We start from the raw sequence: 52,604 nt of genomic DNA, 5'->3' as shown, positions 1-52,604 counted from the left end.
TGCTGGAGTTTTTAAACAGAGTGTTAAAAAAGAAACAAAGTACATAAATTTTACAAGCAAATGTAACAGAGATTCTTCATGTCAGGGTTAATCATTACTCTTAGTTTTTTGTACATTTGTTGCAAGCCTTAAATTGTTTTATTCTGAATCAATTGAAAGTGTTCTCAGAGCCATTTATAATTCCCATGGAAGCCAACTGTAGCTACACACATATGACTGCAGTTTGTTCTGCTTAGCTCTTTAATAAATCCATTTGATAACGATTTTTGTTTAGAAGATCAGAAGTCTTGTGTTCTCACTGCCCTCAGGATGCTCAGAGGAACACAAGCCCATAAAAATTCTCTCCTACACTCATCTAAATTCACATTAAGTGCTGAGTTTTAACTTTCCAAATGACTGACAGTGGCCTTCTGCTTTCTCTTATACTGAAGTCTAGAGACATGACTCACTGAGCCATTTCTTTTCTTTAATGAGAAATACAATTCAGGATCCTCATAAAGGCTTTCATATGGTTTTAAACTTTAATAACTTGGATCATAGTCAGTGTAGGAAAAAAAATCCAAGTAGCATCTTTTTTATAGCATTAAATTCAGAATGACTATGGAAAACAAGCGATTTTATGGCACAGCCCTTGAATCTTTTTCTAATGTAGGGTTGCCCACTTGGAAATCAAATTTTTAAATAAACAATGCTAAGACATCAACATTTTGAGTCTGGAAAACATATTTTTCATTTTCAAATTCACATATCATTCAAGAGTCCATGTTGTAAATAGCATTTAAAAGCAAATGTATTACCTGCTTCAAGTCATTTATGGAAAGAGTCAAGGCATAATTACATATTCTTTATATGTACTTTTATATATACTTTTTGTAATGTAAGCTCACTACATTACACAGTTATATATAAAGCAGTCTTATTTTAAAAGTGTATGATAAACTGTATATCACTACTGTAGACAAGGAAAATAGTGACATGGAGTTGAATATCTTGTGGGCCATGAGAAGAAACTCAAAGAGCTCATGACCAAAAACATGTACTGTATTCAAATTTTAATAAGCTAATATATTAACTTTTAAAGTTTTAAAAAGCATTTGTTCAAGTGTGGAATACATTATGTATTATTTGTGTGCTATACACAGGAAATGTATGTTTGTCACATATCAAAAATGGTCTCAATTTATCTGTAATTATATTTATAATAATAATAATAAAACAACTTAGCTTCTCACCAGCACAGTCATTTTTATTCAGTGAGCTCAGTTCTCCAGCCTGACATTTTTATTAATTCACAACAAGTTTATGGGGGAAATTATACTTGTTAGGCTAAGGAATTTGTTGAAGGAAATCAAATCACCTGCTGGGAGACACCTTTCTGCATCTTGCAGGAGGCATGAGGCAGAGTGTAGGAGCAATTCCCATCACAATGTTTTATTCATTGTCTAGTAGAGTTTACCTTTCGAACTCAATAACCCAAGTCAATTCCTTTCACTCTCATTCATTATTAACCATGACAGAATGCCTCTCCTTTACCAGAGGATCACTTATACCAGATGCCAGAAAAGCCTGCACGTGTCTCAGAAATAAGATTCAGTTACTGGGACTACATTTTCCTAACCATGTGTCTTCTTAGTAATGGAAACCCCACTGGCTTCAATGAAGTCTTTCCATTTGGAGGTCTAAGAAGGCCGCTCCAGTCCTGTATCTGCTAAACTTCTTAAATGTGCCTCATGGACTTCATACCACTCTGCGCTGGCATAAATGCTAGATTTTGGAAATTGGGGGTGATAGGGGGTGATAGCTGCTGATTTTCTTGTGACCTACCTCTGGGAGGGCTGACAAAATGGAGATCCTGTTAAGTGAACACCGGAGTTCATGTTCCAAGGTTCACGGCTGTGACCGATGGCCCTAGGCCCAGGGCAATGAGACTGGCTCTTTAAACAAACACCCTGCTGCTTCTACAAACTTAGTGTCCTTAAAGTTCTATACAAACACCCGGAGGCTGAGAACACGAACTTTGGAACCAGGCAGTCTTGGGTGTGACCCTACTAGCAAGTTACTGAACTTCTCTAAGCCTTCCCCTCATGTGTCAATACGGGTGTACTTACACCCACTTCACACCAAGTAGCTGTGCAATTAAATGAGAGTAAGATTGAAAGTGCCTCTCGCCCAGTGCCCTGGCACATAGTAGGTACCCAGTAACTGGTCTTCATAATTACCTCATTATTGGTAAACATTAAGTAATGGGAAGAAAGAATCTTCATTAAGTAGAAGGGAGGAAGCCGAAGAGTGAAGAAGGAAGTGATAAGAGGCCAAGTCCAAAGCTGGCTTAACGACTTTTGGCTGCCAGGGAGCTTACCTTTAACTGCCTCGGGTGTCGGAACCTGGAACTGAGTCCTGGGAACACGGCTGCTGACAGGATCCAGACTTTCCTTCTAGGGGAGTCAGTTCTCCACACTCCAAACAGAAGTGGGTTCCTGGAGCTTTAGGCTGAACCCTGCTCTCAAGTTTGTTCTGGGGTGACTTCTGCCATCCCAGAAAGCCTTTAAAAATATTTGTAAATGATACACAGAAAACTGATGTGAAAACATTTAAGGGAAACGACTCCCACAGTGAATTTAACAGGGTTGTTTAATCCTCCAGCGAAAGTTACGAATGGCAAAACTACATACACTGCCGTCAGCTTAGAAAAACTGGTGAGAACGGATCACCTCCTCAGCTTTCATCCATTCAAAGCCCACTCGATTGTTAAACTTACCAAGTACCAGACTCTACCTTAACACTTAATGCTCCTCTTATTTTCCCCTTCTTTTTTTTTTTTTTTTTTTTTTGCGGTACGTGGGCCTCTCGCTGTTGTGGCCTCTCCCCTTGCGGAGCACAGGCTCCGGGCACGCAGGCTCAGCAGCCATGGCTCACGGGCCCAGCCGCTCCGTGGCATGTGGGATCTTCCCGGACCGGGGCACGAACCCGTGTCCCCTGCATCGGCAGGCGGACTCTCAACCACTGTGCCACCAGGGAAGCCCCTATTTTCCCCTTCTGTATGCGAACTGTCCATGCCCTTTTACCCTGAGAACATTCCTAATCGCTTCTCAAGATCAGGGTGCTGACAGCCTCTAGAAAGACCTAAAGACTAGACCATTGGGGTAAAGAAGGAAGTACCTAGGATATTTTGAAGACAATTCCTCCAATAATAATAGTCAAAATATTAAGCTCTCATTGGGGTACCGTGTAAGAGTGGAAGGGGAAGGCAGGGCACCCACCAGGACAGCTGGCACAGAGTTTCTTGACCTGAAACTATGGATGAGTTTCCTTATTCACAGCCCTCTCCCCCTAAATCGTACACGAAATTGTCTATCTGTGCATTTTTATGGGCAGAGAAATCGTGCTTTCATCAACCACTCAAAAGAACTCAGTAATTCAAGAAACAGTAAGAACCACAAAGCTGGGCTTCCCTGGTGGCGTAGTGGTTAAGAGTCCACCTGTCAATGCAGGAGATGCGGGTTCGAGCCCTGGCCCGGGAGGATCCCACGTGCCGCGGAGCAACTAAGCCCGTGAGCCACAACTACTGAGCCCACGTGCCACGACTACTGAAACCCTGGCGCCCAGAGCTCGTGCTCCACAACAAGAGAAGCCACGACAATGAGAAGCCCGCGCACCGCAACGAAGAGTAGCCCCCGCTCGCCACAACTAGAGAAAGCCCGTGCGCAGCAACGAAGACCCAATGCAGCCAAAAATAAATAAATAAATAAATTTATTAAAAAAAAAAAGAACCACCAAGCTGGAAACACCAGCACCGAGCACGGACGCCCCGTCTGTAGCGCATACATCGTAGACCCACCCCCACTGTTGTCCACACTCTCCCCCTCCCTAACCCAAACTGAGATGAAATAGAGTCCAATGGCAGCCCTTGAGGTCACTTCTTGAATAACCAATGGCTTAAAGAAAAAAAAAAATCTTTAATGGAATCTGTGCTCAAATAATATGTTACAACAAAAATATACAGAATATACACAATATAAAAATATTTAGAAACAAACATTGCAGCTTGTGTTTTTTGTTCCCACTTACTCAAGTCCTGGGCGGAGGAAGATCAGTGTTGGGCAGTTTTTTAAGGCAGAGGAGTTGCAGAGCTTTCCGGCCAGCACTGGGAGCCACATGAATGATGTCAGGAAAGGGTTTCCACTGCACCCGGGAACCGTCATTATTTGCAAACGAAATTGGACGCTGGGGAAAGAAGATCCAGGCTTGGCGAGCAGCAACTCCCCTAATCCTCTGGGCTAGAATGATTCTCATGGAAATTGAGAATCCCATTAGCTGTCAAAAGCGTCTCATTAGGGAGCTTTTCCTAATTAAAAAATGAATGATGAATGGTGTCATTAAACCGAAATTGCTCCTCTGAAGGTTTGTTTTCCTTTCCCCAGTTTCCGTGATTCCTCTTCCGTCTTGGGAGGGAGTGAGTCTAGGGCTGCTGTTTGGGGAACCTCAGCTTTCAATCTCTGGTGCCTGTGGATGAAAGGCGACCGGCCTCCACAGCCTGAAGATTCACTCCACCCTCTGCTTCCCAGCACCCTGGCCAGGTGGCCCTACTAGAGGCGGGAGGACGGAGGACGACGGGGACGTGCTGCTGGCAGGTGCTGGGAGCTTGGGAACAGAGGGACTTGCCGGAGAGAAAGCCAGACTCCAAAAGTAAAGCCTTCTTACCGGACAGCTGTCTCCCGGCCCTGGGTTGGAGACCTGAGTGGTGTGAAGTGACTACCGTCATCACTGGGCAGTCTTGCTTGGAGCGATGGTTGGGAGAGGTGGTGCAGGTGGGCGTTAAGCACAGCAAAGAACTTCAGGGTTATTTTTGGACAGGGAGCAGCTGGGGCTGGAGGCCTGAGGTGTGGAGGAGGCTCCCTTAGCGCGTCCCAGACCTTGCAGGGCAGACTTAACAGGATGGGAGACAGGACTTCCGCCTCAGGCAGTCCATCTCGGTAACAGGCTTCCATCTGAAACTCTGAAGGAACTGGGTACTTCTCTGAGGGCTTTCTAGACTCTTCTGGTTCACAGTCTTCTTGCCCCTCTCCAGGCCGCACCAAACAAGAAGGCCCCTCTCTGCCCCCTCCACCCACATCCCAGAGCTCTCAGGTGCCAGGGTCTGGAGGGGGAGCCCTGCCTTGCAGCAGGGCACCAGCAGCTTCTGTCCCTCCAGGAAAGGACAGCGCCACTCAGGGTTAGCAGTGGTGGCAGCCCAGGGCTGAGGCCCCCCCTCCATCCTCACCCGAGACTTCTCGGCCCCCATTCCAGCTCAGAGTCTCCTAAGAAGCAGACTCTTCCAACTACACCTGTCTCTCAGGAGGGCAGAGGGTGGCTGGCAGGACACAGACTGGCACAGCTCAGCCACACCCAGGCTCATCCCCTACCCTGGGGCTGGGAGTCCTCAGCACAGCGTTGGCACAAGTGCAGCAGGACCTCGGGAGCCAGACGCGGGGACCAGAACCATCTATTGTTGGGCACAGCCAGGGAAGGGCTTGGCATGGCTTGGGGGTGTCCCTGGCTAGGAAGACCCTGACCATTTACATGCGATCACAGTGGCCCAAGACCCCCAAATGCTTGGCCTGGCTGACTCTGGACCTTGGTATATTTAAGGGCTCCCCATTCCTGCACGAACGCAGCCTCCTGGGCTGTCAGTGGCTGTGAGCTCCCAGAGCGGCATAAAGGGAACTGCGTAGTTTGTCAAAGGCCATCCTCCCCACACCCTCCCCTCAGGGTGGGCACAAGCTTCTGTCAGGGGTCGTTGCCTCAGCCTGGTTTTGCCACTTGTGTAATGGGTGGGGGGATGGATTTGATCATCTCCATGTTCCCTCCCAGCTCTGAGCATCTGAGTCTACGGGCTACCCTCACCTGTGACACTCACCCAAGCACCCTACAGTTCTTCTCCAGGAGCAGTTTTCCATCTGAATTGAGTTCCTTTTACTGTAGCCTCCTGTGCCCTCAACTCAAAAGGGCACTTGGCCTCCACATTCCTGCTCCAGCCTCTCCTGCGCCCCCAAAGCTCCTAAGGGAGATACAACAAAATCTTTTCAGATAGGGAGTCTATTCTAGATGAGAATCAGAGCAGAACTTGGCAAAGGCGAGGAAAACCTCAGCATCCTGAGGGTCCCTGGAAAGGCCCGAGGTCCCCCTCCACCACGGCAAGTCTCCCACGGTCAGTGATTCTCAGAGAGGCTACTGGGACCCTCTCTGAGAAAGGCAAGAAAGGCCAGTAGCCTCTCTGAGAAAGGCAAGGAAGAAGGGGGCAAGCTCTTTCCCATCTCTCAGCACCCTCCTTCCTCTCATGCAAACTCCCGCCCCATCCCCCACTGCCCCTCGCAGCCTCCTCTGCAGCCTCCAACTGGCCTCACGTTGTCTTTCCCATCCCACGTGCATCCGCCCACCAGACCACACACACACACACACACACACACACACACACACACACACACACGCATGCACGCATGTATCAGAACACTGGCTCTATAAACAAAGGACAGGCACATTGCGGGGTCAGGGCAGTAGAAGGGGAGGAAAAGGCCCTGGACATAAGGGCATGGATGCTGGGGCACTGGTGTGAGATGTCAGCACCCAGGAGACGCCCAAAGTTGATACCCTTCCGCGGGGGGAACTTGGAACGAAGTTTATTCCCTCCCGCTTGGGTTCCTCTCACTGGGTACCTGCAGGGCAAAGGTGGGGCCTGGAGTTACACAATCGCCCTCCTCTGCCCACCCCAGGCACTAGAGGCCACATCCCAGCACCCACTGACATGCATGGGAGGGCACCCTGGGCCCCCCCAGACCAAAGTCGACATGTCCTCCACCACCAGGCCCCCTTCCACTCCAGAGCTCCAGACCCAACAGCTATGGAGGGAACACTTCCTGGCCCACAGTGACCTCTGGGCTGGACAAGGGCCCGCCTGGCTACTACAGACTCAGGCCGTCCTTACGCGCTTAGATGTCTCAAGGTGGCGATGAATGAGAAGGCCGGTGCCCAGTCTATGACAAGGGAGGGGACCCCTGTACACATGGGACACGCCCAGCCCAAGGGGACGGCCACTCTCATCTCACCCCAGGCCTTCACCCTGGCCTGAGGTTTTCAGAACCATCTAGAAAAACTACAGAAGCCACAACCAAATCCTCCAACAGGTGCCTTTCAGAAAAATGCCTCCACTCTGTTCAAATCGGAACACAAATATTACAGCGGCCCAGCGTCTCTTGTCCTCGCCTCCCTGGCCTCACTGAGCTGGTGATGAGAAAAAGAACGCGGCTGCTGCTTGCCGACGCTGCTTCTCCCTCCCCTCCCCGACCAAGGTCCTCCAGGCCCTTAGGGGGGCGGCGGCAGCTTTAAGTCCAGCAGGGTGTAGGCAAAGATGTTCCAGAAGACAGCGAACAGCACAAAGACGGTGTACATGGCCACAAAAATCCACCACAGCGACTGGTCCTGCAGCCTCTGCTCGTAGTTCCTCAGGATCACCACGCCCAGGGTGATGCCTACAGCCACGCCACCCAAGTGCGCCACGAAGCTCGGGTGAGGGCACGGGGGATAGGCTGATGGGTGGAATCGCAGCCACACGGCCCGCCCAAACTCCATACTCACTGCAAGGGGAGGAAGCACAGAGAAGTCACAGGAGGGCCACGGGGCGGGGGCTGAGCAGGATGCCATCCATTCATCCAGTCGTCCACCCACTAAGGCATTCACTACCCATCAGGCCAAGCACTGTTTGCTCTGTGCACTGGAAATATAATCGTGGAGACACACAAACCTCTGTCCTCCTAGCGCTTACAGGGTCTGGAGATGGACCAGCATATAGTTACCTACGTAAGATAATTTCAGTGAAAGGAATTCTATGGGGAAAAAAATAGGTGATTTAAAATCAACGCCACATTTAAGGAGGGGGATTCTTTAATTTGGGGAATCAGGCCAGATCTTCCTAAAGGACTGACATCTGAATATCAAGAGAAGACCCTAAGAAGAGCGTTCCAGGCAGAGGGGACAGCTCTGTGCAGAAGCCCAAAGGCCCTTGCACCCCTGCAGGCATGAGTCCTGGAGGTTCAGTTTCCCCATCTGTATGAAGTCTCAGCCTCTAGGTGCCAGGCTGCACGGCCGGGACATTAATAACAACCTCAATACGTGCTAGCCCTTTACATGTTATAAAGTGTCTACATGTACTAGTTCAAAACCCTTAAAGAACCCTCAGAACCAGGGCTTTTCTGGCTGGAAGGAAGGGATGAAGGGAAAGACGGGCAAAGAAGGGATGGAAATAAACAATCCCAGCGAAGGGCTGGAATTTAATCTTAACGGATTCTAGAACGCCCCCATCCCGCTCTCCAACCCATCGCTCTCGCACGACCTTCTTGGGTTGGCCAGTCCAATGGGGATGTACTCTCTTGAAAGGATAAGTGCTGGGAAATTGTGCCATTGCATTACCTACCACCCAAAAAACACCAAGTTGTGGGGATTCTTATCCCCATTTGACAGACTAAAGCCCTTGAGGGGAATTTTCTACTTCTTCGTTACCAGTTAATTAACCAGGGCACCTCTCTCCACACTAACCGTCCCAGAGATGCCAGCACCTCCAGGGATGACCTTCCCCGGGGGAATTGCCCAGCCTCCTGGTCTGGACCCTGCAACTCCAGGGGTGGCCAATAGATGGCGGAAAAGGAGCGGCGAGGGACGCCCACTGTGCCCTCCCACACGCCTCCCCAGGCCCTGGGGCATCTTCCTGCCTTTGCTTCACAGGCCCTGCGGTCCGCACATGAGGTTTGAATAGCATTGGTTCCAGCTCCAAAACCACATTTTAGTTTTTACGGTGCTTGGAGTTGGATTCTTCTAAACAGCAAGACTTATCATTCTGTTCCTTTCCTTGCAAACAAACTCATTCTGAGCAAACTGGAGGCTATGCTCCCCAACGGCTCCCAGCCCACTGCCCCTCCACGGCCCACCATGGCCCTGGCTCAAAGATTCTGTGAGTTTTAGGGCTGGAAGTTCCTCTCTGGGATTAGAGATCCTCCAACCCCATCCAGGAAACGGAGACCAGAGGGCCCTGAACGCCAGGGGTATGAGGGGTGTAAAAGGGGATTTAAGTGGAGCCCACCCAGGCCCCTGCTCCTTTGTTCTGGCTCAGTCTTCCTCTTCCCCGCACAGCAGGTAGCTGACCCAGGCACAGACAGTCCAGGAGCTCCTGCCCAGCCTGGCTAAAGTGTGGGGCATTAGAGATGATACAGGCTGGCTCTGAATACTGGCTCTACTACCTCTAGGGCGGGTGACCCCAGGCAAGGAACTTCACTCTCTGAGCCTGTAAATTAAGCCTGACAAAAATCCACTTTTCATAGCCATGTTCTGGGGACTGAATGAGAGTCTGTGTGTCCTTCCTCTCTCCTCTGTTCAGACTCATCTTTTCCCATCTCACAATGAGCCTCTTGGCCTCTGGTCTCATCCCCCTCACTCAACATCCTCTTCATCCTGCAGCCTGATGAGTGACTGCAAACTCAAAACTGTCAGTCTCTCTCTTGTTTAAAGGCCTCCAGTGGCCTCCCAGTACATTCAGAAGGAAGCCCAATTTTTCTCTTTGCATTTAAATCCCTCCATGATCTGACTCCAATGACCTCTTACACAATCACACACAGTCCTGAACCTCCTGGGGCAGTTTTGTTAACTGACTTGCCAGCCATGACCCTTCACCCAGCCGTGTCTTTGATCCTGCTGCACCTGAAGTGTCCTCTTGCATCCTGTCTCTCTGGCAAACACCTGCCTGTCTTTCACACTCAAAATGCAGGTAGACTCTGCAGGTAAACTGACTTCTCCCAACTAAGGCCCCCATGGCACCTGTTCACGGGGGTTCATGGATAAGCTACAGTTTGTGAACCTGCTGAACTGCCAGTTTTAGAGTGTGTGTATGTGTGTGTGTGTGTGTGTGCGCGCGCACACATGCATACAGGCACTTTTCTGGAAAGGAATCCTGAGCTTCCAACAGGAGATCTCAAAGGATCAACTCCTTGACCCAAAAGGCTAAGAAGTTATTTTTCTCACAAGGAAAAAATATTTTTTTCCATTTCTTTAACTCTTTATCTGTATGAGATGACGGATGTTCGCTAAACTGAATGTACTAATCATTTCATGATGTATGTAAGTCAAATCATCATGCTGTACACCTGAAACTTACACAGGGCTGTATGTCAATTATATCTCAATAAAGCTGGAAGGAAAAACATTTTTTTAAATAAAAATACTAAAGCCAGAAATTTTTTTGAAATAAAAAGAAATAAAAGCCAAAAAAGGTTATTCTTCTTGATCTGACCATTGAGCTGGACACTTATCCTGCATGCCCTTTTCCGTTTGCAGATTATACATCAGTGAAAAGCTGAAGAAAGGTTAGGTAGCAGCATCGTAGGCCAGACCCTCTCGTAACATCCCCACTGTGTTGCACACTGTGGACACGCCTCCCTTTTCTTTTTGACCACAAGTCCCAGAAGGGCAGGAACTGTGCCATCTCTACATCCCCCAGGCCCAGTACAGGGCTCCCCTCCCCCAGCCTGCCCCGTCAGAACTTACTACAGATCAAGGCCACAGCCATCCGAAGCAGCTTGAATTGACACTTCATGCCTGACCAGTTCTAGGGAAAAAGGAGAGAGAGTTCCATTAGTTCCAGACCAGACCACTCCTCTGCAGAGGTAACCCGCTTAGGAAAACCTGACATTTAAAAAAATCATCTCCATTAAATCCTGAATGAGCTGGTCGTGGCTTTGTCCCAGATCACACCAGCATGGCTTTGAGATTTCAGGCAATGGTAAGTTTATTAGTGTCATAAAAGCTCTCAAGCTGCACGAACAGAGGAAGAGAATCTAGATCCTGGGAGATGACAGTCCTTGTTTCCCTCACACAGATGTCTTGACGGTTGCCTCAACTGCTGGGTCCCATGGTTGCAAAGGGATGCAGGACAGCAAAGCAAGCCAAGTTAAAGCAGAGCCATCAGGATGATACAAGAACTCAAAATCCTCCATCTGAGGAACGAATGAGGAGATGACTCAGGGGTCAAGTTCACTGACGTCAAGTACCAAGTGAGTCAACGCAAGGAAAGGGCATATTCAGTGTAACCTGTAAGCGGAAGACTCAAAGGATGAAAACTTCAGAGATTTTTTTTTAAGCTCAGGATAAGCTTTCATTTCTGATAAGCTGAGCTGTCCAAAGATGGAGTGATCCACGGGATGGTGAGTTTCCCATCATTGAGGGGTTCACATGGGGGCTTCGCATCACTCAGAGGGGATGCTCAAGAGAATCAGGCATTGGAAAGGGGGTGGGCCAGATGGGCTTCAGACAAATCCCTCTTTCCCCTGAGAATCTCTGAAGCTCCAAAGCAGATAATCAGAGTATAATTACTCTCCTAACAAAAGGACTGTTCAATTTACAAAAGACTGCGCCACAGGGCTCCTTTGAGGGGCACTCCTGCAGCGCTTTCAAAGCTCGATTCCATTTACCCAGAAGCAGAAACGAGCCTGGAATCTCCCTGGAACACATCAGTCCTAGGGAAGGAGGCAAGTGGGGACAGCCGGGGCTTCTGTTCCCTCCCACCCACCTCCCCTGCTTCTGCTGCCTGGCCCAGGCCCAGCTCAGGGGCACGTCTTGAACTCCTTTGACATTGGGGGACCCATGCGTGAAACTTGACAGAGGCCCTGAACACTGGCATGCACAATAATGTCTATGGAAGCTTCAGTGGACCAAGCAGGATGCCGGGAAGCTGCCAAAAAGACAGAGAAATCCTGCCACGTTCGGCTTCTTGCCCTTTGCCTCCCTATTATTCCCTATTATTCCTCAGTGACCTGAACCTCAAAAAAGGCGAGGTGAGTGACACACGGCCCCTCTTTAGGTGAGTGAGTCTAATCTCTGCTTGCTGACATGTTCTGTGCTAAGGAGCAGACGGCAGGACAACGTTGTCACCTGCTGGCGTCTGCCCACAGGGGACCCTCGCTGGGAGACAGGCAACAAAACAGGAGTTGGTGCCCTCCACCGGATCTGGCCACCTAATCCGAGCTAGCTCATCTGGCCAAAGGTCGGTGGCCCCTCAGCTCCTCTCCAAGATGAAGCCCAAGGACGGGAGGGTCCTTGGGAGTCACCTGATGGGCCATCTCCACCCAAAGGGACACCCCTGCCAAGAAGCTGACAAAATGGCCCTCCAGCCCCTGTGACCGGGAACTCAGCACCTCCTGAAGCAGCCCCGTGAAGGGGCCCCAATCACTGAAAAGTTCTTCCTGCTATTGTCCGGCCAGGCTTTGTCTCCCTGTGAGGTCCACCCATGCGTCGTCATTCTCCCTTAAATGTGACACCCATGTTCACAGCAGTGTTATTCACAACAGCCAAAGAAGTGGAAGCCAGCCAAGCGTCCATGGATGGGTGAATAGAGAAACAGAAGGTGGTATATCCACACAATGGAATAGTACTCAGCCTTCAAAAGGAAGGAAATTAAGACACACGCTACAACTTGAATGAACCTTGAAGACATTATGCTAGGTGAAATAAGCCACTCACAAAAAGACAAACAGTGTTTGATTCCACTTGTACAAGGTACAGACTACAGAGGTAGTCAAATTCATGGAGACAGAAAGTAGAATAGGGGTTTCCAGGAGCTGGGGGAGGGAGGAATGGAAGTTATTAAATGGGTATCGAGTTTTTGTTTTGCAAAATAGAAAGAGTTCTGTGGACAGATGGCGATTCATATGGGTATAGAACACTTCTAAGATCCCTTTTCCTCATAAAAACCCTCTGAATATTTTACCTGAAGTCTCTTTCACTGTGTTCTGAGTGACAGTATCCGGCAGAGTAAGTCTAGAATGTACTGGCCGCTCTCTCCTTCAGCTGAGGTCCAGGCCCCTCTGGGCCCTACCTGGGATCTGTCTAAAAAAGCACTGTCTGCATTTTTGGTCTGGCAAGACCACTAGTGTGGTGGCTCAGAATTCCTTTTTTCTAGTGTCCTCATGTGTAAATCTGAGACGACAACAGTACCTAACTCATTACTCACCTCATGGTTTGTTGCGAAGGTGAAATGAATTAATATGTGTAAAGAAGAACGCTGTCTGGCACGTGGTAAGAGTCGTCTAAGTGCCTGATAGTATCTGGACCTGGGGCAAAGATGGTGAGTTTGCCCTGCAGAGCGGCTTTAAAACTTCAGAATCTCTGCTAAGTCAGACAGAGAAAGACAAACACTGTATGATATCACTTACATGTGGAATCTAAAAAATTCAACCAACTAGTGAATATAACACAGAGAACAAATGAGTGGTTACCAGTGAGGGGGGGAGGGGAAATATAGGGATGGGGGAGTGGGAGGTACAAACTACTAGGGGGTAAGACAGGCTGAAGGATGTATTGTATAATATAGCCGATATTTTGTTGTAACTGTAAATGGAAAGTAACCTTTAAAAATTGTATAAAAATAAAAAACAATTTTTTTAAAGAAGCTTCAGACTCTCCATGACCTTGGAGGAGGCCGGGGAGCTCCAGTTTTGCAACATGGCTCCCAGGACCAGCTTCATCTACCATACCTGCCCAGCCCTGGAAGGCACTGGAGTTTGCCAAGCTGATCCAGTCACCCGCCCTCTGATCTGCACTTGAGGGTCCAGGAGGGCAAGTGTAAGGTCACAGTGAGTTAATGTCGAGCTTGACAGGGTTCCCAGTCCAGGGCTCTGTCCGCCCACACTTCCAAGGCAGGGTCACATTCTGTCTGTCCATGCTGGCTGCCCCCAGAGCTGAGCAAACATCAGTAAATGAGCAGCCTCCCAGCAGCTGAGGGGTTAAACTAGAAAGTCACTCCTTTCCACCAGCTGCCTCATCTCCCCCCCTCCTGCCCATTATTCCCTCCAATAAAATAAGCACAGCGAAACAACAGGAGGGAAGGGAAAAAATCTCACACAGAGACAGCGCTGCTGCTGCTATAAATGTTGAAAAGCCTGCAGGCCCCTGGGGAATATAAACTTTTTTCAGGTCCTTTAATTTCATTCTCTACCAGAGCCTCACAGGGTGAGATGGTAACTCACCAATGGCAAACAAGGCAGTAACCAGTCCCCTCGGCATCTTGCTCACCCAGCCAGTCAAGAGCTGAGAGGCTGAAACCCAAGCGAGAGAGGTTCTGTTCCCAGACAGCTTTACATAACCCCAGTGGAAACAATTTCTTGTCAAATCACTTCAAGAAAACCCAACACAGAAAACAAGGAAAGCGTGACACAGATGAAAAAGAAAACATGACACAGATAAAATTACATTTTATTAAGTAAAAATCCTACAGAAGGATTTTTACTTAATAAAATGAACCTTATAACAGAAATCTTCTGTGACTTTTCGACAACAATCTTTCCTTGTGCTTTGACAGTATGGTTCCATTTGCGAAAATTTAGATCTCAAATGTTTTAGAAAAACAACTATCATATGGGGCAAAGTTAAAGAAAATATCTCGTATATTTAAAAATGAGGGCTACCCTGGTGGCGCAGTGGTTAAGAATCCGCCTGCCAGTGAAGGGGACACGGGTTCGAGCCCTGGTCTGGGAAGATCCCACGTGCCACGGAGCAACTAAGCCCGCGAGCCACAACTACTGAGCCTGCACTTTAGAGTCTGTGAGCCACAACTACTGAGCCCGTGTGCCGCAACTACTGAAGCCCGTGAGCCTAGAGCCCGTGCTCCACAACGAGAAGCCACCGCAATGAGAAGCCTGCGCACTGCAACGAAGAATAGCCCTCGTTCGCCGCAACCAGAGAAAGCCCACGTGCAGCAACAAAGACCCAATGCAGCCAAAGATAAATAATAAAATAAAATAAATAAATTTTAAAAAATAAATAAATAAAAATGAAACTCTGCCCTACGGGCCCCAGCAAAAGGCAATTAATAAATTATTCAATTATGTGTGTCTTTATACTGCTAGAATTTAAAATAAGAAGTCTTGATTACAGGTCTTTAATGCCAGCCAGATCATTTGCTGAAATATTTTCTAGATTTATTCCTTTGATGTAAACAAGCATTTTGAAACTCAGAGTGTTTTTTATGAAAAATAAGACACACTTTCATTTAAGGCAGAATCTCTCACTTAAATAGAGTCCTGAGAACAGAAGTGTTCAACATTGTTATGCATCTGAAGCATAAAGGACACATTTTCAGATTATTCTCTGTACAGATATCAGGTGGAATTTATAAAGATAAAGAATTATATGTATAAAAATATATAGGGCTTCCCTGGTAGCGCAGTGCTTGAGAGTCCGCCTTCCGATGCAGGGGACACGGGTTCGTGCCCCGGTCTGGGAAGATCCCACATGCCGCAGAGCGGCTGGGCCCGTGAGCCATGGCCGCTGAGCCTGCGCGTCCGGAGCCTGTGCTCCGCAACGGGAGAGGCCGCAACAGTGAGAGGCCCGCGTACCACACGCGCCACCCCCCGCCACACACACACACACACACACACACAAAAATATATATATATATATATATAAATACACACATATACATACAGGGTCTCCCAGCTGTCTGGTGATTTGTCACATGAAAAACATTTTCACATCCAATTTTTTCATGTCTTTCTCACAACTACCTTGTGAAGAAGGCATTCCAGATGACAGAACAGAGTCCCTGAGAAGTTAAGGAACTCACAGCTATTAAAATGGTGATACCAGTCCTCAAATCCAGATTTCCTGGATGTCAAGTGCATGTTCTTTTTCCTTTTTGTTCTGATGAGGTGCTTTATTGGGACACACAGACAAGTCTTCATTTTGGAATTAAAAATTAATAGTCTAAACATATACACACTACTATATATAAAATAGATAATGAACAAGGACCTACTATATAGCACAGGGAACTCTACTCAATATTTTGTAATAACCTATATGGGAAAAGAATCTGAAAAAGAACAGATATATGTATATGTATAAATAAGTCACTTTGCTGTACTCTTTTTTTTTGGCCGAGTGGAATGTGGGATCTTAGTTTCCCGACCAGGGGTCGAACCCCTGGCCCCTGCAGTGGAAGTGTAGAGTCTTAACCACTGGACAGCCAGGGAAGTCCCTGCTGTACTCCTGAAATTAACATAACACTGTAAATCAACTATACCCCAATATAAAATAAAAATTAAAAAAAAAAAGAACTCTCCCCATATATTTGCTAACATTCTGGGGGAAAAAAAAAATCGATGGTCTATCTATTAGGTTGAACCACATGAAACTGCCAATGCTTAAATGCTTCTGACCCACAGAAATGGCAATTTCATATGGTGTGTCCTAACGTATCTCTGAATTGCTGGGCACTGAGCTAGCTTGGGTAAAGGCAGCCTCTTGATGAAAGGAAACTGACCTTCTAAGGAGGAAGTGAGTGTTTTTCACTGTCCAATAAGCACCACACAACTTTCTAAGGGAAAGGCTACCTTATGTCACACTCCAGGGGACCCCAAAGCTCCCCGTTGGTCAGGGAAAGCCACGTCCTTCTGGAAGATCGCTGGGCTTTTGGGTGGGACAGCTCATCTGCACAGCCACAGGCTACTTGCAGAAAGAAACATAAACTGGAAGAAAACTGCTCTCACACCCCCCTCCTCAACCCCATGCCCCAGCCCTTGGTCCAGGGTCCTAGAGGTGGTCTGCCCTCACCACAGGAACTCCTGGGGCATCGGGGCTGCTTCCCAGGCGGTGGGAAGGGGTGGAAAAGGTCATCGTTATGAAGTCCTGTTTACCTCTTCTTTCTTAGTTGTGCTGGCTCATCCCCTTCATACACAGATGCCCCTTGGGGGGCAGGGGGAGGGGAGGGGGAGGGTGGCCTTCCCTCCCCCTGCAGAAAGGAATTGGGGCAGGGGCAGGGGGAGTGGCAGAAGCAGAATTCAGAGGAAAAGCTGTGTCTGGGGAAAGCTGTGGCACTGATACGGGATGACCCATTTAAAGGGCCATGTGAGGCGGCCCTGGGCTCCCAGGTGTTTAGCAGACCAAGCCAAGCACCCCGTGTATAAACACACTGTCACACACCCAGCCGCCCCTGCTGCAGCTCTCTTTCTCTCTCAGTGTACAGAGGGGACTTTGGTGCAAAGAAAGGGGATGGTGCTGAGGAGCAGGCCAGGTGACAGTGGCAATAATAATGAAGAAATGGGGCTGGGGCTTCCCTGGAGGTCCAGTGGTTAAGACTCGTGTTTCCAAGAACTCCATAAACGGCTGTCACTGAGCATTCACACAACTGCCGCGTGCGTGAAGACAGTGATGGGGGAGAGAGGTGAGAGCAAGAAGACCCCAAAGAGAAGCTACTCCTTTCCTGACAGTCCCTCCTGCCCTCCTCCCCTCCCTCCGGCCCTTCCCTCCCTCCTTCCCCCCAATTTAGTGGGCACCCTCTGCCATGTGTCCAGCCCTATTCCAGGCACTGGGGAAAAGATGAGTAAGATCTGGGCTCTGCCTGGAGGCTCCTGGGCCAGTGGGGGCATCAGGCAGGGTGAGCCAAGCACTGCCAGTGACTCCTTTTTCAGCCTACAAACTTCAGGCTGCTTCTAAAACAAGGAAGCCGTCTTGACCTCCTCTGAGACTATCAGATGGCTTCCAATTGCTCGCCTTGAAGATCCTGTCTCTATTCTGAGTCTACCTCGGCCTCTTCTGTGGGGAGCCAGGAATTAAGTTCACACTTCTACTGAGTGGTTGTTTTCACTTTATGTCATTGATCCCATCTCATCCCATTTCACAGATGTAGACACTGAGGCACAAAGCAGTAAAGTCATTTGCCCAAGGTCACTCTTTAGGAAATGGGTAGCTGGGATTCAGATCTAGGAGGAATAACAGCTCCTGCTCTTAGCTAGTTACACCAGATTGCCTTTCAGGAAAAGGCAAGGAAAAGCATGAGAAATGGAATGACAGTGTCCAGTCGCTTTGAGGGGCTGGTGGAGGAGAGTGACACTAGAATGATTGCCAGGAGATGTGGGTTCAAGTCCCCATTTTGCCACAAATTTGATTGTGGCTTTGGACAAATCACTTAACCTCCCAGAGCCTTCTTTCCTGTTTGGGACTTTTGATGAGATCATCTCTAAGACCCCTTTATTTATTTTATTTTTTTTAAATTTTTGGCTGCTTTGGGTCTTTGCTGCTGCACGCGGGCTTTCTCTAGTTGTGGTGAGTGGGGGTTACTCTTCGTTGCGGTACGCAGGCTTCTCATTGCTGTGGCTTCTCTTGTTGTGGAGTATGGGCTCTCGGCGCGTGGGCTTCAGTAGTTGTGGCATGCAGGCTCAGCAGTTGCGGCTCACGGGCTGTAGAGCACAGGCTCAGTAGTTGTGGCACACGGGCTTAGTTGCTCTGAGGCATGTGGGATCTTCCCAGACCCGGGCTCAAACCCACGTCCCCTGCATTGGCAGGCGGATTCTTAACCACTGTGCCACCAGGGAAGTCCCTAAGATCCCCTTACTTTTAACAACCAATGACAAACAACAAGTTACAATTACGACGCATGCTAGTGGTCAAGGATTTAAACTTTTTAAAGTCACTGAGTAGCAAACAGTTGGAATAGGAAGATGGGCAAAGCCATGGCTGGAGAAAATATGAATCACATATGGAAGGGCCCCACTGGAAGTATTCCGGCAGAGGGTGAGGAGTGTCCTTGAACTCAGCTACTGGCCAAGGCCACCTGGTGCTTGCCAAGCCCGGGCTGGAGCGTGGAGGAGGATCTAAAACCCGGCTCCAACAGATTAACGCCAGGCCCAGTGACAGCAGAGGGGAGGCCAAGAGAGGGTTGCTGGGACAGGGGGTGCTCACCATCACGATGTTGGCCAGATGGGCAGAGACAAGCGCATACACCCCTCCAGAGGAGCCCACCACTGGTGCGGTCATGTCAGCCACAGACACCGCCAAGGACCCTGGTACAGAGAGAGACGGAGAACTCAAGGATGCTGGAGTCGGCTTCCCACCCCAGTCCCAGGCCCTCGGATGCTGTAGCCTCGGGGCTGAGACCCCAGAGCAAGAGGCTCGCTCTCTTCCTCCCTTGATCCCATGTCACCTCGGAGCTTCCTAGAAGATTCATTTATGGCTGAAAGAACCATTTGGTTCAAACTTCTCCTTTTACAGCTGGGAAGCAAAGTCTCAAGGAGAGAAGTGACTTGCCCAGAGCAGAACTCTGCCACCCAGATCATCTGCCTGGCCATCCAGCCTCCCCTTGTGCTATCTCAGGGTTCTGAGCAACGACAAAAATAGTAGCAGTAGTGCTTGCAGAAACAGCCACCCCTTATGGGGCACTGTGTGTCAGACACCGGCCAAGCATTTTACAGACATCCTTCCCTTTGACCCTCAAGCCCACCCCCTGAGGCAGAGGCACTAGTAGCCTCACTGCAGACAGGAGGAGGCTGAGCCCAGCAGAGTCACCTGGTCGGAAGGGCTGGAGCCAGGATACCAGTCCAGGTCTGCCTGACACAAAGCCCGGTGCTCTCAGCCTCTCTAGCAGCCACGCCCCAGACTGGGTCAGAGGTCAACCTCCACCCTCTACCCTCGCTCTTTCTCCTCAACAGCATCCAAAAACCTGCCTAGCATCACCTCCCACTGAGTGAAATCACAACAGGCCAACAGGATCTCCAGAGCGGGGCTTCTTTGGAGGAAAAACGTCCTTGAGAAGTCCCGGGGAAGAGAGAAAGATGATGTCATACCCTCTGGGGGAAAGGAATGGTAGAGACGCTTGGTCTGGGGGATGATAAACTTTCATCCTGGGAGGGAAGCTGGGCAGAGAAGAAGATGGGAAATGTGTTGCTCTGGTCTCATTTAAGTGTGATCAATGCTTTGGCTTTCAGGGAAGGACACAGGAGACTAAAAATAACTGGGAGTTAGAACCCAGGGCTCAGAGGATGAGAGGTGGCTGGCCTGGGTGAGTGTGCAGAAATCACCGCTGGAAAATGTCCGCCGGCTCAGGAGCCGGTTAGCTGCTGCCTGGGTGGAGAGAAGAGGGCCAGGCAGAAGGCCAGATTCTGCAGGCCCTACAGGGGTGGAGGGTTCACTGCTTAGCAGGAGGCAAGGCATGGCCCGGCCCGGGAACCAGCGTGCCTGACACCCTGGGCGTGGAGAGGCCCCTGCCACGTCATGTGCCTTCTCCCTGGCCTGCCGCCACCCCCAGACCACTCTCAAGGCTTCCTGGCTCACTGAGATCCTTGGAGGAAGAGATCCCCACAACAGATTCTTAGCCTCAAGGGGAATGTTGTCTCTCAGGAAAATACAAACTGTCACGAACTAAGGGCACCAAGTCCTTCTCCCCTCCCAAGGCAACTATAAATCTTTCTTCTCCCCTTTCACGCTTTCCCTCTGGCTTTAATTAGGTATTGATCTATTGTCAGATAACTTTCTTTTTTTTTTTTTTAACTGCCTAGCCTTGGGGTCAGCCCTATATAACAGGAAAAAGAAAAAAAAAAAAAATCCCAGGGTGACCAACGGGCAGGCAGCGGGATCTGCATGACAAAGGATTCCCACGCTCTCACTCTCCCTGGCGGCAGGGCTGGCTGCAAAGGCTGCACTGCAGGGCTGCACAGGGCTGGCTGCCCAGTAATTACCGTCTGGACAGAGGAAGCCCCAGCCTCCTTGGGGTTGGCCTCTTTCCTCCATGTGAGTCCCCACAAACCGGGCCAGATTCTGCTCCCTTGGCCTCCCCGGTGGGATGCACCAGGACAAGGAGGCGGCAGGGAAGGCCCCAGGGTCCAGCTTCCATGCACTGACCTTTCCCTCACCCTGACGATGGATGAGAGTCCTGACCCCAGGACCAGAGGCCAGTCTGGATTGTGGCAGGATTATGGGATGGGGGCGCGACTGGCTACTTCTGTGACCCTGGGCACAGCTCCTGAATTCTTGGGGCTTCAGTTTTCACATCTGTGAAATGAGGAGGTTAGTTTAAGGCTTTCTAACTTTTGAGCAGGGAGACACTGTTTTCAAAGACACCTGACTCACACCCCTACCCCATGGTGCAGAGAGCTGCTCTGGCTGAATGGGGGTGGGACCTGGAGAGTAAAGTTTGCCACCCACTGGAGGGCATCTCAAGGGTTCCTTCCAGATCAGAAATACAATAATCCAAGTCTTGGCCTAAGATCCAGGGTCTGAGGTTCGGATCCTGGTTCTAGAATCCGGAAGGTGACAATCTGGATCCACCTGCCCTCCATTTGTGGTAGAAAGACTTTCCTTAAGTGCCTGCAGATTAGCCCTGGACTATAGGGACTAAGAGAGGTCAAGTATAAATGTATGTATTCATATCAATAAAGTAAGACAGGTCATCCCAGGACAGAAAGCCAGGGCCAGGCAGGATTCCCGATGAACCGAATGGATCACAGTTCAATAAAGGCCAGTGTGAACTCCTGGAGGTCATGGGGGCAGAGGATGGGGAGAGAAAGGCGAGCCGGAGTGACACGCCACACCTGCACACAGCAGACAAACCAAAGGATCAGTGCTAGTCAGGGCTATGAATTTTCCCCCAAAACCCTGGGTCCATGCCAGCACGGGGATGAATTGGTGACTTTGCCATAATGCATAGCTGCGATAATTTTAGCCTGGAAAATTTACAGCAGGTGTTCTCCAGCATCTCCCTTAGCCGTTAAAAAAAACCCAAACAAATCCAAATAAAAATTGGCAGAACATCTACCTTTAAGCAGTACAACTTTATTTATGTATGTACTCTTTCACTTCGTTTATAAATATTTGTTGCTTACCATGTACCAAACCCTGTGCTAGGCTCTGGGGATGCATCCATCGCTTCTGATCTATTTAAACTATCATAAAGCTGGGGAGAGCAGCGAAGAGACTGGATCTTAAAGTATTTAAACTCAGCCCTGTAATCATTAGCCGGAAGTGAGATGCACGTTGGCTTCAAGCACTGGCTAGAAGCCCCGGGCGGAGGAAGGGTTTCCACTCCAGTTCTAGGGCTTCTTGGCTGAGCAAATAGAGTTGATTTTACCTCTTTGAACTGCCTATAAAATGGGGGTGTCAGCACCTACCTCATAGGAATGTTGTGATGAGAAGAGCAGATAACATACGTGTGAACCATTTATCACATACCTGGACTACTAGACACACTCAGCAGAGGTTAGTTATTATCGTTACAAAATGCGATGGCCTTGGATTTGGAATATTTTCATTGGGCAGGAATTAGAGGGCAGGGGTCCATGTCTATTAAGACCTCCCTTGGTTTCTGACAAATTATGTGCATAAAGGTTAAGGCCTGCCTTTTAATTCTCATAACACTATGACAGCGTTAGAGCACAGCCTTTGAGGTCAGATAGCCTGGATCAGAGCCCAGCTCCACCACTTATGACTGTATCTTCCTAAGCAAGTCACTTAGCATCCCTAAGTCTCGGTTTCTGTATCTGTAACAGATGGAGAGTTAACAGTTCCTGCCTCATGGAGTTGTCGTGGGGATTAAATACAGCCCGCACAGGACAGGCACCTGATAACTATTGGCTATCCGGTCGGGGTCTGGCTGTCTGAACGGGCCCCCGTCTCTGAGGAGGGATGCACACAGAGAAGAGAGGAAAGAAGGGGTACAGGCAGGTCAATCAACTCAATCCTGGAGATCAGCGATTTGATATGCGGTGACCAGAATGCCCTCTGCTCTGAATCAATGACTCAGATAGAACAGTGCGTGTCATTTGCTTTGCAATACAGCCCCACACCCTCAGGTTTAGTTGGAAAGCCCCCGTCTGCCTTTACACCATCTCCTTCTGCACTGGCATCACTGGGAAGTGATACCTGCACTGTCTTCCCGCTGGGTGTCGTCTGGTTTGGGCGAGGCCTGAGTCATCTTGAATCTATGTCTGTCTTCTAGGTTACTGGCTCTCCCATCTAATTAACTACCAACTGCAAGTGTTACGAGCATCTTTCCCGTTCCTCGCCATTAACCATCTGGGTCTCTGCGTACGTAGGTATGGAAAATGAGGCTCTAAATCCCCAGATGTCGACACTCAGGGGTGTGTCAGTGGCTAAGGGAGTCCGGCACACAGAGATGTTCATCAGACCTTTTTTCAAGGATGCAGAAGGTGCTGGATTCTGGGAGAAGCTGGAGTGAGTGCTGTCCAAGGTGGCCAAGTTTTTAACCTCAGCACAGGAGTGAAGGAGACAGCGCTGGGCCAATCTCCCAGGCTGAGGGTTCACGAACTAGCAGACCAGCCTCTCATGGGATGGGGGGGTGGGGGTGGGGGTGGGACCCTTCCCTCTTTGATTCCTGAAGTCATTCCACTTACTTCCAGGGTCCCCACCTGCCCACTGTTTACAAGGCTGACGCTGCCCTGCTCTCCTGATGACAACTTCAATGCCACTCAGAAAGGATTAAGATCTTACTTAAACGTCCACACAAAGCTCCCCTGGGCACAGCTGTCAAGGGGGGAAGAGCTGAGGCGGCAAACCTTGTAAAGAAAAAAGCCAGCGATAAAGCTGGAAACATCACGACGGAGACCCCTCTGTTCAGAAAGAAGCCCAATCGGTGCAGACTTTTCCTGCAGAAACCTGCCCTGCTGTCCCCACCTCATCCCGGTCCACCTCCCCTACCACTGGGGAGGGGGACAGGGGGCTGGCCACTATCCTCAAGGCCACAATGATCACTATCATCACCTGCCACGTGGGCCGAGTCAGCCAGGGCCCCAGACTCCTCCAGCTGGCACGAGTGCGCACTACCTCCCAGGCCAGACTCTCTCCGGCCAGCCGTGGGTCAATCAAGGGCCAGCCCGGGCAGAGGCAAGATCCCCCTTAGGGTACAGGTGCTGGCCTGGCCAGGGGAGGTACCTGGCTCCACCCACTCCTTGGATGTCCCCACAGGGATCTCACCTCCCTTGCACGGTTTATTTCATCCTTCACCTCACTCCGCCCTCCTCACGCCTGGCAGGCAGATCTCATCAGTTCCCTCTTAAAGCTTAATGGGGCCAAGAGAAGGTAAGGCATTTCCCCAAGTCCGCACAGCTGCAACACGGCAGTGTGAAGACTGAAACTCCGGTCAGTCTGCCTGTTCCAGATCCTGTGCTCTCCCCTCCTTTGTCATCACATGCCTCCCTCTCTGGGTGGCAGTTCCCTTTCCAGTATCCCCAGGGAAGTGGGGAGATTTGCCTGGAGGCCAAGCCTAGTGGTCAGGAGCCTGGATGGTGAGGGTCCTCCGGAAATTGGGGCTTGCTTGACCTCATGGGGTCTCCTAGCCACCCTGGGGAGGTTCACCCCTGGGGGCACGGGGCCCACCTGCCTACCTGCCACGACACCAGCCACATAGACAAGCGCGATGCGGGTTGCTCCGTGCACCATCTCCAGGGGTACCCCCACCAGGAGCTGCAGCACCACGTTGAGTCCCAGGTGTTCTATCCTGTACAGAGAGATCACATTCATTCATCCATTCATTTAGCATGCCAAGGCGCTGGGGATCCAGTAGTGAACAAGACCCTATAGCTGGGAGTTCCCTGGTGGTCTAGTGGTTAGGATTCAGTGCTTTCATTGCTGTAGCCCAGGTTCAATCCCTGGCTGGGGAATTTTGATCCCACAAGCCATGCTGCGTGGCCAAAATTAAATTTAAAAAAAAAAGACCCTATAGCTGCCTTTGAGGAGCTCACAGTCTGGGGGGTGGAGGGGAAGGAATTACAATGCAGATAGACCATTTTGGAGTGTTCCTTACACCCTCCCTGCCAGCTGGGACAGGAACACAGGTACAGGGCTGGGTGGTGACTGGCAGTGTCTGCACTTGCCAATGAGGGCTTAACAACGGTCAAGATGCAGCAACTCCATCAGTTGACACAAGAGAAGAAGCTGAGGCTCAGAGAGGGGCACTGACTGACTTAAAGTCACACAGCTGGTTAGTGGTCAGGCTGGGACCACGGCCCTGGGCTCTGATGTGTGGGACCTGGTCCATTATCCAGGCTACTCAGTCGCTCTGGCTCACTACTGTAAGACCTACTGATATTTAAAGAGAAAGATGTTTTCCAAACAAGTGCAAGCATGAAAGATATCTGTTAGAGCTTAGTATATCAAAGTTATCCTCCAGTTCCTGTTGTGTCCAGATCTTGGCTCATGAGGAGACTGAAGCATGAAGTGCCTCCCCGACCCTGCCCCTCAGCCTGTGAAGTTGAAGCTGGGACCCAGCAGGCAAGGCATCCATCCCCTCAGGCTCAGAGTGGAGACATCCATCAACAACCATCCAGAAGTCTCCTCACGCCAAAGCACCTTTCCCAGCACGTGCAGCCAGTTAGGGGGTGGCTCTTGTGCCCCCTTTGGAGGCTCAGCAGGAAGGGAGGCCCACAGTGGAGCTTCCTCTTGGCCACTGTGGGTCTTTCTGACAAGGAAAGAGCCATGCGGGCCGGGATAATCCTCTTCCCATTGGCAACCCCAGGGACAGGCACCCACAGGGCTTTTCCAGGCTTTTCCTTTACTTCTCTAGAAAAGTCTGTAGAAGACACCACAGAGGTCTGGTGTCTGGGGACTCTGATTTCCCAACTCCATGCTTCTACTATGTAAAAACAGTCTCCAGCCAAGACTGTGCTCTTCAGGGGACTTGGACCTGGGTGGTCGCCTGGTCCTTATCATGGGGTAGGAGGTACCAGTGAGAACTGATTGCACTCCAGGCCCCAAAAGAGGCCACATGGCTCTACAAACAGAAACTTTAAGTATTGCTAGAGTTCCTCAAGAAGACTCATGCCACCACATTGCGAGACCTCCTTTCAGTAAATCTGTCCTTTATTTCACTTATAAGGCACTCACACACATGGTTTATGGACAATGAACCTGGTGGCTGACCACATTTCCCTCTTTGCTTTGGCCGCTAGGAAGTTCAGAATAAATTTATAACCCACTTACAGCAAGTACATAGCATCACATGCTGTGTATATGCTAAAAAGCTCTCTGTTGGCTTTTTAGCATTTTCCTCTCTCTATTTTCCCTTTTCCATACACTTTGTTTTTAAATAAATTTATTTATTTTATTTATTTATTTTTGGCTGCCTTGGGTCTCCGTTGGGGCACACAGGCTTTCTCTAGTTGCAGCGAGTGGGGGCTGCTCTCTTCATTGCGGTGCACATGCTTCTCACTGCGGTGGCTTCTCTGGTTGAGGAGCATAGGCTCTAGGCACGCGGGATTCAGTAGTGGTGGCACACGGGCTCAGGAGTTGTGGCTCACGGGCTCTAGAGCGCAGGCCCAGTAGTTGTGGCGCACGGGCTTAGTTGCTCCGTGGCATGTGGGATCTTCCCAGACTAGGGCTCAAACCTGTGTCCCCTGCATCGGCAGGCGGACTCCCAACCACTGTGCCACCAGGGAAGCCCCTCCCATACACTCTTAATAATTTACTCATACAGTTTGGTATTACGTAAGTTTCAAGAAGCCACCTCAAATCCTGTGTCCAGGTAGATAAAAATATATATATATTTCAGTCCAGGCTCTCTGGACCAGTTATTTTCCCACAGGGACTCTTGATAGAATGTACTCACCCCGCATGCATGAAGATGTACGTCAGGTAACGCCAAGCCTGTGCTCGGAGCTGTGGATGGTAAACCAGTGAGTTCTTCAGGTACCGTGGATGGGTTACCTGCAGCACAAATTGGTCCAGCGACACCCCATTATAGAGGAAAAAGGCAACCTGGATGAGAGCACAGGATGAAGAGAGCCTGTTACTAGGTGTGAAACTGCCCAGGAACCCCTCTTGTGCTGACATTTGGAATCTCTACGGAAGTTGTCGTCTTTCCTTCTCAGAGAAGGAGGGACATCCCTACGACCAGAGCCAAGCTAGCGCTGCACCATCTCTTGCCCCACTTCTGTTCGATTATTTTGTGTTAAATGTTCACAAAATGGTCTCATGGTCTCTGCCCACATTTCCTCGGTGTTAAGCAGGAAGGGTTTGTAGGATTTTAAACTTTAATTCTGATAATAACTCACATACGCACTTGGGGGCTGAGGCAATTCCACATAAGTTGATTAAAAAAAAAAAACTGTGGTAAAATACACATAAGGTAAAATTTACCATCTTAACCATTTTAAGTGTACAGTTCAGTGGTATTAAATACATTCATAATGTGCAACCATCACCAACATCCATTTACAGGATTCTTTTCATCTCGTAAAACTGAAAAAAACTCTATACCCATTAAACATTAATTCCCATTCCCTGCCTCCCAGCCCCTGGCAATCACCATTCTGCTTTCTGTTTCTATGAATTTGACTACTCCAGGGACTGCATATAAGTAGAATCATACAGTATTTGTCTTTTGTGATTGGTTTATTTCACTCAGCATAATGTCATCAAGGTATAGCCGTGTTGTAATACATGTCAGAATTTCCTTCCTAATAATCCTCTGTATGTATCTACCACATTTTGTTTATCCATTCATCTGTCAATGGACACTTGGGTTGCTCCCACCTTTTAGCTATTGTGAACAATGCTGCTATGAACATAGGTGTACAAATATCTCTTTGAATCCCGTTTTCAATTCTTTTGGGTATACACCCAGAAGTGGAATTGCTGGACCATGTAACTCTGTTTAATTTTTTTGAGGAACTGCCATACTGTTTCCCACAGTGGCTGTACCATTTTCCATTCCCACCAACAGTACACAAGTGTTTCAATTTCTTTGAATTCTCACCAACACCTCACATAATTGTTCTTTTTTTTTTTTTTTTTTTTTTGGCTGCACCGTGTGTCATGCGGAACTTCCCCGACCAGGGATTGAACCTGTGCCCCCTGCAGTGGAAACATGGAGTCTTAACCACTGGACCGCCGGGTAAGTCCCACATAAGTTAATTTTAAAGATGACTGATGTGTACTTGTTTAAGCCCTAAGAGAGTATTTATCTGAACTATTTTTTCCTGGAACTCTTTTTCTTTCTTTAAATATTATTTATTTATATGGTTGCGCTGGGTCTTAGTTGCAGCAGGTGGGCTCCTTAGTTGCGGCTCGCCAGCTCCTTAGCTGTGGCATGTGAACTCTTAGTTGCGGCATGTATGTGGGATCTACTTCCCTGACCAGGGATAAAACCCAGACCCCCTTCACTGGGAGCACGCCGCCAGGGAAGTCCCCTGGAACTCTTTCTAGAATGCAAAATTCATGTCCCTTAATTTTAAGGATGTCTCAGGTATTGATCTGGGCTGTAGGAGTGATGTCTTCTCCAGTAATTGATAGGGGTTTTGCTCCTATATTAAATGGTCCCAAATTCTTGTTTCTTTACGACTCAGGTTTGCTTTTACATTTTCTTTTGTCCTCCCCCGCAATGCCTGGGTGTCCGCAATGCCTGGGTGTCAGCACGTTGTTGACCAGGTACTACAACAAGGTTCTTACTTCCTATTGTTGGTTGGTAGGGGGCCCCTTCTAGTAGCTTCCCACCATGTTCACTCTGTTACGGACTCAGAAAACCAGGTTACTAGAACTGTATGTAAAACAAAAACCTTGGGCTTTAGTATAAGGACTCTGAAACAGTTACTTCATCATTTTCCAGTTTCTTCTAGATTGGTGGCTCGAGATTACACAGCTGAGGTTTCTGAAAATCTGAAACCAATCTGGACACAAGATCTGACTCCTCTGGATGACCTTGGGCAAATTATTTTAATTTACTGGTCCTCAGTTTCCCCATCTGGAAACGGGGATACTAATTCTTACACTTCCACGGTGATTGTGAGGTTTAAAAATGATAAAGTACGTGAGAAGCAGGCATGCACTGAGGGAGGGCAGCTGTAATTAGTGTGTGGCTAAGCCCTCCTGGGCTGAGCCTGGGAATGGCTCAGGCCTCCCAGCGGCTGGATTCCCAGGGCTCTCTGGGAGCCATTCTGTCCACCTAACACCGTGGGTACAGGTGGCCTGGGAGCAAATACAGCTTCCAAGACAGCTTGTTATTATTGGTCCTCAAATAGAAGTTAATAAATAGACCAACACAGTAAGTGCTTGGAAAACAAGTCCAAGAATATCTCAGAAAAATCACAACTTCCACATGTACTTGGATGAAGCCAGAACAACAGAGGAGCTCTAGCCTGCACTCCAGATATTATGATTTAGAAAAAAAGAAGAGGGACGCCATGAAGCATAATGATCCCGCAGTTTGATTCGGCAGGAACTTTACAAGAACATATGCAGGGGCGGTAAGTAGGCCCCTGGTTCTGGAAGAGAAACGATGGAGATTATAAAAGCATTCAGAGTTCCTCATACAGGAGCGCTGATTCAGAAGGTGGTACTTTGGATTCTGCTGCATAAGCATGAGACTTTGAGAATAACAATAGGTATGGATGATTTCCTAAGGGGAGAATGTTCTTGCAAAATACGTGAAGCCCACATCTACCTGTTCATATATGCTCCCTCCCATATGTATTTGTGCAATGCTTTTGTGTTCAGAAAGCACCACCTGCCGTTCTCTGGCTCTAAATAGGGGAGTCCTGTGGGAAAAGGAGGGCAGGTCTGGTTATTCCTACTTTACAGGTGTCCCAGGAGAGCACCTGACTCGTCCACGTTACTCACTGCAGGAGGAAGTAAAAGAAGGTGTCTTAATGAGTTAGCCTGGCTAAATCCCCCGAATCAATGAACTACTGCCATTGTTTTTGCTGCTGTTGCTTTTGGTGGAGGTGGTCACATGGGGATTTTGCTGCAGGGCGTATTGCTTAAGGTAATGAGCTTTGTAATCTCTCTATGGTCGGGGGTTATAACAACACTTGCATGCCCTGTAACGGGGCCTGACTTGCAGCGACTTGCCTTTCCCCTCGTGACCTCAGATATCCTCTTGACCCTCCAGCAGCCCCTTCCCCACCCTTGTCCTTGCCTCCAGCAGTGTTACTGTGATCATGAACCAGGGCGGTGGGCAGCAGGTGTAGCTGTCGTAGTACCACTTCCGGTCAATCTCCCGGGGCAGGGTCTCGTATGCCACGTGGCGGATCAGTCGCTGGGAGAAGTTCAGCCCCTTCTCCTCCAGCAGGGCCTTGCTGCAGAGCCTGCGGTTGCCCTGCAGGATGGCCTGGCGGAAGCTGTTGGACCGCTTGTTGCTCATCTACACAGGAAACAGGGCAGGGGAGTGGGGTCAGAACCGGAGTCTCGGGGGAGCCCCATCCCGTCTTCCCAGCCAGCACATTCCTTAGACCAACCAGGCCTGATTCTACCTTCCTCTTTCTTCTGTAATAGTTAACAAGAAGTTAAATGTAATAGTTAACAAGAAACAATATTCACTGAGCTCTTATGTGTCAGGGGCTGTTCTAAGCACATCACAGCTTGGCTCATGGATGCAACTAGTCTGCCTGCTAGATAAAGACCATGAATATCCCCATTCCACCAGACAGGAGACCAAAGCATAGAGAGTTTTAGGAATCCATCAAGTTCAAACCCAGTAGGGCTCCAGAGCCTGTATTCATATCCACTATACCTCCCTTCCACCCACCTGTCCATTATCCATCACAATTTCTTGAGCAACTACTAAGCATCAGGTGTTGCCAGACATGGGGATACAGTGGTGCTCAAGACAGATTAAGTAACCAGCAATGAGTAACGGTTCAGAGTGAAGGCTGCTGTGGAAGCACACAGGAAAGAGTCCAACCCGGTCCCAAGGTAGTCAGGGAGGGCTTCCTGAAGGAGGTGGCATCAGTGAGAACTGAAGGATAAGTTCTGGTTCGGTCCTCGGAACCAGAACCCAAAGCTGTGCTTGTGGAAGATCATCAGCCCTGAGTGCCTCCAAGGGAACTGTGATGCTCAGGGAGCCCCAGGACTGGCCCCTCCCCAGGCAGAGTCCTGGCTGCCTCACCCAGCAGTCAGCCTGACCCCCAGAGATCAGAGGTGGTCCTACTGACTTCCAGCCTCCCAAGGCTTCTGTTACCTCCCACCCACCCTCCACGACCACACTCTAGACCCTTCCTATGGGGAGATGTCCTAAAGACACAGCTCTCCCAACCCCAGAGCTCACAGTGCCACCCAGGGGCTGCTCTGTGGTTGCGGGGTGAGGATTATCAACATATTCCTGGGACTGTGGGCCCAGCAGGGACATCAGGTTAAAACTGAAGGCAGGGGCTTCCCTGGTGGCACAGTGGTTGAGAATCTGCCTGCGGGGACACGGGTTCGAGCCCTGGTCTGGGAAGATCTCACATGCCACGGAGTAACTAGGCCCGTGAGCCACAACTACTGAGCCTGCGTGTCTGGAGCTTGTGCTCCACAACAAGAGAGGCCGCGACAGTGAGAGGCCGACGCACCGCGATGAAGAGTGACCCCCGCTCGCTGCAACTAGAGAAAGCCCACGCACAGAAAAGAAGACCCAACACAGCCTAAATAAATAAATAAATAAATAAATAAATAAAAAAAAAAAAAAAAAAAAACAACTGAAGGCAGGAGTCCAGACAGGGCTGGGGAGGTGAGCCAGCCCAACCAAGGCATATGGGTTTGAAGCCCTGTCAGGGGGCAGGGAGCTGGGGAGGATCTGGGTTCAGACCAGGCCAGGTGGAACAAGCCTCCATCTGCAGTGCCCCGTCCCCTCTCCTGGGTTCTGCACACACCTGAAAAACCTGGCTTAAGCCTCCCCCATCTAGCAGGCCTTCCTGGATGAACCCCTTCCAACGATGCTCTATTCCCATCCCCTCCACGCCTGCAAAGCTTGGGTCTGGTTCTTAGTGGCTTGGTGGTTCTGTAAATGCGGATGGGACTTGGGGCTCCATGATCACTACAAGCCCAAGATAAGACCATGTCGTCAAATTAGTTTGTAGCCATCCTCTCCCCCAATCCCTGGATGTGTACATGCACATGTGCGTGTACCACACATATACTCACAAACAATACATCTGCAAGACCCGAGGTGGGAAGGAGCTCAGCATAAATACAGAAGAAGCAGTGTGTACACACATACACACTCACCATTCACCTGTGCCCCGATGTGCCTAGAACTGTGCCGGGCACAGCAGCAGCCATGGTTTCTGGCCTCATGGAGCATACAGGAGAGACAGATGCATAAACGGCAGCAAAAGAGGATGTCATCTTCATTATTTGGTGCGTGGTATTATCCCCACGTTATAAAGACGGGGATGAGAGCTTGGAGAGCATAAAATTTTCTCAAGGACCCACAGTTAGTACATCACAGAGTCAGGATTCAAATCCAGACCTGCCTGACTCTGGAGCCCATGCTGGCTCATGTGGAGCTTTTGTGCCAATTAGATAAGGGAGCTTCTCCTTCCAGGTGGATGCACCCATTCCAGGCCTTGCTGAACAAAGCCCAGGCCAGATTTCAGTCCCCATTCCTCTCTCTGCCTGGCATCCTTGTGCAGTCCACAACCTGCACACCCATACATGACAACCCTGGCCACTCAGCTGTAATGCAATGTGGTCTGTGCTATAAGACAGGCCTGTGCAAAGCACTGCGGGGGCTCTGGGTAAGGTTGGTTCATTCTGCCTGGGTTGGGGTGGGAAAGGGCTCACAAAGGATGCAGAGGAGTTAACCTGGTGGAAGAACATTAGAGGCAACAGGAACTTTCAAACACTTCTTCTTATTTCATCCTTGCCACAACCTTGAAGAGGGTCTCCTTTGGCTTCATTTTACACATGGGAAAACCGGGGCTCAGTTTTGCCACTGAGTGGCAAAGGCAGAGCCTGTCGCAGGACCCAGGCCCACCTGACTCCAGCCCCTGAGCTCTCTGCCCTGCCCAGAGCTTCCCCCCTGGTGAACCCCTTCTTAGCCTCCAGGGCAGCCCTGCTCACAAGAATCCAGGCTATGGCTGGCTGCTCCAGCTCAGAATTCAAATAGAGAAATCTCAATGGTAACAAGTAATCTGCTGTTGGGAATTCACACAGACGACTCCACGAACCCCCAGCTGGGGAGAAGCAGCTCCCCTGGCCCAGCCATGCCTTCACTCTGCCCTGGGCTGAGCAGGGCATGCAGCAAACACGCTGGCGCCGGGGCTGTGGACGAGCCAGTGCAGGCTCAACTCCGTGGCCTGGTCTTTGCTGGCACTGCTGGGTTCCCAGTCACGGGGCTCACCTCCACGGCCCATCCCGTGAATCCCAACTGTCCCCAACTCCCCTGCTTATCTGAGCTCTGTACCCCCGCCCTCTAGGAGATCTGCTCCCTGGGTCCACTCTCAACAGCAGGTTTCTTCACCACTAAAAGCCCTACAGCTGCTCCTTGCAATCACGCTAACCTCTGGGCAAAGGCAGCTCCTTAATCAAGAGGCAATTAAAACAATGCCAAAGCCCACGCATCCACATCAGAGAGCAAACCTGGCACGATGGCAGGTCCTGGCTCCTCCATCACTGATGCTTTTGAATTCCAAGAGCCTGGGGACTTCCACACCAGTCATTTCATGGGTGACAAGAAGAGGGGCGACTGTTTCCACTTCACCAATAGGGAAACCAAGTGGGGCCTTCTGGCCTCGTGTTCACCCTGCTAGTTCATGCAGCTTCTACTCATGTGCCATCCACCCCACAGAGGGATGCTTCCTGCTTAACCCCACTGAACCCCACTCCAATCCCGCCACAGTAGCCCCCGGAACAGCATAGCAGTAACCCCAGTGAGGAGGAAGTCCCGACTCCAAGACACCAGACCACTGGGCAGGATTCACGGGCCTCCCGTCTCCAGCCCCTCCGACAACCCAGGACAGCTGCCAGCAGGTCTGATGAGCTCCGGCCTTCACCCATGTGCCCCGTTGCTTCCGAAAGGCCTGCCCTGATCCTCCCAACATCCACTCCCCAGCTCCTCTCCTGCCAACGATAACCTCCCACCTCCCACTCCCAATCCTTCGTTTCCGTGGAAATGACCCCACTCCCAGCTCCATGGGTGGGCACTGATTGGTTTGATTCAATCAGCACAACCCACTGACCCAATCCAGGCAAACTGGAGGAAGGAAATCCCAGGCCTCACGTGGGAGCTACCATATGAAAAGTCCCTCTCCCCGCCACCCCACCCCGCATGGTGAGGCCTGAGGGCATGAGGGCTGGAACAGCTGCAGCCACTTTGCTGCCACGATGGTAGGGTCTGGAATTGCCTGGGGCTTTTTTGAGTAGTGCTGACACTGCAGAAAGCAGAACTGAGAGATAAACTGGGTCCTTGGTGATTTCCTTTCACCTGCTGAAGCCTGGACTTTTTCTTTTCTTTTTTTTTTTTTTGAGGTACGCGGGCCTCTCACTGTTGTGGCCTCTCCCGTTGCGGAGCACAGGCTCCGGACGCGCAGGCTCAGCGGCCATGGCTCACGGGCCCAGCCGCTCCGCGGCATGTGGGATCTTCCCGGACCGGGGCACGAACCCGTGTCCCCTGCATCGGCAGGCGGACTCTCAACCACTGAGCCACCGGGGAAGCCCAGCCTGGACTTTTTCAATGCTGCAGACCAACAGATCCCATTAATTATCCAAAAGGATCCTCTAAGCCACACCCCCAAACAGGCCTCTCCCAGTGGCGAGGGGCCCAGAGCGCTCACCAGGTTGACAAAATCCTGGTAGCAGATCTGCCCATCGGCATGGCTGTCGGCGAGAGCCAGGAGCACCTCCCTCTTGTGCGGGTCCAGCTTGGAGCTTTGGCTCTCCAGGAGGCTCCGGAACTTACATGTGCTGATGTAGCCCGTGTTCCCAGGGTCAAACTGAGGGAGAAGCACACACAGCAGCGGGGTCAGCAGGGCTCCATCCCCCTCTCCACACCGCCCTGGGTGCCCCATCACCGTCACCACTCACGGCTCCTGTCTCCAGCCCTCTGCTGACAGAGGGCTAGGCGGCATCTGGGATGTTTCCAAGGCCCCCGGGGGAAACATCCAAATAGGGCGGACAACCACTTACAACCCTAGAAGGCCCTAGAGACCTCTGAGATGGCCCAGCGCAACCCTGTGGTGCGTGGAGAAGGGAAACGGAGGCTCAGAGGGGTTATTACTCTCTGCCCTTAACTCCTGACCCTGGACAAGGGGAAAGAGGGAATGAAAAGGCGATGAGTGGAGGAAGATGAGGAAATCTGGGGCCTGTGGCAGAGGGACTGAGCGGGGAAGGCACGAGGCCCCGGGCAGCGGGGAGCACAGCCTGGACAGCGCTTCCGCATCTGCCTGCCAGCCCCTCTCCCACGCCTGCACCCACGTACACCCCACAACCTGCACACAGGGCTCCCCAAAGACACTGTGCTCTGAGTGTTTGGTTGTTTTTTTGGTTTTCTTTATTTGGGGGCCATGCCACACAGCTTGTGGGATCTTAGTTCCCCGACCAGGGATCGAACCCGTGCCCCCTGCGTTGGAAACGTGGAGTCTTAACCACTGGACCGCCAGGGAAGTCCCTGGTTGGATTTTTGACGCTGCCCTTTTTTCTCTGCAGCTTTGCACACGTGGGCGCCTCTGCCTAAGACTCCCTTTCTCCCCTCAGCTCCCTGGGAGACTCCGACTCACCCTTCCGACTCTTCAGATGTCCCGCGTCCAGGGAGCCTTCCCTCAACACATGATCTGCTCCCCCTGCATGTCAGACAGCCCTCTGGCCTCCACCCTGCACTGGCCTCCATTTTCAACTCCTTGCAGGTTGGTGCACAACTTATCCCCGGGGCTTATAGCACAGAGCCGGGCAGAGTCGGCACTCGGTGAAGATTTGTTGGGTGAACAAGTGGATGTTTGGGTGAAAAGACAGGTACCCATTTTCCAAGGAAAGGCTCACAGGTTCAGTTAGAAAAGGGGCTTATTCACCTCTCCCGGAGAAGCACATAAGCTTTCTGTCACCCTTCCATCGCCTCTCTTTCCCTGCTCAGCACACACTAACCAGCTGCCAGTTTGCCCAGGGAAGTCCTGTTCACAAACCGCGTCCCCACATGAATTCACTGCACACGGAGGTGCTGCTGTGGGTTGCTGAGATTTTAAAAGGCAGACAGACGTTGCGGACGTCTGCGTGTGCATGACAAGGGAGCCCGGAAGACCGAATCCACCTTTCCCTCTTTTCTGGATAAGGTCAGTGAAGACTATTTTCGGAAGGCTGATGCTGTGTGCAGCCTGTCTAAGACAATCCAGGAGAAACAGCCAAGAGTCACAAGTCATGACTCCTTCAATTCTCCCCAGAACTCAACGAGAGAGGACATCTCTAATGAGCCTATTTAAGAACCTGCCTGTGTACCCAACCCCCCACTCAAAATACCAGATTTCAGGGATGACAGCTCTTCGGTTCCCACCAGCGAGTACGTCAGGAAACTCACCTACCCTCTGTTCCAGAAAGGTCTTTACGAGTAAAAACGCCTAATATCTGCTGAGTGTTTTCATGGGGCCAAACATCATACCAAGCACCTCACGTAAATATATGATCTCTTTGACCTCTGACCGCGACCTTATAAGCAGGTCCTGTGATTGTCTTCATGTCACAGATGAGGAAGTAGAGACACGGGAAAACGACGAGCACAGAGAGGTTAAGTGACATGTCTGCAAGTGGCAGAGCCAGGATTCCAGACCCGGGCAGCCTGGCACTGCCTCTAACCACTGGCTGCCGCTGACCGTCAGCCTCCAGGGCCTGCTCTGCTGCTCAGAAGCCGAATGTCAAGGGTCAAAGAGGTGAGTGCGGGCCCGGGAGTGGAGGGGGTTCCAGGAGCCTCACGGGCCCACTCTTCACAGATTTTTAAAGCAGGAAAGAGCTCAAACAGCAACAGTTCTGATCTCCTTATAGCTCAGACAGGAAATGACGCCTGGAGTGGCAAAGTGGCAACTGCAGCTAGGGAAGGTCTCCTTCTCTGCCTGGGACCTTGCCCGTCTCCACAGGCTGGCACTGGCTACACGGACTCACCAGCCTGGCCGCTGCCTGGGCCCACGTGGCCCTCATACTGGCTGGGCTGACGTGGGGGATGAGAAGCAGCCCTGAGCCCTGGGAAGATGCGTCCCCTCCCTAACCCTCCCCTGGTGAGCAGGGCAGGGGGCAGTGGGCTGCGCAGGGCAGGGAGCCTCTGCTGCCCAGGCCAGGGGAGGGAGCCAATCCCCGCCCCGGGGGCCCATCCGCGGCTGGGGGGGGGCGTGGGGTGGAGGCACTGGGATCAGGCAAGGGCCCCTCCCTCGTTCCAGCTCCAGACAAAGGACCACCTGCTCCCCCGCTCTCCTTCCCCCTCCAGGGCTCCCTGCTGTCGTCCTAGTGACAGGGACTGCCCTGTGGCTCCTCCCCCTACCCCCCGCCAGGGCCTGCCAGGCCTGCCCCTAGCGCATTACAGGCTCCAGACCGCAGAGAAGGAGCTGGAAGCAGGCTGAGCCTCCCTTCTCTGCCAAAACTGTACCTTTCATGCCAGGGCCAGACAGCCCAGACCATGGTGGGGGGTCATCGCTACGCTAACAATGAGGCCTCAGGGATGAAGGAGGGGGCTGGGGGAGGGGGTGGGAGAGGGAGGGAGGGGCCAGCTGCCTGGGCTGCACAGATGTACACGGGACACCTTCCAACCACCACCCCGAACACCGGGGAAGATGAGGGCAAGAGCCCCAGCTGACAGGGGGCAGGGGCGGGGTGGGGGGCGGGTAGTGCAGAGAGCGGGAACGAGGGGGAGACAAAAAGAAACGCACAGAGAGGATTCGTGCAGAGGCGGAGAGAGGTGGGGACCGCCGCCCTGATGGAGCTTCTAAAGGAGGCAGCGAGCAGCAAGGCAAAATCCCAGTCTGGTCTCAGCCACTTACCAGTTTGTGTAATTTAGGGTAAACATCTCGAGCCATAACTGCCTCAGCCTCATTCATCAAGCAGGGGGGAGCGTGCCCTCGGGGTGCGGTGGGTTGAAGCAAACGCAGGGCTGTGCTCTCCAGGGCCCAGGGCCGCCGGGACTCAGCGTCCGGCTCCACTTGCCTCATTCGAAGCGGGGAGGGAGCAGCCCTGCCATGGAGGCTTGGCCGACCCTCCTGGACGCCATTTCCGCCTTTGGGCCTCCTCAAGGGCAGCTTTGGGGACAGGATCATACAAGCACCGTGGTTTGGAGCTCTGGGGGAAACAAACCCTACAAATGCAATTTCCTTGTCAATAATGTACTGAAGGCCCCAAAGCTCCCCGTCCTGGGTGCTCCATGACCCGGATTCACCCACTTTGGGTGGAGGGGGGGCTCTTGGAATGAGGTCTAGGCTGGGTGGGCTGGAGACAACCTGACCGGGGTTGGTCTGGGGGTGGCGGGGCAGTGGGAGGAATGGGGCGCCGCAGGCAGGGGCCCGGTGGAGAGCCAGGAGCATCCTTGCAGCTGCCTCCCCAGCGCTGTGCAGGGCAGTGTGTGTGTGTGTGTATGTGTGTGTGTGTGTGTGTGAAGGGGGAGGGCCGGGTGTGTGTGTGCGTGTGTGTGAAGGGGGAGCCACGTCCACATTCAGCCTGCATGGAGGCTGCTGACACAGAAGAGGAGGAAAACACAAAGTGATGAGTGACCCTCCCACAGCTCCCGCCCTCCTGCCTTGGCCTTGAAAAGAGCTTCGAGACTCCAGGGGCGCTTAATCCCACCAGCACCCAGCCCTCTGGCCCCTTAACCCTCTAGGTCGCCAGTTCTCCCCACCCCCGGCGCCCCACGCATGCTCTGCCATATATATATCCCATCTCCCACCCTGGGCCCCCTCCTGGCTCACTTCTGACCTTGGATGCAAAAAGGACCCACCGGATTCTCTCTGTACTGTTGCTACTGAGGGCTCTTCCCCTCCTCTGGGGCAAGGAGTTGGGGGAGAGTTCTGGAAGGAACCCCGGCCCCAGCTGCTGTGCCATCTTGGGCAGATCATTAACCACACTGCCTCACTTTCCCCATCCACCATGTAGTAGGAACTCTCCCTTCTTGGGGAGATGTAAGGTGGTCCGTCCCCAGCCCTGCATACCTAAGCATACTATACACAAACGGGGGCTGGGGAAAGAGCCATCCACAACCCACACAGCCCATGGGGGCAGCTGATCTTCATTTCTGCATCCTTGCTCGGTCAAAGGGCTGACGGGAAATTTGGAATCAGGATGAGGCAGCTCACATTTGGCAGGGGGAGGGGGGAGGTCTGTGCTGTAGGAAGGACCTGGTGACACTGGAAAGGACAGCAGGTCAGGGAATTATGAGTCATGACCCAGGAGAGCGGAAAGGAACCTCAGTGGTTTTCAAACTGCTCTGCAGACTTCTAGGGGCTGGGGGACTTCCGAAGCCCAGCGAGGCGGGGCGGGGGTTGCCAAGCGGCCCCATTCTGAGTTGTTTTCTGTGTTGGTCTTCTGCATACTACCTGGCTGAACAGCAACGACGGTGGCTGTGTATGCAGAATACCCGCCAGGTATCAGGCGCTACCTCATCGAAACCTCAGGTCACCCCCCCTATGTCCTGCTTTGTCTGAGACAGTCCTGGCTTCTTACACCTATTGTCTGAGCATGACTTTTTTTTTTTTTTTTTTTTTGGTTGTGCCTGCGCAGCTTGAGGGATCTTAGTTCCCTGACCAGGGATCAAACCCGTGCCCCCTGCAGTGGAAGCAGAGAGTCCTAACCACTGGACCGCCAGGGAAGTCCCTGGGCATGATTATTAACAGTGCCCCTTTCACCTTCAAAATCATCCCAATTTGGATAATAAATTATGTGGTCCCCCATTTACACCTCACAACAACCCTACAAGGTAGGTGCTATTTTACATGGGAGAAAAACGAGGCACCAAGAGAAGACTTGCCCAAGTTTGAAGAGCTGGTAATTGGTGCAGGTGGACTCACATCCAGGTGGATGGGCCCAGAGCTTGCCCTCTCCAATCATTAGGATGCTGTGGCTAAAAAGGGTTCGAGAGACCCCAGTTCAGTCCTCCCATTCGTTCATCTAACGAATACTTGCTAAGGATCGACTGACTACGTGTCTGGCATCACACTCGCTTTATGGGTGGGGAAACAGGTGCAGAGAGCAAAAGAAACTAGTTCAAGGTCACAGAGCAAGTTAGTGGTCAAGATGGAAATAGTTCAGGGTTCCTCCATAGTGGTTGGCTGGTCCAGCATTGCTCTTCCTTGTTTTTCTCTGTCCTGTTCTGTCATATGAAATATAACTGGCTCAGGGTTTCCCAGTGTGTGTTTTGGGGAACACCAGGCCCAAGACGGTGCATGAAATAAGGGTGCTGTGGTTCCAGAAGTTTGGGAAACCCTTTTGGAAGGGCGTGATGTATAAAACCATATTATAGGTTCTTCAAGATCTTACAGTGGAGAATCCTGTCTGATTTTGTTCAGCCCAGCATTTCCCAAACTTACTGGGTCTTTGATCATAGTATTTTTTTCACAGTAACACTCCATGGGACACAATCTGGGGAAAATGCATGAATCCATAGTAGAGTTACTTTTCCCTTTTGTGAAACCAGGCTCCTTTGTCAGTGGTTCTGAACCAGCCTTTCGCCTCCATCTCATGAATGGCAAAGGGCCTCGAGGCAGCTGACACTCTGTCCGGAGTCCTCCAGCCAAGTTAGAAGCCTGCCGGATCCAGGCCCCAGCCAGAGGGTTGAGGAGGGTGCCAGGCCCCGGGAGTGGCCGAGGAGGAAGTGACTGGCCTAATGGGCTGAGCTGAGCTTCCAGGGAACCAGGCCCGCAGGGTCTGGGATCTGCCTGCTCAGCACCCAGGACAGCAGCGCCACTTCTCCCCTCCCTGCTGCAGGCCCAGGAGCCGGGCCAAGGCTTCAGAATCCACCCAGCAGCAGCAAAGCAGAAGAGAAAGAAAGGAACACGTCTATTTTCTCTTATGTTATGTGTGATCTGCACCAACTCATTTCCAGGACAATTACATGTCTGGTCTCTTCTCTCTCCCAGGGGGACCTCTCCCTCTCCTTCATCTCGAGAGGTCCATGTCCTCAGTGAGGGGTGTGGGAGCCCAGAGGTAGCACCTGGGGAGCCATCCTTGTGCAGACCTCTCACGCCTGGAAGGTCGGGACCTGGAGTCTAAGGAAGCCTTCCATCTCAGGCCCCACTGTCCCCTCTCTGTCCACTGAGACATAATAAGCCCTGGCAAAGGACCACATGGTGTGCGTGCTGGGGCAGAGGAGGGTGCAGGCAACTGCCCCTCCCCACTTAGGGGGTTACCATGGCTCATCTGCTGGCTCCCTGCATCATCACCCGGCTCCTGAGCAGAGCGGAATTAATGAGGCTGCCCAGGGGTTTCCAGCTCAACAGAGCTGTCCCCATCCAACAGCCAGAGCCCACCAGGGAACTCAGGCCCATTCAGGGATATTTACAGCCCCATAAATTAGGCCCAGGCCTGCAGCTGCTGAGGTCAGGAGGCGAGGTTAGGGGAGTAGCAGCTTTCTCTAGCGCGTCTGCCTTGCAAATGAAGATGTTAATTCACCCCACAGAGAAAACCACCTCACACCATCCCCTGACTTTCCCCCCAGACGTGAAATACTCATTGGCACAAATATTTGATTGCTCTTATTCTCACATCAACCCTAGAGTATAAGTGTGATTAGTCCCATTTAACAGATATGGAAACTGAGGCACACAGAGACAAACGACTTGCCCAGAGGCATTTCAGTGAGTAGAACAGGCTACCATCGGGCCTGCTTTCAGCTGAAGCTAGGAGAGGATTTACAAAGACCTCAAGCCTCCCTGGGAAGAAGAGAGACCAGTTCCTAAAAGCCAGGTGCTGACCCCTCCTGCTCTCCAGTCTCCCCACATGGAGGCACGAGGGGCTCTGGTGCTCCCCTGGGATTGGGCCAGGCATCTGACAGCTGGGGAAGCTTCAGCAATTCGAAGATTCCCAGTTACATTATTTCTGTTCTTCCAGCTGCCACCCCAGGGGTCCGGGGGAGGGAGCTCATCCCTCTCAAGGGGCTTCTCCCAGAAGCTCCAAGTCAGGCTCCTGAACATCCCCCCCATAAGTCAAAGAGCTGAACGCCAGGATCTGAGGTTGGCAGGCTGATTAGGAAGCTAGAACACCCTTCCCTCAGCAGAGAAGCGGAGGACATCCTGGCCTGAATCCAGGCTGAGCCGCTGGACAATTGGCAAATTTCCAGAAAACTACCCAGCTCTCTCTCTCTCTCAGTACCTGGGCCGTGAGGAGAAGAGCTCTCAGACTTTCCCCGGAAGGCAGAACGCTGGGGTCCAGTGGGGGCCGCCTCTTTCCTCCAGGCCCTGCCCATCTCCACCCTGAGAGAGAGCCTCTTGGAAGACCCTGCTGCTCCCACTTCACACCACAGAAGGCCTTGGAGGCACACAGACTCTGAGGGGGCAGCTGGGGGCTGTGACTCAGAGGCAGGCCCCTTGGGTCCCAGGAGCAGACATAACACCTGTGCTGCCTCGCCCAGGTCCAACCGTCAAGGATACCTGGGGACTGAAGCCGAGTCACAGCCATAAAGGCAGGAGTCCCAGGGGAGCTGCGGGCAGGGAGAGGTGGGAGCGGGTTCGAGCAGGGAGGGGTCTTAATCTGCCCCATCCCACCCCCTTCAGCCTAAATTCATTTCCTCCTGCTGCTTCTCCTGAAAGCCACCAAGGGATCCCTCTGGTTCCCCAGAAAAGAGAGATCCAGGGAGAAGGAGGGGAGTGGGTTGTCCACAACTCGAGATACACATCAGCTCACTTCCATAAGAGAGCACAGCGCCCTGGGCCCAGTCTCACAGTCGACCACCAGGAATTGCCAAATCTGAACACTGGGCAGAGCAGGCCCGCCCTGGGGTCTGGCCACGTGGTGCCCGATGCCTCGTTCTCGTCCTCACCCTCTGTCACGCAGGCAGCCAGTGAGCGGAGGGAAAATGCTTGGGCGTCCACGTTCCCCCAGGCAGCCTCTATCCAAACACTTCTCTCCTTTCTTTGGAAAGTTCAGGGGGAACGTGGTTTTCCAGCTCCTGCCCTGAAGGAGTCAGCTTGATATGGTGGAAGGAACCCCAGACTGGGGATCTGGACACTTTGATTCAAGACCTAGAACTATTATGTGCCAGAGGTTATTTTGAAAACGGTGTTAATTTCTTTAAATTCCAGTAACGCGGTAACCACCACCATATTTATCAGGGGCTCACCACACACCGTGCCACGTGCTATACACACACCCTCTCATCAGGCCTCACCACAGCCCTGAGGGCAGGCAGCTTACTGATGAGAAAACCAAGGCTTGGAGAGGTTACCCGGCTTGCCCCTTGTCACACAGCGAGGAGGAGAACTGGGACCCAAGGCAGACTCCGTGTCCTCACCCCTGCCTGAGTCACTCAGGGCGCCAAGGAAGCAGACGGAAGCCTGCGAGGCCCGGGGGCAGGAACACCGGTCAGAGAGAGAAAGAAAGTAGAGCCGGACTCTAGTTCCAGCTCTGACATTACTGCACCAAGTGACCTCAGAAGGCCTCGGACCTCTGTTTCCTCATCTGCAAAATGAGCAGATCGGACAAGATGCTTCCACCGACCTTCTAATAATCCACAGTCCTTGAGGTGGCAGCAGCCCCAGAAGGGCTGACACAGGCGAGGTGGCCACACAGTCAGGGCCTGCCCCTGGAGCAGACATTAGAACCCAAGACAACATGTGCAGGGATGTAGCTGGACTTGTTCGCTCCAGCATGTGCGTGCCTGTTCCGTGTCAGGCAGGCAGGAAGGCAGCAAACAACCTCAGCTCCCGTGGCCCCGTTGCTCAACCGCTATCAAATGCATTTCTGGGAGTGGTCAGGGATAAAAGGGTTAATTCAGCATGACTGCTGGGGTCACTGGGCCAGGAGCAGGGTAGGGAAGCTGGCTTTGCGGTGGAGGGACGTCCACAGACTCTAGGGGCCTGGACGCCACCTGATAAGGGGTTGGAGATGCAGAGCCTGAGTAAGGGAATCCCTCTCTGCTGGTTCATCCTGCGTCCTGGGGGCTGACTCTGGGGCAGGTGCTTTCTGTGCGGCTCTTCACTAATCCATGCAGCAGTCTCAACTGAACCTCTTTCCAGCTCCCAGAACCCTCTTAAGCCAGGCTGCAGGGTTGTAAATGAGGCAGGCTTCAGGGTCAGGCTAAGGGAAGACCCTCAGGCTGGAGGCAAGGGGGCTGGACAGGGGAGACACTTGGGGAAAGCAAGGAGAAAAATCCTCCGGGCGCAGAAGTGGCTCTCTCTGCAGGAGCCGGGATTGGGAAGGAGCTGGTTTAGAGGCAGCGGCCTTCCCTATAGGGGCCTGGATCTCAGAAGCAGCCCTGTGCTTCTTCCAGCAAATTCTGGTTCCTGGTCAAAAGACAGTTGTCAAACGTCCACTGGGGATTAAGACTCTGCGCTTGCACTGCAGGAGGCAAAGGTTCGATCCCTGGTCGGGGAACTAAGGTCCCACATGCCACTCGGCATGGCCAAAAAAAAAGTCCACTGGGTATCAGACATCACTAAGACAGTTTCCACTTCCATTTAACTCCCACAGTCATCCCTGGAGTTAAAGATGATCCCCCCCATTTTAGAGATGAAGAAATTGAGGCTCAGAGAGCTAATGTCGCTTGACCCCAATCACAAAGTCAGTAAGGCTTGAACCCAGGACTCTCTGACCCCACTTTCAGGGTTCTCCCCAGCAGCCCACGCAAGCAGCTCCGTGTTGTGTTCGTAGCATGTTTATAATTTTGGAGGGATAGTCAAGACTTGTCTGCTTCCCTTCTGGGAGATAAGCAAAGTTAGGGTCCCTTCTTGGAGTCTGGAAAATGCATGCTCCTAGTGGGAAGGGAAAAAGGGAGACAGGATCAAGTTCCTTTCAATTCTCCCTTTTCCCTCCTGCTTGTTTGAGCTTGTAAAGCAATTGTGCTCTGTTGACTTAACAGAACACTCTGCTCCAAACCCTTTTGCTCATTAAACATTTGGAGATCTTGAAGGCATTTGTAAGGGTGAACCTGGAAATGGTTTTCCAGCCCTGGAAGGCTTTTGTGGGTTAACGGGCTCCAGTCCCGTATCTGCCATGGACCTGCTATTTGACCTTGGGTCCTTGAGGGCACCTCCCTGGAGTTCAGGAAGGGACTGGGAGTGAAACTATCAGAGCATAACCTGAAAAAGAGGATCTTGTAGGAAACCTGTGGGAGTGATAACTAAAGGGTACATTACCTGGGCACAATTGTAAATATCAGGGGAATAGATCGGAAATCAAAAATAAACCTCACCACATATAAAAATTTACCAAATGATACAATTTCTCAATATATAAAGGAAGGCTTTCTTGGGACTTCCCTGGTGGTCCAGTGGTTGAGACGCTGTGCCCTCACTGCAGGGGGCATGCGTTCAATCCCTGGTCGGGGAACTAAGATCCTGCATGCCTCGTGGAGCAGCCAAAAAGAAAAAAAAAATTTTAACTAAGTAAATAAGTAAGTAAATAAATAAATGAAGCCTTTCTTAATAAGTGATGCTGGTGTAACTGGATAGGAATAGGATCTGGATGGAGTAAAGAGTTAGACAATTTTTTTTTTTTAAATCAGAGAAAAAACAGTAGGAAACAGAAGCACATATTTATGCGATCTGAAGAGGGAAGGAAAGTGTCTCAGCTCCAAAGCAACATAAGGAATCATGAAGGAAAGGCCCAACAGATTCAACTGTAGAAAAATAAGACATTTTTACCATGATATTACACTATAATGACGGGTTAATATTTATGGTAACTTTAAAATCTAGTATTTAGGAAAACCACCCAAGGATATGAAAAGACAATTTCCTTAAGGAGAAGTTCAAACAGGGAACAAACACCTGGAACATCTGGGGGTCAACGTGATGATCTTCAGGGTTCCTGTCTGTTGTAATTTCTGGGACCTGTGAGGAAACACTGGGGAGGGGGTGAGGTTGGGTGGCGTGTTACACCCCTGCTTGAGCAGACCAGACAAATGTCCAGGATGCCGGGGGTGGGCGGCCAGGTAAACTTCCAAGGGACTGGGGTCACCTGTTTTCTGCACCTCCAACTCCCCAAAAGGCATTCTGGCCATTGAGTTGAGGGGTGGCCACAGAGGACCAAAAGGCCAAGGTCATGGCTTCCAGCCCTTGGATCCAATTAGGGTCATGTTGGGTCAAAGCTACTCTACATGCTGAAGAACCAGACAACACAGAGGCACTGGTCTAATTCCATTCCTAACACCTGGAAAAAGGTCCCAGCTGATCCTGGTTTGAAACCAGGTGGCCGCTGGCATCCCCTTGACCCAGGATGGGAAGGAGGACCGCCTGGGGCCAGTTTCCCAAACCAGTGACCTCGGGAAGGTGAATTCCAGGGCCACATTAGTTTACAGGGATTCTGACGGATGTCATGTGAATCCTACCCCATTCAGCAGAGTTTGACCCATCAGGGCTATTTCTGTGAGAAATTGTGGGAAGGCTGCCGGCAACCACCAGCCAAATATTCTTTCCTGAGTGCACCAAGTTCACCATCACCAAATCCTTCCTTTAAGTAGGCCCAGAGGAAGAGTCAGAGAGGATAAGACCCTTCAGCTTTCCAAATAACCCGGCATCCTTCTGAAGTTGTACATCCATTTATGAAGCTTCACACCGGCTTTGCATTCAGCCCTATCAGTGGAATGGTCCAGGGGGGCTGCACAAAGGAGGGGGAACAGACGCAGAGGGACTGGATATCTGCCAGAGGTCAGGCCCCCGCTCAGGAGCAGTTCTTCTCAAACACAAAGCACCCACAGGAAGGAAAACAACAGAAACAGGCTGCTAAAGCCGCCTGAGGGCTGGGGAGTGGACCTAAGGCAGAACTTATCATGAGAGAAAAAACTGTCCAGAGTAAGTTTTGGGAGTTTCTTTCTGAGAATTAATTTTGTCTGTCCAGAATGGTTTCTGAGTGGGCCTTCCCAGAAGCAGGTGGATGCTCTTTGTGACACCCAGGATCTCCCTACAGTGGGAGAAATGGGATTTCATAGACCACGTGCTGATATTAGGTGCTATACATTCTCTCTGCTCCCTCAAGCTCCAGATTCTTTCCCCTCAAAGTTTTCCTCCATTCGCCCAAATAGTTCGTCTTACAATGTAAACACACGCAGGGATTGGCAAAGGAAATTAATCAAAATGAGAAAGACACAGACAGAGGGGAAAAAAAGAATGATACACTTTGTTCTAGGTTTCGATTCTAAATCTGGCAGGAGGTGTGAAGGGCTGGCAGCTTGCTGGTCGTGGCATCTGTGGCAGCAGGCAGCTCCCTCCTGCCTCAGGGCGTCAGGCCAGAAGCTGCTGTACTCTTAAGAGCCGGAGGGAGAGATGGTGTACCCCAGAGGGACAGGAGAGGCAGGATGCTCCCCAAACCACAGCCAGGCCTTGTGTTAAGGTGGATGACAGCCCCCAATCCCCACCCCAGGCCCACCATGCCTTTCAAGCGGAATTCCGTGTTGTCAGTCCCACTTGGCCATCTGCATTGAGCTGACTCCTCAAACTGAACTGGTCTGAAACCAAAGTTGTCAATTTTACAAACCCCCCTGCCCCCAGCCTGACTTTTCCTTCTCCTCCTGGGGGCAGGACCTCAAAGTTATCCATGTGGTTCACCTCAGCTATTTGGGTCTAATAAGATCTTCCAATTCTCCCATCACCAGGTCCCTCTTCCTTTCCACTCCCACTCACTGTCATCTTCCAAGTCAAGGTGCTTGTCTCCATTCATGGCAGCAGGCTCCGGGCCAGTTCCTCTCATCCCTGCAACCCATCTCACCTCTACCCCACTCTCACACAGTATCTTCCCAAAGCACTGCCTGGATCTGGTAACAAACTCGTCAAAAAAGCTTTCAAAGGCTTCCCCTGCCTCCAACAGGTCTGGTCCGTGCTACTTTTTCAGCTTTATCTACCTCTCCAACGCAACGCGTTCCCTCTGGCCCAACCAGACTGGTCTCTTAAAGTCACACACACTTCACGGTATAGTCATTTTCACCCCAGGACCACAATGCTCACTATTCCCCACACCGGGACAGCTCTTGCCACCTCTCCTTCTGCATCGTGAAACGGAGAGGGAGAAGGAAACACATGACAACAGCACGCAACAGGAGTACCAAGCAAAGAAGAGAACCATTTCCCTGCTGAAGGTCAAATGTCCGTCTCCCGGTTCCAAAGCCAATGCGTGGCACTTCCAACTCCATCCACCACGCCTAGGCTCTAAGCATTGCGAACAATCACATACAAGTTTCCAGCTAGGACTCCCCCATCCCTGCAGCAAAATTAGAGTCAGCTTTCAGAAGTGCTCATATCGAGTCGCCCTTCAAGGATGGCAGAGATTTGACTCCAGTGGCTCTCTGACGGCGGAGGGGGAAGAGGAAAGGGGACGTTAACCTACGCCCTCCCCCCTCCTCCCCATCCCCAAAGGTGATCCCCTGGCATACAGAGAACGTCCCAGGCTTTCAATACATATTGTCCAGTGTCTCCCTGGTATAAAGCCGGTCCCGGTGAAGTGGCGTTGGGAGGAGGAGGGAGGGAGGGAGGGAGGGAGGGATCTCTCAGGGGAGCCCGCCCCCCCCCGCCCGAAACCTGGAGAGCAGGACCGTTCATTTCCAGAGCTGCGTTAAGCCACGCCCCCACGTCACCGTCTCAGGAGTGCAAAGCTGGGGAAGCCCACGCAAGCAGGGAGACTGCGGGGAGGGCTGGAAGGAAGCGGGGTGGGGGGAGAGGATTTAACTGCTCACATACCTGATCAAACAGGACTTTCCAGTGCTGGTAGAGAGGGAGGCCATGCAGGAGAGGAGGAAGAAGAGAGAAAGAAAGAAACACACTTATCACCAAGGCCTCTGTAGCCTCCCAGCTGCTGCCCAGACTCAGGGACCCGCGCGGACAAGAGATCAGGAAAACCTGGGAGAAGCTTCCCAAACGAGTCTACACATAGCAAAGGTGGGAGAACTCAGGTTGGGGAGAGACAGCGTCCCTCATTCTGGGACAGGCAGGAGGAGGGATCAGCAGAACAAGGGTGATCCTCAACAATTGCTAAATCAAGTCGTCCAATTCCGTCCGAGGGCCTCTAATAACTTCTGCTGGCTAAAGCTTAGCTCCGTGGGAATGCACGCCCAGGTGCAATTCCTGCAATTCCATCAGACCTGCTGCAACGGTCTCCACCTGCTGGGGGCCAATGACCCCTGTCAGGAAAATCCACCCCTGCATAAGCATGAACATTTTGCCTGTAGTTTGGGAGGAGGGCGTTTCCGCCTGAACTGAAGCCCACCCCCGGCCTCTTTCCAGACTGAGTCTAAGTGATGAGCACATGAGAGTCTGCCAGAGTGTTGGGGCCAGAAGCAAGTGAGGGGGTTAAGCACAAGAGTTACAGGGGATACAACCCAATTTAGACTTTCCGGCTGAGGTCTGGTAGGTTGAGGGCCTGGCTTCACTTCCCTGTCCCCACCCTGAGAGGGAACGGGCAGGACGTCTGCCCAATTTTTCACGTCTGTTAGCAGGTGAGCCTCGGGAGGGAGAAGCTTAAGAAACTCCAGTTCCCAGGACTCCCCAGTGCCGGCTCTGCCCACAGCTCCCAGGACCGGAGGGAGGGAGACACAGGCAGCAGATGGCAGGGAAGCCCTCTAGGGCAGCCCCTCCCTATCCTCGCCCAGGGGACCGTCGCTGGCACCGACGCGGTCTGGGGCTCCTAAGCCCCCCTCTGGGAGCAAAAGCGCTCCCAGCACTCCTTCTCCCCCTCCTCCGGCCGGGCTCAGGGACAGGGGCCAGCTTGAATTTCAATCATTGTCGCGACAGGGCAGGTGCCGGGCGGGAGCTAATCCGGGAGCGGAAAAGGGGGTCGCCAGACCGGTCTGCGCCGCCGGGTTCCGGGGACTCTGCGGCGCCCGCTCCTTCCCCGGACTCGGAGAGCCCGCAGGTCGCGAGTGGGAGGGGAGGGGAGCCAAGCCACTGCTGTGACGCGGCCGCCTCTGCGGGAAAACGCCGTGTCCCAGGCACTGCACCAGCCGCGAGGAGGGGTCTCCGGCGGCCGACGGGTCCCCAGCACGGCGGTGGGCGCTGCGTTCCGAAGGGAAGCCCGGGGAGCCCAAGCGGGGGGTGGCGAGCGCGTTTCGGGGAGCCCGGTCCCTCCGCCCTCTCTCGCCCGTGGGGACCCGGCCAATCCGGGGCTCTCCCGCGTCACCCTGAAACCTCCCAGTTGCCCCGCGGGGGGCGAGTCGGGGGCAGCTCTCCCCCTGGAGCCCCCCAGAAAGTTTGCCCGGGCGGGGGAGAGGGCACTCACGTCCTCCGGCGCCGCCGGCGGCCGCTCCTCGGCCTCGGGTTCCAGCTCCTCGATGCGCTCCGCCTCGGCGCAGGCGGCCACTGCGGGGCCCGGGCTGGGGTGCTCGCCCATGCCGAGGCGGCGTCCGGGGCCGGGCGCGGCTGCGGGGCTCGTCCCGGGGCGCCAGGCTAACTTTGCGCCGCGGCGGCCGCGCCGCTCGGAGCTCTCAGTGCGCGCCGCGCCGCCTCCGCGCCCGCCCCCATGGTCCCAGCCCCCGCGCCGCCGTCTTGCGACCACGGGACGCCCGGCCCTCCGCCGCAAACTTCTCGGCTCCCGCGGCCCCGCCGGCCTCCGCCTCCGCCCCGGCCCCAACGCCCGGCTCCGAGGCGAGGGCGCCCTTGGGCCGGCCCCGGCCTCCCGGCTCCCCGCGCTGCCTTCCCGCTCCCCGCTCCGCACCCGAGTCTCCTCCTCCCCGCGGACTCTTCGGGGGCGGTGCGCAGGCGGGGGCGGGGCTGCTCCCGGGACCGCCGCCCCTTACCCCCCCACCCCGGGCGCCACCACCCGGGCCAAATCGGTCAGAGCGCCGCGGCCCAGGGAGGAGGAGGGCCGCGGCGGGCTTGGCGGGGAAGTGGCTGCACGGTCCCGGGCGGGGATGACCCCATCCCCACCTGCCTCCACCCCGGGTTCAGGTCTGTCTCTCAGGACTGGGTCGGGGGTGGGGGTGCAGCGTCTACTTGCCGGGACCCACCGGGTTAAAGATGACTTGGAGGCAGCAGACGCGTGACGGTGGCAGGGGCGAGGTTTTCACTAAGTTGGCAATGTCGGAGTTAACCGGGAGTGAATTGGGGGCCGGAGGCTGGGAAGACAGGATGCCCTGACCACCCTTCCATCTTTCTTCACTTCGGTCTCGGATCCTGGGAGGTCCAGGCAGGCTCAGTAGTTTAGGGATGAGAGAAGTCAGGGGAGTCCCGGACCCCAGACCCTAAATCTTTCCCTCCCCACACCCCAGAGCTGTGTGACAGTGCCCTGGCTTCACGGGACCAGGTTGACAAAGGTAAGACCAGGGAAGTGCCCCAACTGGGAGAGGGAGGTAAAGCAACTACAGCAAGTAGGAATCAAGTTAGACCAGAGGAACGGGGGTTCTAAAGAAAACAATTGGTGCCGTTTCCTTGCAGGAAAGACCTCCCAGGAGAGACTGTCTCCCTTAAGCAGAGGCCGTGCCTGTAAATGGTGCCAGTGGCCGGCTGGGACAGGGGCCCGGCTCTCCCAGGGGGCTCAGGGATTCACTTCTGGTGATGTCCCACAGTCAGTCCCCAGCCCACACCTCCTTCCACCCCTCTTACCACCACCCACTCCCCCAGCAGCCTTTGCTCCTCTCCCTCTCAGAAACTGACGCTCTTCTCCAGTCGTGAAAGTTGCAATTAATGCTCTCATCTTCCTAAAGCAAACACATAACCCCAGGATCCAACCTGTGACCATCTCACCTGACAATGCCTGCTCCCCCTAAACACAGAGAAGGAAATTAACTCCGTTCTAATTAGGTGAGTTTGCTACAGACACCAATTTTCATCTCGGTTTCAGAAAGTGTGATCATTCCAACTATTTTTGTTTCTCACCACCCTCCCCCCAACCCTACTCTACTAAGTCAAGATCCTGCCAAGATTTCCTTGTAAATAAAACTGCATAGGGTGTGATTTTGAAAACAGCCTTCAGGGGACAGAAGAGAGGCCGACACACTTCTTCGTGGAAAGCCCAGAAGGACAAGGGGTGGCTGGGGGCCCTGAGGTCAGTGTCACCCACCCTGCGGATGCTGGATGTGTTACACTTAGATCTTTGGGGCTGGAGAAGTGGGCCAGGAAGTGGGCGGTTCCAGGGGAGGGGGGAGGAGAAGAGCTCAGAGAGGGCTTGGTCTCTGTGAGATGCCCAGCAGCCCTGGGCAGTGTTCTGACCCCAGCTGCCCTTTGGATTCTGCCTTTTCTCCAGCCCAGGAACAGCTCTTATCAACCTATCCAACTCTTTCATCTTCTCCAGTGGAAGGGACCTCAGCAGGCTCAGTTCAGTTCCCTGAACACTTTTTTTTTTTTTTTTTTTTTGCGCTACGCGGGCCTCTCACTGTTGTGGCCTCTCCCGTTGCGGAGCACAGACTCCGGACACACAGGCTCAGCGGCCATGGCTCACGGGCCTAGCCGCTCCGCGGCATGTGGGATCTTCCCGGACCGGGGCACGAACCCGTGTCCCCTGTATCGGCAGGCGGACTCTCAACCACTGCGCCACCAGGGAAGCCCCTCCCTGAGCACTTCTTGAGCTCCTACTAAGTGCCAGTGACAGAACTTTGGGAAGGGAGAGGTGGATAGCATCCAGACAGTGACCTTCGGAAACTGTTTAATTGGGGGTGACAGCCAGGGAAGTCCAGGGGGGACAGAAACCCAAAGGAGGGGGGGTTCCTGTGGGTCCAAGAGGGCTTCCCAAAGGATATGCCCCAGAACCAGGCAAAGTGGGACATTCCAGGCAGAGGGAACAGCATGGGCAGAGGCTGGGCTTGGGAAGCAGTATGGTTTGGGAGGGGAACTACAAGCAATTTGGCAAGGCTGGAAATGAGAGCAAGGTGCTCAATGTAAAGAACCCAGCCTGGAGTGGAGGGTCTGAAGGGCTGTGAGTTTCCTGAGAAAGGGGCTTGGACTTTACCCTGAGGGCAATGGGGATCCATCGAAGGATTGTGAGCAGGAAAGTAATATTTAAAAAGATCCCTCCAGGGACTTCCC

General features: G+C 52.1%; 1 protein-coding gene across 4 annotated transcripts; it reads right to left on the bottom strand.

Moving 5' to 3' along the window:
- Positions 1-7,338: 7,338 nt before the first annotated feature.
- On the bottom strand, positions 7,339-49,974 carry RHBDL3 (rhomboid like 3; the record flags this gene model as incomplete). 4 transcript variants are annotated; one of them, XM_079726430.1, is made up of 9 exons in its annotated part: positions 7,339-7,610; positions 10,567-10,627; positions 18,754-18,854; positions 24,186-24,298; positions 26,405-26,553; positions 29,711-29,935; positions 34,302-34,484; positions 48,330-48,353; positions 49,864-49,974. In XM_079726430.1, the coding sequence occupies 9 exons, from the start codon at positions 49,972-49,974 to the stop codon at positions 7,339-7,341; spliced, it is 1,239 nt and encodes a 412-aa protein (XP_079582556.1). The 4 variants fall into 4 exon arrangements, with proteins under 4 accessions (XP_079582556.1, XP_079582557.1, XP_079582558.1 ...); XM_079726431.1 differs by having other exon boundaries at positions 34,326-34,484; XM_079726432.1 differs by lacking the exon at positions 48,330-48,353 and having other exon boundaries at positions 34,326-34,484.
- Positions 49,975-52,604: the final 2,630 nt, after the last annotated feature.

Source organism: Hyperoodon ampullatus (assembly GCF_949752795.1).
Source record: "Hyperoodon ampullatus genome assembly, chromosome: 19".
Classification (NCBI taxonomy): Eukaryota; Metazoa; Chordata; class Mammalia; order Artiodactyla; family Ziphiidae; genus Hyperoodon; species Hyperoodon ampullatus.
The sequence above is the reverse complement of the archived record's forward strand: the minus strand, read 5'-3'. Positions and strand labels throughout refer to the sequence as shown.